The 72,089-nt window shown below is 29.0% G+C and overlaps 2 protein-coding genes and 1 non-coding gene across 3 annotated transcripts; 2 read left to right on the top strand and 1 right to left on the bottom strand.

Annotated features, from left to right (window-relative positions):
- Nucleotides 1-13,863: 13,863 nt before the first annotated feature.
- On the top strand, nt 13,864-14,205 carry LOC136089793 (52 kDa repressor of the inhibitor of the protein kinase-like). The gene has a single exon (XM_065815881.1). It carries the CDS (start codon nt 13,864-13,866, stop codon nt 14,203-14,205), a length of 342 nt encoding a protein of 113 aa, XP_065671953.1.
- A 15,502-nt stretch (nt 14,206-29,707) lies between these two features.
- LOC100202415 (probable ATP-dependent RNA helicase DDX46) lies at nt 29,708-57,308 on the top strand. The gene is made up of 4 exons (XM_065815050.1): nt 29,708-29,901; nt 45,375-47,695; nt 50,775-50,950; nt 55,636-57,308. Exons 1-4 carry the CDS (start codon nt 29,729-29,731, stop codon nt 57,112-57,114), a joined length of 4,149 nt encoding a protein of 1,382 aa, XP_065671122.1. The 5' UTR covers nt 29,708-29,728; the 3' UTR covers nt 57,115-57,308.
- A 65-nt stretch (nt 57,309-57,373) lies between these two features.
- Nucleotides 57,374-58,490, bottom strand: LOC100198837 (uncharacterized). Its single transcript, XR_010642885.1, has 3 exons — nt 58,292-58,490; nt 57,703-57,856; nt 57,374-57,632 (listed from the first exon to the last, which is right to left on the bottom strand). It is a non-coding gene; the product is annotated as an uncharacterized LOC100198837 (transcript).
- Between the last annotated feature and the right edge of the window lie 13,599 nt (nt 58,491-72,089).

The raw sequence follows: 72,089 nt of genomic DNA, 5'->3' as shown, positions 1-72,089 counted from the left end.
TTGGTGGATTTTAAATTTGTATTATTTTTTTTTGTATTTAGTTTTTTAAATTGCATTTTTAGCGAAATATGATTTTTATGCCATTTTAAGTTTTTCAAACCTCATATTTTCACAAATATTAAACTTTATCACTTGAAATTTTCAGGAAACATTCTTCAAACATATACCTAGAAACTGCGCGGAAAGAAATCACTCATTCTTTATTTGATTTAATTTATTTTAATTTTATATCTAGATAGAGGGTTGCAAAAGAGTATTTTTTTACGTTGAACGCCATTATGAGTTTTTCAACTTTTATATAGATTTTTTTTCCCGCTCATTCCCTTTACATATATGTAATTTATCATTGTACCAAATTTAATATTATATACATTAGTTGTTTTAAAATTATTGTGTCCCAAGTTTCTCCTAAATTTGCTCAGAAAATAGCAAAAATATGCTGACTCAGCTTTAAAAAATGCCCATTTTGTTATAAAATTAAAATTTTTAAATTCGTATTTAATTCTTGTATTGAAAAACTGATATGAAAATAATTCGCTATTACTATAAAAAAAATTTTTTCTAGGGGAACCACCATAAGCCGCGGTTGACACGTGATTATAAGAATAAACAAAACTAGAAACGTAACCGAAAAATACGACCTAATTCTGAGGGATGTTAAAGTCTGCTAACCATGAGCGAAAAGCTCAAAAACGAGGAGGTGGAATTATAACATATATTCATAATGATCTGACTACTAAAATTAGAGACGATCTTTCGGTTTCTGATGCCGATGGTGAGGTCTTTACAATTGAAATAATAAACAAAAAATTTAAAAATATACTGGTGCCCACCTGTTACAGACCACCTGAAGATGATATAAAAAACTTTTCAAATCATCTAAAACAAATATTTCTTAAAAATAACAAAGAGCACAAAATATTATTCTGTATTGGAGATATAAATATAAACTGTCTAAAGTACGATGAAGATGCCGTTACCAAAACTTTTTTTGACGATATGTTTCAACACTACATCTTTCCTATAATAAACCAACCAACCCGGGTAGCATATTTTGAAACCCTATACAGGCTCAGAATAGACAGAAATATGAGCAATCTGATTCGCTGGTTTTGAAAGAGAGGCAAGTGCGTATTTGTTGAAAAATATATATAATATCTAGGCAGATTATTGAAATAAATTACATAGTTATGATTAACTAAGTTTATCAATACAAGTTTTGTATTAGGAAATTTATTTTACTTTAGTACTCTTCAGAGTATTTAAAAGGTATCAAAATCTAATTGTACAAGTGAATTTTCACTCGTAAAAATCTCAAAATTTCAATAAAGTTTACCTTGATGATGGAGGTTTTATCTGTTGTTAATTTAAAGAAATGAAAAAAAAATTTATGTGTTGAAGTAAATTCGAAAAGATTTATAGATGTATTTCTCGTAAAATATGTTCTTGGCCTTGAAGCATGCTCAAATACAAAATTTATATACAGATGTACGAGACTACTTGTGAAGTACTTTTGCCTATAAAGGTTATATGCTGTTTTACCAGACTACTGGTGAAGAACTTTATTTATAAATTGATTTATATGTTAATTATAAAGAGTTGAACATTAGAGTTTTTAAATAAAGAAAATTTTTACTGATTTCAAAACTAGCTTACATGTTCCATGTCAATATATGAGTTCTGAGGAGATTTTGTTTTCGTGTTTTGTTTCAACCATAGTTTTGAGGAGATAGATTTATTTTTTTATTACATAACTCTAATAAAACATCGTTTTAAACCATTCAACACTTTTTGAAAATTGAAAATTTAACTTGAATTTGCATGTGTACAATTTTGCAAGATTTCTAAATGTGTTTCTCGTCAAATGTAATGTCCATGTTCTATAAAACATGATTAATACAAAGTTTATATGCGTATGCAGTCCAGACTACTGGTAAAGTACTTAAATTATGCAAAGTTTAAATTTTAAGCTGAGATGGAGGTTGTTCTAAGCTCTTTACTGCTTCTTTATACCAACTTGTTAATTATAAATATTTAAACATTTAAATTTTTGGAAAAAGAAAATTTTTACAGATGTTTTATCAAACTAGCTTACATGTTCCATGTAAATCTACAAACTCTGAAGAATTTACTGTTTAACCTAAATTTTGAAAAGGCTGACAAGGTGTATGTTAATATTTTTATTCACTTAACTTTAATAAAACATCATTTTTAAACCTTCAAACACTTTGTGAAAAATTAAAAAAAGTTTAGTTGCGTATTTTAACTTATATAAAAGTAGGATAAAAATTGTATATTAATAATCTATTAGAAAATTTAACAAAAAAAGTGATATTTATTTGTTTTTCTACTGAACAGTTCTTTTGTACAGTTATATATAAGCGTTCATATTACAAGCTAGCAAAGAGTATTGAAGTTAAAAAACTTAACCAAATGAAGGTGAGTTATAGCAATTATTATAATGAAATAAACTTCATCAAAACAAGCTTTATCATTTGAAGAAGTAAGTTTTCAAAAAAAGTTTAATTATATTACTTCAAGATAAAACATGACACGTCTCTATTTTTATATTATTATACAATAGGTATTCACAGAAATTCAAAAAATGCACACTCGATTATATTGGTTATACCAAAGATTACATAATAAAACTATTCATACAATTTGGAAAAAAAAAGATAAATAGTTTTTTACTTTCATTTTTTTTTCCCTCAGGAGTATATAGTGTTAAATAAATTGATAGCATAATAAATGTAAAATTTATCAAACTTTGTTGCTTTATTTGATATTATTTACCATCAGTTGCTATCAAAGGTAAACATTTTTTACCTATTATAGAATACAATAACCAAGATATATATATATATATATATATATATATATATATATATATATATTTCTATTTTTTTTTTACACTTAGTTTTTCAAAAAGGTGTGGTAAGTAAAGAGTTATTCCTTTTTGCAAACAGTTTACTATATCAAAACACACTTGTGGACATCAGGTTATAAATTTTTTCTTATTGCTTATTATGCTAATCTTTTATTACATTACCAAAGACAATCTAAATCAGCTCTTGCTCACAATTGCTTTTATTTTGAGAGTGTTGTAAATTATCTAGTTAAATCAAAATTTTCAAACTTAAAATGTTTCAGTGATGTATACAATTTATATATGGGAATAATTAAGGGTAAAAATGTGAAAAGAAATTAGGTTCTTTTTAAAAATAGTTTTCTTGTTATATAATAGAATTAATGGGAACTTAATTTGAAAAAACTTATATCAAGTTAATAATATTCAAATTTTTTTTTTTTTTTTTTTTTTTTTTTTTTTTTGTTATTCACCTCCTCAAGGCCGATAAAGCCACTACAGATGAGGAGGTTACTTAATAGTGGTTATAACCCTCTCTCAACTCTATAACTCCGAAACACAAGCCTTGACCAACAAGGCCGCTGCGCGGAGAAACAAGTTGAGCGCGGTACTACCAGGGACGTGGTGGGGATCGAACTCGGAACCTCCCGCTTATTGATATTACTAGGTAATTGATATTACTAGGTAAATTTTAAAACTATTTCATTCTAAGGAATCACAGCATAGTCAAGTTTTACCATCTAGTTTATAGTTTGTTACAATGGTTGTTATTTTTAAATTAGAGTTAGAGATAAAAACCATTAGGAAAACAAACTAAATTTTTTAAACCTTTATTTTTAAGAAAATATTATGAAAATCACGGATGTTTTGAGTTGTGAAGTTTTGTAAAAATATAAGTACTATATTGTATAAAATCGGATAAAAAAATTATATTTTTTTTCTTATTATTATTAGGCAATTACTCAGTTTCACTTTCATTAATCAATACGTTTTTTTGACATTTGTTTTGATTTACACTTACGCGCAAAAGCCTCTCTTTCAAAATCAGCGAATCAGATTGCGCATACCTCTGCCTATTCTGAGCCTGTATAGGGTTTCAAAATATGCACCCGGGTAACATTTAATTCAATCACTGCAATAGACAACATATTGACCAATTCATTATATGATCCTTCATTAAAAGCAGGTGTAATCAAAACGGATATATCCGATCACTTTCCGATTTACTTTTCCTTTTTTCAAGATACAAAAATAATAACTCTAAAATCAAAGTCTATAAACAAAAAATTAATAATTTAACTATTCAACAGTTTAAAGACTCACTATCGGCAGTAAGGTGGGATAGGATTTACCAAGAATGTAACCTTGGGCATACCAACTCCGCTTATAATGAATTTATAGAAATATTCTTAAAGCACTATGATAATTACTTTCTAATTATAGAACAAGAATTAAAAATAAAATACTTACAATGTCCATGGATTACCAGAGGTATAAAAAAATCTTCAAAAAAAAACAAAAACTCTACATCAAATATTTAAAAAATAGAAATGAAAAAAATCTAAATACTTACAAAGAATACAAAAATCTATTTGAAAAAATAAAAAAAAGCTCGAAGAAAAATTACTATTCAAACCAAATAAAAAATGCAACTGGTGACATTGAAAAAACATGGAATACTATAAAAGAAATAATTGGAAACAAAAAAAGTAAAATCAAATAGTTTACCTGCTCAAATAATCATAGATAATATAGAGTACAGTGACAAAAATACGATTGCTGAAAAAATCAACGAATTTTTTGTTAACATTGGCCCTAATCTTACCTCAAAAATTAAGTCTCATAACATCTCATTCAAATTATACCTAAGTGATACCTAGAGCGAAATAAAATACAAAGATCTAAACTACCAAGAACTTAATGTTGCTCTAAATTCCTTAAAATTAAATAAAACCCCAGGTATCGATGATATCTGTAGTAGAGTAGTGGCAAATGTCTTTACAACGATAAATAAACCCATATTTGAAATTTTTAAGTCTTCGATTAAAACAGGAGTTGTACCAGACAAGCTTAAAATAGCTAAAGTAGTACCAATATTTAAAACAGGTGAAACATACTTAGTTAATAATTATAGACCTATCTCAGTACTCCCTACCTTTTCTAAGCTTCTCGAAAGAGTAATCTATAACAGATTGTATGAATATTTAATCCAAAATAAAATTCTAAATAAAAAGCAATTCGGTTTCCAAAAACAATATTCAACTGAACACGCAATTCTAGATCTAGCTAACAATATATGTGATTCTTTTAATAAAAAACAGTTTGTTCTAGGCATCTTTATTGACCTTTCAAAAGCGTTTGATACTGTAGATCATGATATCTTACTTAAAAAAATGGAAAGCTATGGGATAAAAAACATAACCCTTGACTGGTTCAAAATCTAAGTAACAGACAACAATGTGTTTTTTCAGATAATTATAAACACTCAAAACTACTAAGAGTTGAGTGCGGTGTCCCCCAAGGTTCCATTCTTGGACCTCTTCTGTTTCTTCTATATATTAACGACCTTACAAATGTCTCGGATAAACTTGATGTCATTATGTTTGCCGATGACACAAACTCATTTTATTCCTCGAACTCAATCAAAGATCTTTATGAATGTATGAACAAAGAGCTTAAAAGATTCAATATACGGTTGAAACTGAATAAATTATCACTAAATACAGAAAAACTAAAATACATACTGTTTCATTCCAAAAAACAAAAAATTAATATACCAACTATCCTTCCCTCGCTAAAAATAGATAAGGTAAACATTGAAAAAACAGGAACAACTAAATTTTTTGGGATCCTTATTGACGAAAATTTATCTTGGAAAACCCATATAAGTACAATAAACACCAAAATTTCAAAAAATATAAGGATACTCTACAAAGTTAAGCCTATGTTGTCCCAACATAATCTTAAATCCCTTTATTTTTCTTACATCCAAAGTTATCTTACGCACGCTAATATTACATGGGCAAGTACACACAAATCCAAATTGAGTACTATTTATATAAGTCAAAAACACGCATCAAAATTAGTTTATAATAAAGATAAACTCACCCACGCTGAACCCTTATTAAAAACCTTGAATGCTCTAAATGTTTACCAAATGAACATCTACCAAAAATTCATGCTTAAATACAAACTTGGACTAGTCCCATCGTATTTTTTAGATAATTTCTTTCAAGTTAACTCTAATAGATATATAACAAGAGCAACAGGCAACTTCATACTGCCTAAAAGAACAACAAGTTCCTCACGGTTTTCTATTTCCTACCGGGGTCCGTACCTATATAACAAAATAATATCAAAAAATATAGAACTTAAAGTATTAAATAATCCTGCCAACTTGAAAAATAAATTAAAACACCTCATACTTAACATCAACAATTATATTGACATGTATTAAACTTAGCAACAAAATTTATACTAAAATATTTATGTGTATCACTGACTGTATACTGTTTAACCACTTCTGATTATATATAAATATAAAATAGACTTTATTTAACCACTTAAAGAGGTACTCGATGATAAGTCTTCTTAGACTTCTACGAGTTTTCCTTTACAACAACATGTTTTTATGATAAGAAACACTATTAGTTTACGTTATACTTAGTTATATTTGTTAAACCACTTTTTATTATGATACGTGGTAATATTATGTTATATATAATTTTATTTTTTACGTTGCATTATATTATATTATGTAATTGTAACGTAACGATGTGTAAATATATTGAAGTTGTATAAAAAAAAAAATAATAAAATAAAATAAAGGGACTTTAAATACATATAAGTTTTATTTATCTGCAGAAGTAAGAAGAACTCATATTTTTTTAAATTAAATTATTAGTTTTGTTACGACTGTTAAATAATCCGACTGTCGACTAACATTTTCTAAATTTGACTAATACATTTTTGAAATCGACCTAAGGTCTATTTAGTCAAGTTATGGGAATAAATTTTTTTTTTCGAAATAAATTGTAATAGAAATAATAAAGTCATTTATATTTATCTATTTTTCAACATTACGTCATTTAAGAAATTACGAAGCAAAAAAAAAAAAAAAATAAAGAAGAGGCTTTATTTTTTTATTTATTTATTGCAGGGACAACAAGATAATTTATTCCCAGACCCCAATAATTTAGGGACCGCCTTAAATACTTGCTAAATATCAAAATGTTTATACAAAGATTTCAACCTATTTACTATAGACAACATCTAGATTTTGGAGCTTCACTATTTAATTTTGCCCAGGCCAGATTAGAACGGCCCTGTATAAAATTTTTAATGTTTGTGATTTTAAAATCACAAACATAGTTTAAACATTAAAAAAATTGATGTAATACATAACCGAAAGTTTAATTAGATATAAATACTGCTGTGCTTGTATTGCCATGTAAATATATACTATGAATTTTATATAACCAAAAGCGAGTGCACAAAAAACAGTAGTTTTAAATAGTTATAATAGTACATGTAGTTAAAAAATAGTTATAATAGTACATGCTATTCTTATCAAATGAACAAACAAAAGTTAAATATTGAAAAAATTAAATTGAATAAAAAGATGTAAAAATTTTAAGTTTCTTACTCGACTAAATCGATTGTTACGATATCCGTAGTCGATTAAATCGACAGTTCGATTTCGATTTCGAAGTCGTTAACAATACTTTGAGCAGCCGTGGCGCAGTGGTTAAAGTTCTGGTTTAGAACCCAAAACTCCCGGGTTCGATCCTGGTTCTAGCCCAATAAGTGACATTGATAAGAAAGGAGGCGTGAACTTCTAGTTAAATGCTCTCCTGCGGTGCGCCGTGATAAGACCGTAAGGACTTCTGGGAGCACCTAAAAATTTAAAAAAAAAAAAAAAAAAAAGCACTAATTACCATATTATTGACCGTATATCGGGAAACTACCTTGACCCAGCGCAAGTCAAAATAGGAAAAATTTTAAGGGAAGTATAAGCTTGTAACTTGTGTGTTGATTAAGGAAAGCTGAATTTGGACTTTTAACTAAGTGGCACATTCGGACATTTAATCGATATTAACCGACTTATCATGCATTTCAATTGGTAATATATTCATTATAAAAATATTAGTTATGTTTACAATATTATTTATTAAAGTTTCATAAACTAACGAACTTTAAAACAAAATTAAACAGCAAATTAAAACAACTTAAAACAAAACTTTAAACTTTAAAACAAAACTTTGAACTTTAAAACAAAATTAAACAACAAATTAAAACAAAAAAACCGACGAAAAACCGACGCAAAAACCGACGACGAACTTTTTTGTCAAAAGCTATGTATAATATATACATAACATTATAAACTTATTATTCTTAAAAAGTACATTTTTGAATAATCATTTTTTATAAACCAAAATTATTATTTTTTAAATTATTAACGTTATTAACGATATTATTATTTTTTAAATTATTATCGTTATTAACGATATTTCAAAATATGGTGAAAAACAAGAACGGTTCATGTCTAAAACGAAAATCTAAAATCTGAAAATGCAACAAAAATGAGAAAGTTTTGCTCTTTGCAACTAATAAAGTTATATAAAAAAATATAAACAATAGCACATTTCCAACTTTCAATGAAAAATTTCAAACACCAATTTTTTAAAGCAGTGTGATAACCGGCGTAAATATTCTCGCCTCCACTTTTCTTCCACAGCAGACGGCGGCTGCCTCCCAATTAAATTTTAGCGGTAAAATTTTCTTTCTTCCACCTCCAGTGGCTTCCGCCTTTCTATTGACGGCCGCAGTCAGAGTTTTTTTTTGGAGGCAAAATGTGTTGGAGGCCGACGCCAATAAAGAGGCGGAAGCCACGTGATGGCCGCCTCCAGAAGAAATTTTGCAGGCAAAACCATTTGGGGGCCGCCTCCAATAGCTTCTACCTTCTTAGCTGGTTGCGACAGCCAAATTGGAGGCGGAAATATTTGCCTCCCGCCGGCGGATGTAATGAAAAGTAATTGCACGTTTGTCTTTAAGTTAACGAGCATTGACTATTTAAAAAATTTTTTGAAAAATTTTTTTTTTAAATGAATCGTATGTTTACAATGAATCATATATTTACAGTTTTGTCAGAGCGGTTGTTTTTCTAGCACTATTGAATAAATTTTTAATTTTTAAACGTTTTTAACTTTTAATCGCTTAATGCTTTAAAACGTGGAAAAGTAGATCAGTCTATATTTATATCAGTCTATATTTCAAAGACTTCGCTCTCCACCGTGATATTTTAAAACGTTGCTATTAATCAGGATTCTTTTTTTAAAGTAAACGGAACCGAAAGAACCCTTTTAATCAATCGTTATTGCAATGTATTAGTGCTGAGCACAAAATCCGGATCAATCCATATCCGGATTACCGATCTGGATTGATCCGGATTGAAACAAAAGTAACAATCCGTTTAATCCGGATTAAAATACCAAATCCGGTTTATTCAAAAAAAAAAATACTTGAAAAAATTAAATATAAAATTTAAAAAGCTCAACACTAATATAAACATTAAGTGAAAATTTAAAGTATTTACATTGAGTTACAACCATATAAAAAAATCAAAATCAATTTTGTTGAAAACTGTTTTTGCGTAAAAATTCCCATTTTCCCCGATTTTTTTGAAAACTACTGAAATATGATATTAGATGTAGGTAAGTACTCTGCTTAGAAGTAAGTATCAGAACTTTTATTCAGTTGTAGGATACAACTTGGGAGTTGGGTTTGGGACCTCCTAATAATTTTGATTAAAAACCCATGTTATATATTATCTATATTACAAGATGGGACATACATATACTTTTTAAAAATAACTTGAAAAAATGAAAAAAATATATTAATTGATTAGAAAAATCAATAAAATAAACTTTAACACCTTTGACTTTTTATTTTAAAACCACATGAGGTTAGATTTGGCTATGAATTGCACACAAATACGCACATAACATCTCCTTTTTTATTAATAAAAATAGTAAATACCTACTTGCTACTTTCTAATTCCTATTTCCTACCTCATAGGTGGGTATCTAGTAATAAATTGTGAAAAACTCGAAAACCCTGGTGTATTTGCTATTAGGGGTCTTATATTGAGTCGATTGTCAATAGATCTGAGATCGTAATTCGAATTATTTAGGTTGATACTTGATAATAATGAAAAAATAGCTGATTATCTCAAAAACAATGAAGCCGGATTGGATTCGAAATCCGAATCAACGGATTGAATCCAAAATCCGAATCGACGGATTGGATCCGTGAATCCGGATAAAACGGTTTGATCCGAAGTTCGGATTAAATAATTGTATCCGTAATCCGGATTGGTCAAAATAATGCGCAGCACTACAAAGTATTTATTTTGGTTGCCGTAATTAAGGCCAAAAAAATCCCTATTGTTTCAGGATGCATTTGACCCGAATTTCCGGTAGACAACAAAAAAAAGTTACAAAAACGTTTGATCAAAAGGGTTCTCTCGGTTCCGTTTATATGTAAAAATGAATCCTTAATTATTCCAATAACGCCTTAATTACTCGTATAAACTTTATACGAATAATTAAAGCTGGTAATTCTACAGTTAAGCGGCCTAAAAAAATTTTATTTTTTCGCTTGTTGCACACTTGTCTGAGGAGGCTTTTATACATTAGGAATATTAAGTGAAATAATAAAAGGAAAAAGATTGCTGCCCCATGCCAAACCCTTAGTCGATGTAGCAACACTTCCTTGTAGCAACAGGCTATAAGATAGTCGATGTAGCAGCACTCCCTTGTAGCAGCAGGCTATAAGATAGTCGATATATGTACTGAAGCCAATAAATATTCTTTTTATTTATATTAAAAAGTCACTACTTTGAGCAAGTCTTCACACAAAGCGCAACGAGCGAAAAAATAAAATTATTTTAGGCCGCTTAACTGTAGAATTACCTTAAAGCTTTATAATAAAGCTTTAAGTATGCTTTATAATAAAGCTTTAAGTATTCGAATAAATTGAAGTTTTATCAAATATTAGTTTAAAGTAATTTTGAATACAAATTTTATTTTTGTTTGCAATTATGGATTTGTTGCTATCCAATGCCATTAAAGCCAAGCATTTGCCTCATATTACGACTTACAAAGTAAAACTTTGTAATAATCTCAAAAATTTAAAATCAAAGTTTCCTGTTGTAAACAAAGATCTTCTTTCTTTAAGAAATTCTGATATGGAAGCTTTTATTCCCATGCAAAAAGAAAATGAAGACTATATTGTTTTAAAGTATGAGTTTAAACGCGTTTTTTTTATGACAAATAACCTTTAGTTAAATATGTTTTTTTTTAGTTATATTTAGTTTATATATGTTATGACTTTACAGGTCAATAAAAAATGGTAACTGTCTTTACAATTCTGCTGGTTTATTAATAAATTCATCAGATAAAACACATGAAATTCTTCGACTATTACCTTCTGTTGAGTTGTTTGAGAAAGCAACCTTTTATTCAAGATACCCAATAATCTTAAACCAAGTGGAATCTAGAAGTTTTTCTTCACTCTCTAGTGTTTTCATGGCATGTGTTTCATTTGAGTCTTCTGATTTTTTTACAGAATTAAATGATATAAATATTTCTGAACTTATAAAAAAAGAAGCCTATAACAATTGCAGAAACAATAAATTTGCTTCTTTTCTTTGTTTAATTGCATTATCTACAGTGTTAAATAAACTAATTTGGTCTGTTTATTCTGAATTTGGACTTGAAAAATATAAAAAGTTATTTTTATATTTTTCAAGTCCAAATTCAGGATAAACTCAGGATAAAGAAATTTGTCAAAAGTGATTTAAAAAGAGGATCGTGTTCAGTTTTGCCAAGTGTTCTATCACATTCTTCTGTTACCACTAATGTTCTAAATATATCTTGTCAACCTCCTAAAAATCTATTTTCAAATAAAAAATCATTAGTTCAATCACATATAAAGTTTTTCATAAATAATGAAACTAAAACTATAGATGTAAATATTGATATTACTCCTAATCCAATCTTACTTAATTGTATTCCTTGTGCATCAGGTCAGTCTTCAAGCCTTCCTTTTTATGATGTTTCTACTTACTATTAGCGCGGTAGACATCTATCTGCTGGCAAAGATGATTCAATGTTATTAGATCTAGTTAATAAAATATTTATTCCTAACTTGCCTTTTGTTTTTCCTGTTTCTGGTGGGGAAAAAAACGATCATTTTTACATAAATGGCTGCTTGAATATTCCTGGTTAGCTTACTCATAGATTGAAGCAGAATTCCAAACAATACCACAATAATCAACTTTATTCAAAAACCTTTTAAAATATGGGGTAATGCAACTCATGCTTATATGGATCACAATAATAATTGTCGACTTCATCAAATGCCAATGCATTTGATGAAGACTTCATCAAATGCCAATGCATTTGATGAAGTCGACAATTATTATTGTGATCCATATGCTGAACATGCTGCAATCTAGATCTAATTCAAAAAAAAATCTGATTGAAGTTGACATCGACAATCTAAGAAAAAAACTTATTATAAGTAATCGAAATAAATTAATTCGAATTATAAAGACAATTAATTTTCTTGGCCGCAACGATATTGCTTTTTGAGGTCATTGTGATGACAGTAAGTATCATCCAAAGGTTGGAGAAATATGTAAAGACAACGTTGGTATAGGTAACTTTGTAGAGCTTTTAAATTTTCGTATTGAAGCAGGTGATAAAGTTCTTGAGCACCATATTCGTTCTGCTCCTAAAAATGCAACTTATATATCTAAAACCGCACAAAACGAACTTATTGAATGCTGTGGAAAAACAATTGAAGAAGTTCTAATTAAGAAAATTAAAAAGTCAGGTTATTTTTCTACCTTGTGTGATGGAGCCTCTGATTGTTCTAATGCTGAACAGCTATCTCTAGTTATAAGATACATTGACTGTGATAATGTTATTTGTGAAGACTTTCTACGGTTTATTAAATGTAAATCTAGTACAACTGGTCTTAGTCTTGCGAAAAACATAATTTCTGCAATTGATGATCTTGGTCTTGATACCCAAAAATGTAGAGGTCAATGATATGATGGTGCTGGGGCAATGTCTGGTAAATTAAAAGGTATTTCATCTAGAATTAAACTCATCAATTCAAAGGCTATTTTTGTTCACTGTGCTTACCATAAACTTAATTTAGTTTTTAGTAAATCATGCAATGTTCAGAGTGTTAGAAATGCTCTTGATCAAATCAAAGATATATCATATTTTTTTAACTTATCACCTAAACGTGCTAGCTGTCTCAATAAATTCATTCTTCCTGGTCAAGCAAAATTAATTGATACATGTCGAACTAGATGGGTTCAGAAACTTAAAGGTCTAAGGCTTCATTCTTTTTAAATCTTATGACAAATTTTTCTTTTATTGTAAGCTTAGTTTTAACAAAACAAATAATGGACTATTTTTATGCCATCACTGTTGTTCTCCAAACTAAAGCATTTGATATATCACAACAGTGTAATGAAATAAATTGTTTGAAAACTCAAATTTTAGATTAAAAAAAAAAATCTATCATGTCTATCATAAGGAATGGTACTTAATTGCTCTTGACCAAACTAAGACTCCTGATGTTTCAGAAGTTAAACCAAGGCTCTGAAAAGACAAGTTTATAGAGATAATTATCCCTCTGACACAGTTTCAGATTATTTCAAATATTCCATCACATCCCCTCTTCTAGATCATTTAATTAATGAATTAGAAGATAGATTTGATGAAGGTGAGATGATTGTTTACAAAGGTTTATCTGGTATTCCTGCAACTGAATTAGAAGATAGATTTGATGAAGGTGAGATGATTGTTTACAAAGATTTATCTGGTATTCCTGCAACTGTAGTAAAAAAAAATAAAGAAAAATGTTTTTGGAAGTAAGATTTTATGGAATTTTTGCATTTTTATATATCGGATATGCCTCACCCTACATCAATTCATGCTGAGCTAGATTTGTGGGAAACATTTTGGAACAATCAATCTGTGGTCCCATCCTATTCTATTGATATGAGGGGTTTTCCAAACATTATGGAAGGTTTTTTAATAATGGGAACAATTCCAATTACTACATGTGAATGCGAGAGGAGCATTTCTATTATACGCAGACTGAAAACTTATATGCGAAGCCGCATGACAGAGTCAAGATTTAATTCTTTAGCTCTGATGTCTATTCATCAAGAAATAATTCCTGATGTAGAAAGAGTTTTAAATGTTTTTTCTGTTTTAGGGGAACGATGCTTAGAGTTGGTCTTTACCTAATATTAATTTATTAATTTCTTTTTTGTTTATTGACTATATTCGTGTATTTTATTTTATTTTATATTTAAGTTTATCTTATATTTAGTGAAAATTAGAAAAACCAACATAAAAAATTAAAAAAAAACAACCTATTAAAAAAAGTTTGGCCTAACTGGCTATCAAGAAAAAGAAAGAATCCAGAAATGGAAGACTAACCTAAGGCAACAATATTAATACTTTACATAAACTGCCTATCAAGAAAAGGAAAGAATCCAGAAATGGATGGCTAACCTTAGGCCACATGACAGTTTACAGATGGAGTGCAAAGTCCTATGGCTTACCTTCTCGTTGGTGCACTTCGTTAAATAGGTTAGACAAGTAAAAAATGTCTAATTTATGAACAGATTAGCCAAGGCAACATTTTTATTAGTTTTGTTTTATATGGGTAATTGAGAACAATGCTAAGTAATGACGAACTGCCAAAATACAGTCGACGATATTTTTTTGCAACCTTCCCTCCCTCCCCCTCGATAGCCCGGGGGAGGGGTTTACAAAAAAATATCGCCGGCTATATTTTGGCAACTCGAAAAAAAACAGGCAACACCCACAAAAAATCCTGCATCCGCCCCTGAAGTATATATATTTAAAGTTTATAAATTTTATTTTTTTTGTTGTAATTTGGCAAAACTATTGGCGTAATAAAGCGTGGTCGCAAATTTCTATTAAACATTAGCAGATATTCTTTGAATATTTTTTACAATATCCAATTATTAAAAATAAGTATTTAGCGTTATGGCAAATGATAAAAAAGATAAAAATTTAACATGTCGACTTGTTCTAAAAAACTTCGACCAAAATCAGTCAATCAAATTACTTATTTAAATTTTTTTTTTTTTTTGTCAAAAAGATTCATTCACCAATGGCATAGGAGTAAAATTTCAGGCTTTCAACTTTTGTTTTGAATAATAAAACTACTAATTTATTCTACTTAATTTATTATTTAAAAAAAAAATTAGAATTTTTTTAAATACTCAAAACTTTTGCAAATAATCAAATAAAACTTGATGTCAAAGATTTATTATTTGTTTCTAGTTAATATTTAATTGCTTTAAAGCAAGCGAGCAATTATTTTTCATTACATCCGCCGGCGGGAGGCAAAAATCTCCGCTTCCAGTTTGGCGGCCGCACACAGTTGGGAGGCAGAAGCTATTGGAGGTGGCCTCCAAATGAATCTGCCTCTACAATTTTTTCTGGAGGCGGCCACCAATGGCTTTTGCCTCTCTAATGGCGTCAGCCTCCAAAACATTTTGCCTCCAAAAAATAACTCTGGCTGCGGCCCCCAATAGAAGGGCAGAAGCCACTGGAGGCGAAAGAAAAAACATTTTGCTGCTAAAAATTGAAAGGGAGGCCGCCGCTAATAGCTTCCGCCTCCCCAAAAAGTCGGCCTTTCGGCAGAAAGTTACTTTGCCGCCGGGCGGCGTTGTCAACTTTGTTTTAAAGGAAAAAGACAATTAAAGTGAAGAATATTATGCTTAATATTCTCCTGTTTTTGCCTTAATGAAATCTTGAAAGCGACAAATAATAAGTGATAAATAAATAAGATTTTGCTTAAATAAATAAGAAGTGCTTAAAAAAGACTTTTCGGATATTGATTCTGTAACACACCTCTTTTTATAATATATCATATAATTTATAATTGTTATTTTTTTTTAATTGATAAAATTTAATAACTTTCAAATTTAACTGAAAGTTAAATGAAATTTTGCAATTATTACCAAATTCAACTGAAAAACCGAATTTCTATTTTAAATTAAAAGTCGCAAGCCGAATAAATATTTGCCGTTCCTTAGAGTTGAAACTGGTTTAAAATTGTTGCAAAGCCTAACTTTTAAAAAATTCTAATGAGTGTTAACTTTATAGGATTGAAATATATTTATTTGTAAATTTATTCACTTATAAATAACTAATATTTACAAATTTATTGAAATCCAAAGTAATAAAAATAATTCGCATTATAGAATTTCTTTTAAAATGCAAATCTTAATTAAAGAGCTTTTTTTAAAAGGAAATTTTGCTCGAATATGACAAAAACAAAGACGTCAGAAATTTTTATAGTATTATGTTTCAAAATGGATTTATTCCAACTTTAAATAAATCTACTCGAATAAGAAAAAATAGTGCCTCTTTAATTGATCAAATTATAATTAACAATTTTAAAAACATCAAAATTAAAACTAGAATATTCATAACAGAAATATCTGAACACTTTCTGGTTTTTATAGCAGCACAAAAATCGGTAAATCAAGTTTCTGAAAAATTAAAAACGAGTAATTATGGAAGCTTCTCTTGTTACATTTATTAGCCTTATTTATTAGCCTTGCATCGACAACAAACTGGAAATTTGTTTTGATAACTAAAAATGTCAATGAAGCTTATGATTAATTTCATCATATATTTCATCATATATTTCAATGTCAATACAATAAAGCATTCCCAATAACAACTAAAATTAATAAAAAATGTTAAAAAATCTTTGGATAACACCAGGAATCATAAAATCTTCCAAAAAAAAAGCAACGATTGTATGAAAAGTTTATAAAAAAGAACTTTTGAAAATGAAACAAAATATAAAAACTATAATCGTCTTTTTGTGACGATTGTAAAAGCTCAAAAAAGTTTTACTATTGCAGCCAATTACTAAAAATGATCTACAAAAAACTTGGAACACAATTAAAGAGGTTATAGGTAGAAAAGATATGAATTTGAGTTGTTTAACAAAAAAGCTAATTATAAATGACTGTGAAATTATTAACGACGCAATAATTACAAATTTGTTTAACCACGCATTTGTTAGCACAGGTCCAAGTTTAGCATCAAAAAAAAAAAAAAGAAAACTTGTTTCAATCATATTTAAATTCTAATAATAATACAATGGACCGTAATATGCTAACAGAAATATAATTGGTTAATTCCGTGTACATACTTAAATCAAATATAAGTAATGGAGTTGATAATGTAAACAGTAATCCGGTAATTAAATCAATACCTTATTTAAAAATCCCGCTTTTGCATACAATTACACTCAAAAGAGGCACTTTACTGATCAGGCAATTGTTCATCTTGTTCAAGATATCATTAAACTATTTGATAAAAATGAATATAAATTAGGTGTATTTATTGATTTCAGTTAAGCTTTTAACACCGTCGATCTTTATATTTTATTAACAAAATTAGAAAACTATAGTATTAAACATATAAATATTGCGTGGTTTAAAAGCTTTTTGTCAAATAGAAAACAATGCATTTCTTATAATGAAGGTAAAACGATCAATGTGAACATAACATGTGGGGTTCCTCAGGGATTTATAATGGGATCACTCATTTATATTAATGATGTAAACAAAGCTTGTACGGAACTAGATACAATTTTATTTGCAGATGACACAAATCTATATTATGCGCATTGGCATTTTAGATAATTCCAGCCTGACTTACAATACTTTTCAAAAAAATTGTCTTTGATTTAAAAGATGTTAATTTTTCAAAAATTAACATAAATTGTAAATTAAAAAATATATTAGAAATGTCACTTTTTAGCTGACCGGACCCATATAATACGGGTCTTTGTAAGTCGATTCCATACCAACCTTTTCTACAACTTTTCCTTATGTACATATGAATATATATATATATATATATATATATATATATATATATATATATATATATATATATATATATATATATATATATATATATATATATATATATATATATATATATACAGTACTGGCCAAATTACTACAATAATTGACAAAAAGCTTGTTTTTTACACTTAAAACTGGTTTTTATTCCTCATGTTCAACATAAATGCCCAAATTTAGCAAACATACATCTTCTGTGTACAATTTACTCAGTGTACATATATTTTAAGTATTTGGTTGCACCACTCTTGGCTTTTATAAGCGCTGCAATTCTATTTGGCATACTTGCATCGTATTTGGAATGTAGCTGTGTAATATTCGGGTTGTGAAACCATGCATGATTAATGCGTTTGCTTAGGTCACGTTTGTTAGTGGTGGTGACCTCGTTTACACTGTATTTCAGATTGTGTCATGTTCTGCAATTGGGATCATATCAGGACTACTTACTAGCCAGGGCATCGTCTCCATACCGACGTCCAGGTCCTTTGAAAGATTTGGATATCTTTCAAAGGACCTGGACGTCGGTATGGAGACGATGTCCTGGCTGGAAGGTAGTGACTTTAGTCGGATGTTTGACCTTCTGTACCAGACACTGTATAAGAAATTCTTCTCCTGGTCTTCTTCTTACATAGCGGGAATTATTGGCCAATATTTATAGTTTGGCCGTGGCGCAGTGGTTAGAGCACTTGCTTTATAAGCAGGAGATTCAGGTTCGAAACGAGCTCTGGACAAATTTTCGCGTCACGGTAAGGAAGAAGGCGTGAATGAAATGCACTTCCACAGTGCTCTGTGACGAAACCGTTAGGACTTCTTGGAGCATCTAAGAAAAAAGAAAAAAAATTTTCCAGTGCTGATTCATCAGAAAAACATACCTTAAACACACACATGCACATATACAGTCGATTACACAAATTACTGTTGTAGGATTAGAGTTATTTCAATTAATCTTATTCTAGTAATTTAAGTTAAGCTTAGTTTAATTTGTTTGTCACTAATCAAACTTAAAAATTATTTTTCCGGACAGTATGGAAATAATTAAACATTTAGACAACTCGCCATTTTCCAGTCCTCCAATGTCTGCGTGGTAAATTGTTTGGCCCATAATAATCTTTTTTTCATCATTGCAGTGGTCATTTTTGGTTTCTTTCTTGGTCAATATGCCCTCAAACCAGCTTCAACTAATCTTCTTTGCACAGTCCTGCTACTCATCTGAACACCTAAAGTGTTCATTTCAATCATCAATCTTCGTGATGTTATCACGGTTAGATTAGAGAGTCTCATCAAAGCTCAATCATCTTGTTACGAAGATATTCGCTTTCTTCTGCATTTTCCTTTACGTTTTTACCAGCTGAGCCATGCTGCAAGTTCAATTTTATACTTGACACGATTCTCTGAGTCACCCCACATTTTAAAGCTATCTGACATTGATCAAGCTCTGTATTCTTCAAGAGAACCTTAATCTGGCCCCTATTACGGGGAGCCAAGTCACTTTTTTTTCCATTGCTACTAAAGTAAATAAATAAAACAATTAAACAATGAAGACAATGTTAATTTTGCACATGCAGTTGGTGGTCTGGTTTCAGGACCTCAAATCGAGTCATTTTTGATTGGCTGACTGCTTGCAAAATAATCCCTGACTTATAGCAAATAATTGAAAAAAATGAATATTGATACCTAAGAACATGACTAACGTATTTTTTAAATTTTCAAAGTAAAAAATCTAATATGCAGGCACTAAAATCCCACAGGCATGTCCCAGGAATAATATAAAGTATAATACTTATTTGATATAATGCATTGTAATGACAAAAAGTACAAGTAAAGTCTAATTTTGATATTTTTCTCAATTATCGTCATAAAATGACCAGTACTGTATATATATATATATATATATATATATATATATATATATATATATATATATATATATATATATATATATATATATATATATATATATATATATATATATATATATATATATATATATATATATATATACATATATATATTAGGGTGGGTCGAATTTTTTTTTTATGAAACATGGAAATAAAGTTGCATTTTGTTGTCTAATTAATGATATTTAAAGGAAATGTAATAAAAGTTTGATTTAGTTTTGCCAACTTTAATTTAAATTTTACGCCAGGTCAAAAGGATGCTATTTTACAACAGTTGTATAATTGTAGGATAAAAACATTAAGATTTAGATTTTTTGATGATTCTTATTAATAATATTATATTAATAGTATACAGAACTTTACAAAAGTTTAGAGCACCCTACGAAATATAAGACTAAAAGCTGTTAGTGTTGTCGTTTTTTTTTTTAACATCCAATTAACATGACCCTACGCTTCATTATAAGATATATACTTGTATATATTACGTTTAAATTACATTGTTTTGCAGAAGAGAAAAAAAAGAGGAAGTAAAATATGCAATTTACCGATAATTTATGCAGATAAGAAATTGATAAAGAAATTGATCCGAATGACACAAATTGCAGTGATAATGAACAGTCAAAGTCAGATGAAGAATATTTGTCAATTGAGTTGTCAGATGATAAAGTGATGTCAAGTTATGAAGTGATGTCAAGTGATAATGAGATGTCAAGTGATGACATCTCATTATCATTTGAAAAAGAAGAACATTATGTGATAGTGTCATTTCCGCAAAATAAATATGTCAATCATGTCACGCCACAAAGTAGTAAAGCTGTCAATATTGCACAAGAGATATTACTGAGCATTAATAACATTCAAATCATCAGACTCTTTAGCAGCAGTTGCTTGCGATGGTCCTGTGAATAACACAGGTCAACACAATGGAGTAATCAGAAAATTAGAAAAAACTCTTGGGAGAACATTGCAATGGTTGGTCTGCTTGTTACATGCAAATGAACTACCTTTTAGAAAATATTTATCCGTTCTGGATGGTGGACATTCAACAGGTCCAGCTACTTCAAAAGGTAAAATAGACATTGCACTAGATTTTGATCCAAAAGATTTAGTTATTGTGAACTTAAAACATATACCTGGTAAAGTTGAGGATGTAACTGTTGATGTTAAAAAAGCTCTGATCAGATATACCTTCTAAAAGCTTGCGTAGCTGTTCAGCAGGAATACACTGCTTGTCATCAAATATTGTTCCTACAGACTGCTATGCCAGGAAATCTAAACCATGCAAAGTGGCTAACAAAGGCCAATCGTATTTTACGTTTGCATATGTTTAAGGAAAATCCTTCAAAACCATTGCATAGAATAATAATATTTATCGTAAATGTTTATGCGCCATTGTGGTTCAACATAAAGCGTCATTCTTCCTGCTATGACGGAAGAAATTTCTTATATCTTATAAAGCAGTGCTATAAATTAGGGAAAGAAGACTGGAAAATTCTTGAACCAGTGTTGCAAAATAACTGTTATTTTGCTCATCCTGAGAACATTCTTTTTGAATGAGTCACAGATGAAAATGTATCAATTCGTCAGTTTTCGTGTGACAAAATAATTGACACAGTTTCACAGCCCCAACTTAACATTTACATCATAATGACCCACCCTAATATATATATATATATATATATATATATATATATATATATATATATATATATATATATATATATTATATATATATATATATATATATATATATATAATATATATATATATATATATATATATATATATATATATATATATATATATATATATATATATATATATATATATATACTCCTAGGCGCTTACGGGGACATGTTTTTTTGTTCCCTTTTTTGTTTTTTTTTCCTTTTTCTATACTAATTTTATCATAAATATAATTATTTTTTATGTTTAAAATTATGTTTAAATTTATTTTTTTTATCATAAAATTATGTTTTTTATATCTATTTTTTATTATTTTTATTTATTTATTATATATTATATTTCATTTTTATTTTCATCTGTTTACAAAAACGATTAATTACAGTAATATAACCTTATTTAAACCTTGCCGTATCCCTAACCCTAAGCCTGACCTTGATGCTGACCCAAACCAAGCCCTTAGTCGATGTAGCAGCACTCCGCTGCGAGTCAGGCTATTTGATAGTCGATTAATATACTTTTCGTTTTTTATAAAAGTTGCTTACGGGGACATTTATTTTATAAAAAAAACGATGCTTATGGAGACAAAAAATTAACGGGTACACTAAAATGTCCCCGATAATGCTAATGTCCCCGTAAGTGTTCGTTTTTTGTAAAATCTGTCTCCGTTAGTGGTACTATAGGTGTGTATATATATACATATAAATATATATATATATATATATATATATATATATATATATATATATATATATATATATATATATATATATATATATATATATATAAATATATATATATATATATATATATATATATATATATATATATATATATATATATATATTAGGGTGGGTCATTATGATGTAAATGTTAAGTTGGGGCTGTGAAACTGTGTCAATTATTTTGTCACACGAAAACTGACGAATTGATACATTTTCATCTGTGACTCATTCAAAAAGAATGTTCTCAGGATGAGCAAAATAACAGTTATTTTGCAACACTGGTTCAAGAATTTTCCAGTCTTCTTTCCCTAATTTATAGCACTGCTTTATAAGATATAAGAAATTTCTCCCGTCATAGCAGGAAGAATGACGCTTTATGTTGAACCACAATGGCGCATAAACATTTACGATAAATATTATTATTCTATGCAATGGTTTTGAAGGATTTTCCTTAAACATATGCAAACGTAAAATACGATTGGCCTTTGTTAGCCACTTTGCATGGTTTAGATTTCCTGGCATAGCAGTCTGTAGGAACAATATTTGATGACAAGCAGTGTATTCCTGCTGAACAGCTACGCAAGCTTTTAGAAGGTATATCTGATCAGAGCTTTTTTAACATCAACAGTTACATCCTCAACTTTACCAGGTATATGTTTTAAGTTCACAATAACTAAATCTTTTGGATCAAAATCTAGTGCAATGTCTATTTTACCTTTTGAAGTAGCTGGACCTGTTGAATGTCCACCATCCAGAACGGATAAATATTTTCTAAAAGGTAGTTCATTTGCATGTAACAAGCAGACCAACCATTGCAATGTTCTCCCAAGAGTTTTTTCTAATTTTCTGATTACTCCATTGTGTTGACCTGTGTTATTCACAGGACCATCGCAAGCAACTGCTGCTAAAGAGTCTGATGATTTGAATGTTATTAATGCTCAGTAATATCTCTTGTGCAATATTGACAGCTTTACTACTTTGTGGCGTGACATGATTGACATATTTATTTTGCGGAAATGACACTATCACATAATGTTCTTCTTTTTCAAATGATAATGAGATGTCATCACTTGACATCTCATTATCACTTGACATCACTTCATAACTTGACATCACTTTATCATCTGACAACTCAATTGACAAATATTCTTCATCTGACTTTGACTGTTCATTATCACTGCAATTTGTGTCATTCGGATCAATTTCTTTATCAATTTCTTATCTGCATAAATTATCGGTAAATTGCATATTTTACTTCCTCTTTTTTTTCTCTTCTGCAAAACAATGTAATTTAAACGTAATATATACAAGTATATATCTTATAATGAAGCGTAGGGTCATGTTAATTGGATGTTAAAAAAAAAAACGACAACACTAACAGCTTTTAGTCTTATATTTCGTAGGGTGCTCTAAACTTTTGTAAAGTTCTGTATACTATTAATATAATATTATTAATAAGAATCATCAAAAAATCTAAATCTTAATGTTTTTATCCTACAATTATACAACTGTTGTAAAATAGCATCCTTTTGACCTGGCGTAAAATTTAAATTAAAGTTGGCAAAACTAAATCAAACTTTTATTACATTTCCTTTAAATATCATTAATTAGACAACAAAATGCAACTTTATTTCCATGTTTCATAAAAAAAAAATTCGACCCACCCTAATATATATATGTATATATATATATATATATATATATATTATATATATATATATATATATATATATATATATTATATATATATATATATATATATATATATATATATACAGTACTGGTCATTTTATGACGATAATTGAGAAAAATATCAAAATTAGACTTTACTTGTACTTTTTGTCATTACAATGCATTATATCAAATAAGTATTATACTTTATATTATTCCTGGGACATTGGTTTAAACCAAGTGTGTTGCAGGATTCAAACACTTTATTGTAAAGAATCTTTTATTCTGTATTGCCTGTAATTGATTGATTATGAGTGAATAGGTTGTTTGATTTTTCAACTGATAAAAAGATTTATTTTGTTCCTAAGCAGGATAGTTAAAATATCCTCTATTTTAAAAAATGGATGTAGGTAATTTTTACTTCGAGATACAGAAAAATGATTTTAGGACTGCTCTTAATAGTTTGCTTTTCTTTAACATAACTTCGATAGCTGAGTGCACTGTCAATGGTATCGTTTTGTGAGGGTTAAATCCGCCCCTCAATGCAAAACATTTTTAATTTTTTCAATCTGTATCAATGTATTCAATGGTATATATCTATTTATACAGTGCTGGCCAAAAAGATCCAACCACGCATTGTTTATCTATGTATACAGTATGTACATTGTAGTGTAGGCGCTTTCCTCGGAATTTAACCATCACGCTTTGCATGCGTGATTGGTTAGTTATCAGCCAAACAAAACAGTTGTACCATTGTTATATATACCATCGCATGTGTGGCTGTGAACTATTATTTTCATTTGACTATGGCGACAACATCGCCTGGAAAACGTGCTAAAATACAACTTTTGATGGAAGACGAGAAGTGTGAACGTGCGATTTAGACGTCGTCGAATGGAGCTCTCGCACCATTCGGCGTCGTCTTGTGGACGATTTCAGTCTTCGATTCTATCGCGCTGCATCAAAACCACGACTCTCAAAATCATCTCAAAAAAATATTCGTGACCGCCTCAAATTTTGTAAAGTTGGACCGTGGCAATATGGCAATCTGACATGTTCTCAGACGAATTGCAGGTGAAACAATTTGCTACGCATAAAGTGAATGTTCGATGGCCACCAAACACACGCTGCAATGCCCGTTATGTTGCTCAACGGTAAAACATTGCCCAGTAATTATGATTTGGGGAGCAATTACTGCCAGAGGTTGAGCGGGAATCCATCTCATGCCGCCAGGTGAAACTATCAAAGCTGTTAATTATTTGCAAATAATAAAGGAAAATGTTCCTATTTGGCTCAGAACTCGCAACTGTGACATCTTTATGCATGACGGTGCTCCATGTCATCAGGCAAAGATCGTCTAGACATAGTTTCAAGAGAATTCCATCAATATTCTTGCTCCGTGGCCTGACTCGTCACCGGATTTAAACCCGATTGAAAATTGCTGGGAAAAATTGAAACCAGATGTGGCAAAAGCAGACTCGACGTCGGCGACAACTTTGAAGGAGACTATACTGGAGGCGTGGTTCCAAAAATTAACGCCTGATTACTGTGACTCTCTTGTTGCCTCTATGCCTCGAAGAATAGAAGCTGTCCTCAAAGCCGAAGGAAGACATTCGAGGTACTAGAAACTCTTTTCTGATGTGAATTACTTGTTGGTTTCTTCGAAAGTTTGTCATTGACTTATGTGAATGTTGTTTGTTGCGTTTAATTCAATCATATTATCATTAAATTGAAGTGGTATTACGTTTCAGTCTAAAAACTTTAGGTCGGATCTTTTTGGCCAGCATTGTAGAAAAAAAAAAAAATAGCAAAAACGACTTTTAACTGTTAAAATAAAGTTTTTAAGTTTTTGCTTGCTTCGAGATTTTTTTTTTTTTTTTTGTCTCCACAACTCCTTCTCGACAGCGGCACCTTCTCCACATCAGCATCTTTTTTTTTCGATTGTTATAGTATAATAATAATATACGCTGTAAAAATTACTGAAATCAATCTTTAAGCACAATAACAGAAGATGTTGTGCTATAACAGCCATAAATTTTTTTAAAATAGAAATGTTTGCTTTTTAATGCATATAATTTTTATTTAGTGTTATTTAATAACTAATTTTTATAATAACTTGATTTATCAAGTTTATTTTTGAATAGATCGATTGTTATTGATTCTATAATGTATGACGGTAAACCATTCCAAGCTTCGACAACTCTACATGAAAAAAAATTAAATCTAGCATTACTCTTACAGTACTCCGTCGTTTATCTTTGGCTATGACCACAAAAATTGTATTGTTTTAATTGAGCTTTACATATTGAGTCGTTTATCTAATTAATCTCCTCGTGAACGACGCTCTTTTAGTGTTGTTAATTTCATTAACTGCAATCATCTTTTATAATTATCTGTAATTTTCTTTTATAACTGTAATCTTCTTTTATGACGGTAATCTTCTTTTATGACTGTAATCTTCTTTCATATGGCATCTTTTTAAAAGCTGGTACTAGTTTTGTAGTTCTTTTTGTACTTTTTCTAACTTTAAAATGTCTTGTTTCAAATAAGGACACTATGCTTGAATAGCAAACTCAATAGTTTGTCTTACAAAAGTTGTATATAATTTTTTTACCATATTTGAATCAAAATATTGAAAAGTTTGTTTAATAAGAGGGAGTATTTGATTTGATGTTCCTATAGCTTTATCAATATGACCCATTTTAAATTAGATTGCATCATTACTCCTAAATCTCGTTCTACTTTTGATGTTGCTAAGATATTTCTAAGATAATTATCAGCATATAGTTTAATATGATTTTTTACTGTGTCTGGTTGATTGTTAATAAAGATCAAAAATAGAAGAGGCCCAAGGACAGAACTCTGTGTATATAATATTTTACATATGTTAGGTATATAAAATCTATAAAACTTCAAAGGTGTTTTATTTTGTATTTTAAAAAATCAAAAAAGAATTAAAAAAAAAAGTGGTAGGATTTGTAGTACTAGGTTAAGTTAGTGGTAGGATTTGAACCACGGCGCTTTGGATCTGAAACATTGGTAGGTAGAATTTTTTGGGCACTTCGGTGTATTGTGTGGCAAATGTTTCAACAGTATTTAACAAACAAAAGACTTTGAGGCTGTCCAGCCATTGTCGAAACTACCGAAATAAATACTGAAGTCCTCGAAACTTCTTGAAGAACTTGATTTAGAAGATCATTAACTGACTTTAGTGAAGGCACTCAAAAAGTGAACTCAATCATTTAAAGTCATTGTCTTGACTTCTTTCTGGTTCAAGGCTCTCCAATGTGTCAACGGTGTCTGCCTCCTTTTTCAATCAGAAAGCATTTCTTTGGATGACGAGACAAAATTTTCAATGAACCTTATTGATGATCTTGACCAGCTACACTTCATTTGGGTTTCAAAATGATTTTTTTAGGAAGAGGACAAGGAAATAAAAAAGCACTTTACGGCGAGTGGATGAAGACAGCCCACTTCCACGAAGACGAATCAAAGGGTTTTGAGGTGAACGTATTTAATGTTGTTCTTCACACACTGCTCTAGAAGATAAGATACAGAATGGATACTGCTCAAAAGACGACGGATATGTTTTCGCTCATATGTTGTTCTCCTTCTCCTTCTAGTGATGTAAAAAATCTTGATCAGCAAGAAAAATGCAAAGTTCAAGCAAATTTCTACGTAAATGATGCAAAAGAAGAGGAGTTGATTAAAGAAATACGTCATCTAGATGTTCTAAAGCGATCAAATATTTTTGGGTAAATAGAACCTCTTTTTTCTATCAAGTTGCTCAACAGAATCTACCAGAAAGGTCTTCAGTCAATATTAACTTCGATCAGCATTTTGCTTCGCATTCTTATAAAATCTCGATTTCAATGGCTGAAGGAGAGCGCTCTTTCAGTAAGCTGGCTCTCATCAAATCCAAATTACGATCAACAATCACTGAATAACACCTTACTAACCTTATGGATATTTTAATTGAAAACAACCTTGCCAAGACTTTATCGGAAGAAAATGTCATCTCTAGTTTCGAAAAGAAGAAAGCCCGCAAAGTGAAATTAGTATGATCTGACCAGCCATCATAACTTACATTTTATTGATGAGATATATAATTCAACTCATTTTAATTTGTATTTGTATTTTTGTTTTATCATATATAACCTAGTTCAAATATAGAGTGTTTATGTGCGGTGATAGTTAATACAAGAATAATTATTGTTTTCATTAAATTGTAGTGTGATAGTAGACATACGAATGATAAACAGTGAAATTCATGCTTAATTCAATAAACTCAGGAATCCATAGTTCGGGGCACCAAACAAAAATTGACCCTGGTCACCACAAAGTCTCTGTGCGGGCCTGAGTATAATATATATATATATATATAAGTTTCTATATTTAGTAAATAATTTTTTTAACTACATAATGCCAAAAACGTCGTAATGTTTTCAAAAACTAGGTTTTTGAAAAAAATAAAATTGTTTTAGTGTTGAAATTAATGAAAATGTGCGGTATCAGACATTTCTATGCTGAAGATACGTGGTGTATCCAGTTGACGATTTATGTTGTTGCTTTTCTGGTAAGAAAGTTCTTGAAAGTATTTGATGACGATGCGAACAGTCTCATATGTTAAAGAATTCCAATGTATACAGAAAATCAAAATTTTGAAGAAATTTTATTTTCATTTAAAATTGAAAACTTTTACAAAAACTTTGGCTGACCAAGTTGAAATGTACACACGTTTACGCAAAAAACGTGGTTGCAAAGTTTGCCGTTTACTTTTATCCGTAATATCGTTATAATTTGAAACTAAAAGATCTTAGCAAGGTTTCATTTATTATCATTAAAATGTTGTATTTGATAATAATCATTAAACTTTTATAAAGAACTGTCAAAATTAAAGGCCTATTTTATCCTGGTTGAACTCTACTAAGATGAAATCGGAAGTCTTTCCCTTTTTACCGGAAATGTATGACATTCACAATATGGGTGTCACAATATTCACCTCAAACTGATTAACATATTTTCTCAAAGCAATTAAAGTATTTAATAACAATATATTATTAGGCTACTTCACTATTTAGTCTTGTTAGCTGTTTACTAGTAATCAGCTTAAAAAAATAAAATACTTTCTTAAGTAGACTGCAATTAATTAAAGTTATCTATTATAGCAGTCCAATATAGAGCTACAGATATAAACCTACAACAAATAGCACTATTCTTTGTTAATTGGTTAAATTATTCTGTTTACCTGGAAAATAGTTAATAGCTTAAATAAGGCTATTTAATAATATTAAGGTTATTTAAGTAGGCGGAATTCAATTTAAATTGTAAAATCTTTTTTCATCTCTAGAAAGGTTTTACTATTCAAGTTAAATTCTGATGATATTTGTAAATTGTATTTCATTTATTAGATGATAAACTTTTTACCGTTTAAAAATGTTTTATTCAATATTTGTTTTGTGGATAATTTGTTTAATATATATATATATATATATATATATATATATATATATATATATATATATATATATATATATATATATATATATATATGTGTGTGTGTGTATATATATATATGTATATATATGTGTATATATATATATACATATATATATATATATATATATATATATATATATATATATATATATATATATATATATATGTATATATATATATATATATATATATATATATATATATATATATATATGTATGTATATATATGTATATATATATATATACATATATATACATATATATACATATATATATGTATGTATGTGTATATATATATATATATATATATATATATATATATATATATATATTTATTTATTTATTTATTTATTTCAAACTAAAGATGAAATCGGCAAAAAAATCTAAAAAAAGAGGGAGAAGTGTTAGTCCAAAGTCAGAAGATAAACCAAAAAGGCGTTATAGAAATGACCGGTCAAAAAAATGGCAAGCAAATTCTTCAGAATCTTCTGAAAGTAGTGATGAAGAAAGTATGTCAAGTGATGAATCTCATAAAAAGTAAACACAATTTTTATTTATTGCCTAATCTATAAATATAAATCTTATTATGCTTTTAATGTGTGACTTAAATTGATTAATAAAATTTAAAATTTTGTACAAGTTTTTTTTAGCAAAAATCTACAATAAAAAAGCATCTATTTGTAGTATAGTTAAAAAATAAAAAAATAAAAAAAACTTATAAAAACTGTTGATCAAAATTTATTTTATTCATATATATTTTATTATTTGATTTATCAAAACAAAATCTGAAAAAATTCAGTTGTCCTAAAAAGTCATTGTTTATAAAATCGAAATATAATCAAAATTTTTATATTAATATTTATTATAAAAAATGCATACTTATATAATTTATATAATATAAATAAATAAAAGATAATATACAATTTTAATTGACACTTTAAACAAAAATTATCATCATTAATTTGTTTCTTTATTTAAAAGAGTTTCTCTAATATAAAAACATTTGTAAAAATAAAAGTTTCAATGTTATTTACTTCTAACATATATTTCTAATAGCTGTGGTTAAACTTTCAAAACAAAGTTTTATTTGCATGGTCATATAATGGCATGCAATCATCAATTAAATAATTTATTAACTAAATTAAAGATGTTGTCATTTTTTTCGTAGTTGAGATCTGTATGTATCATATGTTTTTGTCAATCTTAACAAAGGTTTCATTACGTGAAACAAAAATGTTGAAAGCCAAAACTGCAAAGAAACGTTTTATATATAGATAAATATTCTATTATTCTCTCACAATCTTCAACAAATTTAATTTAGTTGAATTTTTAAAACATGTTTTTATTAAATTAAACATTTTTCATTACACTAAGAATTTTTTTTTAGAAAAAAAATTACCACTTGCATTCAGTCTGCTTTTTTTTATTAAGTTTAGTAAAATAACATAATGTTTATTGTTTAATAAAGTGTATACTACTTTAAATGCTTTTTAAAGTTTTCTTTTAAAATAAATGCAAGGAATAAAATCTTTATAGATAAAATATAGTTTTATTAATAAACACACTTTTGTAAGTAACAAACTGTCTGGTTGTCCTGCTGGGCTACTGACAGGCATTTTATAAAAATTATATTTGCCCTTAGTGAAAATGAGTCGTTCCAAACCATCCGATGACCATGAGAGTACACCCCTGATATATATATATATATATATATATATATATATATATATATATATATATATATATATATATATATATATATATATATATATATATATAAGTCAATGTATGCACACTACACTGCGCTAATCCCTAAACAAAATTAGTTAAAAAAAAATTTAAATAATAACTGTAAAAAATAAAAACATTCTGAATGTTTTTTATTTTTTTTATAAACATACATTATTCCTAACAAGACATGTTTTAAATGTATAAAAAAGGTATGATTAGAAGATTCATTGATTAAGTTACTCTGACATCAAAGGAAAACAATCCCATTAGCAGCCATGTTGAATGAGGTGATAACATTGCAAAGAGGAAATCCTTAAAGAGTTTTTGATAAATAAGATTGTTATGAGAAAATCATTATGAAGATATTCCAAATAAATGATGTAATTTTTATACCAGTGAGGAATATGTACTAATATTATTATGGCATTGTTTCATTTTTTTAAGTTAAAAATTGATTTACAATAGGCTATTTTTCAGTTAGGTTATGCAAGAGTGGTAAGGTTAGCTGTATCAGAGATAAAAAGATTATACCATGTGAAGAAGTGGTTACAAAAGAGTTAAGAAAGATTGTCTTACATGAAAAAGAGGTTATGAAAGAGTTTAAAAAAATTGAATCATGCAAAGAATTGGGTATAAAAAAACCAAGTTCTTAATTCTTATTTCTTAAGAATTGATAATAAAAATGCCTAAAATCTGTTGTGCTCAAAATATTTCCAACAATATAAATGCTGTAATGTAAAGATTTATCTTAATCACTTGCTTTTTTTGACTTTTATATTTGAATTCTATACAACTTTTTTTGCTGAACTGTTTATAAAGAAGTTCTATACTTCTTTTTTCTAACTTTTATACGGAATTTATGTTTATTTTTTATTATTGCTAAATTTTGACATGCTTATAAGCATACATGCATTATAAACATACAATGCTACCTCAAATTATCCATTCAACAATGCTTAAAATATTTTACTAAAGTTACTAATTAATAATAATTTATTATTTATTAAAGCTTAATTACTTAGAAATAAAAAAGCAGCGTAAAAAATGTTTAAATTGTTAATTAAACTCGAGGAAGAAAAATAATTTAAACAATTTTTTCAAAGGTTTTTTTAATGTTTGCATTTTTAGAATATTTCACTGGTTTACCATTTCAAATAAGGTGATGACATTACAATCACGTGATAACCGCAATTTAATCAATACAATGATATCTTAACGTTCAAAAATTATGACCACATAAAGTTTGAACCTCTTCAATTTGAGGGGTTACAAATTTTATAAGGTCGTAATTTTTAAACGTTAAGAAATTATTTTATGAAATTTAAAGTTTATGAATGAATATAGATTCAGTTAAGATTAGGGAAAAAAATATTATATTAATTTGTTGCTCTTGCCTATAGGGCAGTTGTAGCCAAAATTTGAGTGCTTTTTTGTACCCAGGCTCCAATCATTGCAATTTTCATGCAAAGCATCTTTATTTTTATTATTTGACATAAGTATAGTAATATATATGTTTAGAGTTTGTTCCATGGCTAAAAGTTAGCTATCATAAATATCAAAAAATGCTGCATCTGCCCCTGCAATAATACTTTTTTTTTCTTTCATTTCCAATAATGATATTTAAACTTCACTAGTAATTAAATAATATTATTGGAAACCCTTAAAATAAAGGTTAAACACAGTTTACTTTTAATCGTTGTTTAATAAATATTTACACTTAATTTAAATTAGAAGTGTTTTTTTTTTACTAATTTAAAAATAGTAAGTTTCCATGTTAATACATGCTAGTATATAATTACACATTGCTAGTATATAATTACATGCTTGTATATAATTACACATTTACATGTTCTATTAAAGTTGGTGAATTAAATTTATTACGTATACGTGGTAAAAGTCACGTAGATAAACATGATGAAAGTCACGCATTCATTTATGGTTTTTAATGACTATTGTAGTTTTATAATTGTCATGGGAATTATAACTTTGTATTTATATACGATTTTATGTAATAGAACAGAAGGTTGAAAAATGCGCAGATAGTTGTATTTGATATATATATAAACGAATACGAGAATGCAACAAGCTATTTCGGCTATTGTGCGAAGAAAAAAACGATAACATTAACATGTTTGCCACCACAGATTTATTCTGCATTTGAAGATCTATGCTTGCCGACATACCCAGAAGACAATTCAGTGACTTACGAAGAGTTCGAAGAAAATATTATGAAGCTTTTTAAACCAAAGTCATCGTTAATACTACGCTTTGAATTTGCAACAATTAAAAAAGCAAGTAACGAGAGTGTGATGGAATTTTCACGACGGATTGCAAGAGCTGCTGAAGGATGCAAATTTACGGATAGAGATGATAGGATGCGCGACCAATTTATCACTGGCTTTAACAATGGAGCTACGATCAAACGGCTATTACTGGAACCTGAAGAACTTACATTTGCAAGAATTGTTCATACATACATACATGAGCCAAGAACTGCATCTAACGATTGCAAGGTTTAAAAGGAAAAGGGAGAATTTGGAAATAATGGCATCTAGTATTCTCCCTGAAACAGCGTTGCCATCATTAAAAGTTAAAATAAACGGAATGTTCCGAACAGCATTAATTGATTCTGGATGTTCAATTACCGTGGTTAATGCTAAATCTACATGTGGACTTGTTTCAAAAAGTAAAAAATTCATCACAACTTTGGGAGGAACTGTGCAAGTACTAAGTGAAATGGTAATTATATTGGAAATTGATGGAATATATTGGATGGTTAATTTGTTAATTATAAAGGACAAACTGTTCTGGTTTGATTTGATTTTTGGAATGGATGCTGTTGAAAAATTCGGAGGAGCCCTAATATATATGGTGATAAAAACCGTACCATCCGAATGTTAGCATGTGACACGGCAAAATGTGGTGCAAATTATATAAGAAATAAAGAAAACGAAATAAACAAAAAGAACGAAATAAATGAAGAGAACGAAGTAAACAAAGAGAACGAAATAAACAAAGATAATGAAATAAACGAAGAGAAAGAAATAAACACGGTAAAATGTGGTGCAAATTATATAAGAAGTAAAAAGAACGAAATAAACGAAAAGAACGAAATAAGCGAAAAGAACGAAGTAAACGAAGAGAACAAAGTAAACGAAGAAAACGAAATAAACGAAGAAATAAACAAAAATAACAAAATAAAACATCAGGATTTTACAGCAAAGTTGGACGGAAAAAAGTGGACGACATCATGGAACTGGAATAAAGAGCCCGCAATCAATAATATGATCCGCGAATACAAGACGAGCGAAAAGCATGAACGTAGTTACCAAAAAGAAATAAATGAATGGATCAACTCTGGCATTCTTGTGCCGTATAATGAACAAGCATTGGGACCATCTTAAGTATTGATACCGCTTATGTGTGTTGTGCAAGAAAATAAAGGTAGAAAATACGCCCCGTGGGAGACTTTAGAGCTCTCAACAAATTTGTAAATTGTTTTGGCATCAATGTGGCTCCAACAATAATGAATACAATTCTTCGTCACATGCTCAATATGAATTCTACTGTGAAGAAAGCATGTGATAATTACATTGATGATATATTTGTTGATGAAAAAGTAGAAACAGCTAAAAATGTAGCGAAGCATCTTGAGAAGTTTGGGTTGCAGTGTAAACCTCCAGAAAACCTAGAAAAAAGACGTGTTTTAGGTTTGAGAGTCGAACGAAATAAAAATCGGAAACTGATATGGAAGCGGGACAATGTAGTACAATTCGAATCTTCAAATGCAGTCACACGATCACAGCTTTTTAGCAATTTAGGTAAATTTATTGGACATTACCCGGTGGTAGGAAGTTTGTGTTTACAAGTTTCATACATCAAACAAGTAGCTGGAAATATTCCATGGAATGAGTATGTTTCTGAAGATTGCAAAGAAAAAATGAATGAGTTGCTTCACCGTTTGGAAAAAGAGGACTCGGTTGGTGGAAAATGGTTGGTACCAATGAATGGAAAAGCTGAGCTTTACTGTGATGCATCATCCATAGGACTGGGTGTAGTTCTTCTAATTGGAGGAGTAGTTATTGAAGATGCAGCATGGCTACGACTGACAAGTGATACGCACCAAACTAATATAAGTGAACTAGATTTGATACTTCGAGGATCAAATTTTGCCAGTAAATGGGATATAAAAGAACTCACAGTATACAGCAATAACAAGAGCACCGTGGGATGGTTGAACGCAGTTTAAAAAAAAGAATTTCGCGTAAAGACTCAGGGAATTTCTCAATTGTTAGTACAAATGACGGCTGAATACGATAAAGGAAATAGCAAAAGATATTAAGATTATTGTACAATGGATTCCATCTGAACTAAATCTGGCCAATCGACTTTCACGAATCCCTCAAAAATGGTGCAGAACAGTCTGTGCAACCCGAATTAATCCAACAGAAAGACATATGGAAAGTTCACTTAATTGGTCATTTTGGTGTCGATTGTACATTGCAACTTTGTTTACGAAACAACCAGAATGTTGTTTTCAGTTGTAACCAGTGCAACTCCATTGATCCTTATTCCGTAAAATGGAAAGCTTGAAGAAATATTTTCTTTATTTGGACCGCCAGTTTGCCTTCTAATGGACAATGAATTTCGTTCACACACGCTAACAAGGTTTTCCGACGAATGGGACGTTAATTTATAATTTCGAGCAGCTCATCGAGCTCAAGGCAATGGTATCGTTGAACGGATACACAGATCAATTAAAAGAACAGTCGCCCGCTCACGTTGCTCAATCGCTCTGGCAGTATTACTGTACAATGAGACGATATCATAAAACTGTAGTAAAAGTCCATAACAGCAATTTAAGCAAAAACCAACGTTGTTTATTCCAGGTGTCGATACATGTAAGTTTGCCGAAAAATATGAAGTAGACAACATATTCGAGGAAGGTGACAATGCTTGGGTAAAACCAGCTCAAGAGACAAAATGTGATCAGTTTTGGATACCTGGTATCGTACGGAAGCAAAATACCTGGTCGTTTGATGTGGAAACCGCAAATAGGGTATTCCCACAACATATCTCACACTTGCGTCCCCGTATTCCAGACTCTCATAATAAAAATGACTCATTTAACAATGGTCTTGATATACCAAAAGATGAAGTTGGTAATGGTAAAGGAAGATATAAAAGGATGCCATTCAAGTTCGAAATGGTTCTCAAGAATGCAACAAACTAACAATAACGCACTCCGGATTTATACATAATAAATTTAATTCACCAACTTTAATAGAACGGCATGTTCAATTAAAGTTGGTGAATTAAATTTATTATGTATACATGGTAAAAGTCATGTAGATAAACGTGCATTCATTTATGGTTTTTAATGACTATTGTAGTTTTATAGTTGTCATGGGAGTTATAACTTTGTATTTATATACGATTTTATGTAATAGAACAGAAGGTTGAAAAACGCGCAGATAGTTGTATTTGATATATATATATATATATAAACGAATACGAGAATACAACATTAAATAGAAATGATAATTGTTTGAAATTTAATAACATTTATTATAAAAAATATATACTTATAATTTATATAAATTAAAAAATTTTCATTGATACTTTAAATAAAAATCATTAGGGTAATATGAGCATACTAAAAGATTTCTAAGATGTGAACAGTGGAGTTAAAATTACTGTGTATTTTTGAATTGACTTTATGTAGTGATAACAGGAATCAGTTTAATTGGTATAAATTTAAATATGCAGTAATTAACAGCTCTCATCTTATTAAAATGCCATTAATTTTTTTGTGTTGTTAAAATTATCATTACACAGTAAATCTGTGGTGCATAATTTTGATGCTAAAATAATGAAATTTAATTTTTCATAAAGAAAAATATGTTAGCTAGAAACCCATTCCATTTTTGTTTGAAAAACAATGCATAGAAACATTTATTTCTGACTTTAATTAAAGATACCATTTTTGTGTATATGAGCATTAGGGTTATGACTTTTTGACTTTAAAAAAAAAAGATAATTCCCTGTGTCATAAATCAATGAACTTTTGTTAGAAAACATTGAAAACATGTTCAACTCTTCTACGTTGTAAAAAAAAAGGTCACCCCGCAATTAAAATTACGAGTCGTCATTTATTTAATCTTGTTGCTACTACTACTAATACATGTGGCTTTGCTGAAAATCATTAAACTTGTATAGATTAGAAGTGTTTAGAACTATAAAACATTTTGGAAAATTCCAGAATATTTTAGACAACTTTAGAACATTCTAGAATAATTTAGAACATTCTCGAGCAATTAAGAATATTCTTGAACAATTTAGAACATTCTGGAACAATTTAGAATATTCAAGAACAATTTAGACTTAGCTGCTTATCTAATTTTATAGTTATTACAGAAGCAACACATGGCAACAACATACAAGCCTAGCGATAGTAGCATTCAGAAGAACAAGGATGTCAAGACCAATAATCTGGTAAAATTTGAAGACTCTCATAAAAGAAAAAGAATGGTCCCTTTAGAAGAATATTCACTGGAAGAAAAGTGCAGAATGCCTCTCCAAAAGCAAAGTATTGGACACTACCATTTCCTTGGACCAAAAATCAAAGGAAGAAAGGAGTGAATAGTGGAAATTTCCAACGAAGTCACAAAATTGTGGAAGAATTAACTGAATTTTCCATATCTATCTGCAAAGCTTGATAAAATACTGAAATGTTATGATGAATGTGTCAAGCGGGAAGCTACAAACCTCTTGATGAAATTTTTGTTATAACTAAAGTGGATGGAACATGGTTATCTTCCGAGGACAAGCGATTGTACCACCTCCAAGTGGAAAGCAAAGGAACAGTGGGATACTCTACAGGCCAAGCTGCCAGTATAGAAACAATCCATCCCTCTAAAAGACAAAAACTTTCTAAAAGGTCATCCAACTCATCATCTTACTATCCTGGTTTTGATTCTGGCTTTGAGGCTGGCAACAGTGAATATGAAAACGATGAAGAAGAAGATGAGACTACTCCTACACCAAGCAGAAAACATCATAAAAGCAAAATTGCAGTCAACTTGGTGACCTACACAAGAGTATCAACAAACAAACCTGCTAACATATGCAAGCAATTGGCTCATGAAGGCATTAACGTCTAAACTCCATGTCAATCAGCTATTTACAAGTCAACAATCAAAGAGGGAATCAAGATGGAATAAAAAAGAAGATTGATAAGTTGCATATGGAAAGTTGGTCCTTACACTTTGATGGCAAGCACATCGACAGAATCGATTATCAAGTGGTCATTCTTAAAAATAAAATAAAATAAATAAAATTGGATCTCCTGGGCTTGGTAGATGGCAGAGGAAAAACTATTCCTCAAGGAATTTCTAAAGTCCTCAATGAATTTCACCTATGGAATTCAATACAGATGATTGTTGCAGATACCACCAGCGTTAACAATGGAAAAAAGAATGGTGTTGTTGTAATATTGCAACAAATATTCCCAGAGAAATACATCAACAAACCTCAGTTTATCAGTCGTCAACACCATGTATTAGATAAAATCCTCCGTTTGGTGATGGATGAAGAACTTGGAAGTAAAACACAATTGCCAAACATCAAATATCCATTTGTATCTTAACTGTTGAAGGAGTACGAACAACTGAAAACACAGTTTGATAACAGAATATAATTCTTGAAACATCAGGCTGGAGAGATGATATGAAATTGTTATTTCATCTCACTCAAGTGTTCCAATTTTTTTGATGAAAAGAGATATTTTCCATTGATCAGGTTTTAGAAATCACCAAACATCAGCAATGCGTCATGGAACTCCAGAGCTATAATAGCGACCCCGGCCTTTATTTTAATTCCTTCAACAAGGACAGTTCTACAAAGAGTATGTCTATTTATATCGTATGGCTGGGCAGACCATTGGTTTACAGACCAACTGTACAACAAAAACAACTTTAATAATTTGGCTGAAGTACTAAATCCATACAAAAAGGCTTTAAACTCTTTGGAAAATCATTGGAAACGAGAGCCATCCATACTACAGATCCCCAGAAGTAATCAATGTGCAGAGCAGGCAATCAAAGTAATAAAGGAAATGTATTCGTCATGCAAAAATAAAGACAAATTGCATTACTTTTGCAATATTTTCTTCATATTTTGACATTGTTTTTCTAACTTTACTTTCAGCAACAGATAACTGTTGATGCTTTGGGATGCCATGTCAGTTTTATGTGGGATAAACCAGTTATTCCAAGTGTAATGGCTTTTGTGACTGATTCTATCAGAAGTCTTCTTCAGTTTAAAGTTTTTCATTGAACTTTGTATTATAGCATCAAAACAGCTTTGATAAGTTAAATCCAGACAACTTTTAGAAACTTGTTTTTAATTTTGTTCTTAATTGTTTTATTATGTCTAGTGTCATGATTACATCTTCAATGAAAAGTTTTAGTGGTGAACATATGAAGATGAAATCTATTTGCTCTTATTTTGATTTTTAATGTTAACCAGCTTGTTTTTCAACTTTTATAAACTTTTAATTTCATTAATTAAAAAATATTTTACTTAAAAAGATCATCAACAATTATTTTGATTTCTTTTTGATGTTCTTATCTTCGTGCTGTTCTTTTTGATGTTCTTATCTCAATCACGCAAGTTCAACCTTTTTTTAAATATTTTGCTTTCTTCTTTTTAAAGTTAATGGCAAAAATCTTTTCATAGTGAAAGCAGGTTGTTAAAATATTATCTGTTATTTTCTCCAAATTAATTCTTCCCTAACATCTTTTTTATAAATATGTCTTTAAATCAGTCTTAATTATTTATGCATTTAAGTATGTCTTTAAATAATATGTATTTTAAATCAGTCTTAATAAATTAGTTAAGGACAAGTATTATTTAACCACAGTGATTTCTTTTATTTTATTTTTTTTATTTTATTTTTTTATTTTATTATTAAAGGTTTTTTGTTTCTTTTAACATGGTCATTTATTTGTAATCAATTTGTTAGTTTTCAAAATGTTCATCACATTTTATTGCAACATTATAGCAATCATGAGTAGGTGATAAATTTTTTTTATTCTGTAATGTTATGATTAGTTATGATTGTTATGACAAATCTTATGATGATGTTATATGGTATGGCTGAATGTTATAATGCAATGACAGGGTGTTTTTTTTGTTACTGTTGATAGTTTTTATTAATATTAGAAAATATTAAAAAGTTTCAAACTATTTTTTATTTTAACAAACTGTATAATGGAACCCCAATGGGTTCCAGAGTGCCTTTTAATGGAGTTTCCAAACCCCAATGATAACGTAGTGTGATTTTTATAATTGACTTTTATGTAATAAAATAAGCAAGAAATAATTGATTTTATGATCCATACTACTAAAACAGAATAATTAAGCGCTTATTACAATTTTATTTTAAAACTTTATATATTTTAAAAAAAGAAAATTTTATGTTTATATTTAAATAAGACTATACATCTGGTTAAGTTTTTAAGTTTAAAAACACTTTTGTATACAATCTTGTATTTTAGCTATAAAAAACACTTAAAGATAACTGAGTTTCATGAAACAAAACTAAGAACATTATGAGAATATGTGGAGAAAGTCTTGGAGAGTGTTCTTTTAACAAAACATCATATTAAAGTAGAATATTGTTTTCATTTGAATTGATAAGAACCACGTAAATATATGTCCACAAAAAATGTGTTATAGATGCTTTTCAAAATTGTGAAATATGAAAAAAGGTTCAAACACTGAACTAAAATAAAGAATGTGGCCAGACAATTGCAATCTAACTGAATGTGTTTGCTTTGAAGCCAATAAAGGAACGAAAATAGAAAAAGATGGAAGACCTTTAAGTGGTGAAAGGTGGAAGACCTTTAAGTGGTGAAAGGTGGTAAGGTGGTAAAAAAGGTGAAAGACCTAAGTAATACCATACTTTCAAATAACAATCTAAACTTTTACCTCAATCAACATTAAAACATAAAATTCAAAGTATTAATCACATCTTGATCTGTCTTCAATTGTTCTGCACACCATGTCTATTACCATTTACTGTTGGCAAACTTATATAAATATTCCCTAAGTGTTTCTATTCAATTCCAAATGAATTTCCTTAATTATTGATATGATAGAAAATTTTATGCAATCAAGGTTGTGGTAGATTGGATAAAGCTACACAATTGTCAGAAAGAAACATTAAGAAACTTGTCAGACAACTTCAATATTAACTTCAACAACACTAACACTATCAACATCATCATCAACAGCTTCACAAATAAACCTTTCAGATCTATTTGCATTGGATTCATCAGGTGTTATCCAAAGTGATAAGGAAAATGCTGCACTCCATATAATAAAATAAAAAATGTCTTAAACAACATCTAATCTAATTGAATTCCAGACAGGTGGAACAAGGGTAAGATTATCTTTTCAAAAACAGAGAAATATCAAATTATTATAAGGGTCAAATCATTATATTTCAACCAATTTAAAGAAAACTTTGTGGAGCACCATCTCTGATTTTCCTGATTTTTACATATTGTTATGTGCATTATGTAGATAGGTTAAATTTGAAATTTCAGACTTCAAGTACAACGGTTCAGAAATTATAGCCTTAGAAACATGACACAGTGGCCAAAAAAAGAAGGCAGTAACTTTTTAGAGACCTTCATTATTGTTCAAATAAAGGTCTCTAAATTAATTTAGAAATTTAGATATTTAATATCTAAATATCTAAATTAATTTCAAAATGAAACCATTATTTCTTTAAATTCTATATTATTTTAGATAATCAGTGGTCTATATGTGGTCTGGACCCCCCCCCCCCCACACACACACACACACACACACACACTTACTAAGGTGAGGGGGAGGGGCGGGAGGGGGTTTGGGGGAGGGGCGGGAGGGGGTTTGGGGTGACACTAATTAAAGGGGAAGGGGGCAACCAACTTATAAGATACAAGCATTCATTTTCTAGCATGAAACATACATAATTCATTTTCTAATAAATATACAGTTAAGGCCATTAGACCTTTATTGCATTTTTTCATGCTTTTACCATAAGATTCAAATTTTGATAGTGACTATCAAAAATGTGTGCCAGATTTTGCAGCAAATATGCAATGGTCTTAAATGGGAATTAACAAAAGTTAATTATATTACTAAAGGTTGGTTACCCCCTTCCCCTTTGATTAGTGCCACCCCAAACCCCCTCCCACCCCTCCCCCTCACCTTAGTGTGTGTGTGTGTGTGTGTGTGTGTGTGTGTGTGTGTGTGTGTGTGTGTGTGTGTGTGTGTGAGTGAGTGTGTGTGTGTGGGGGGGGGGGGGTCCAGACCACTGATTACCTAAAATAATATAGAATTTAAAGAAATAATGGTTTCATTTTGAAATTAATTTAGATATTTAGATATTAAGTATCTAAATTTCTAAATTGGTTTAGAGACCTTTATTTGAACAATAATGAAGGTCTCTAAAAAGTTACTGCCCCCTTTATTTGTCCCCCTGTGTACTATAAAGACCAGATCAAGGAGAGGACAACCAACCATATCTTTCTTTTTATTAAGAAATGACTTATAATTAGTTGCACCCTTCACATAGGCCAGTTGGCAGATTAGAGAAGCACTGGTTTCTAGTAACACATTCAACCGTTGATGATTGAAAAATAGGATTATTTAAAAATGCTGGCATTTTTGGTGTGGGTTCGACAAGTTTATAATGTTTGCATTTTCAGATAGTTGGGTCTAATGGTCTTATATGCTGTTAATCTTAGATCAAAATAAAGTGTTAGAAAAATTTACAAGCATCTCAAAATGGTTGAAAATTGGACTTTTTAGGCGAGAGGACTTTTTGCTTTTAGATATATTTAAGTTCTAAACTGCAACAAGCTGCCTATATTTTGCCCATTTATTGCAGACAGTAGTAGCTAATCAAAAAACTTATCTGTAAAGACTTGTGGATGAATAGAATAATGCTACAGTTAGTTTAATTTTGGCATATTTTAGCAATTTTATGATTTTTTCCAAAGTTGAGAAGGTCATAATTTTTTTCTAATTTAACACAAGTTAATAAAAACCACTTTTTTAAAGAGAGAACTATCCAGAAAATAGTTCTACAAAAATGAGACACTTGTTGAAAGTGAGAAAAAAATTATACAGCTCTAAAGTAGTCTGTTTTGACCATTTGTAAATTGAGGGGGGCCACTGTGTCATGTTTCTAAGGCTATAATTTCTGAACCGTTGTACTTGGAAGTCTGAAATTTCAAATTTAACCTATCTACATAATGTATATAAGTTCAGGTGTATGTTTACACACAATTCGCAGGCGACAGTAACAACAGAAAGATAACATAAGCAAAAGGCGACAGTAACAACAGGAAGATAACATAAGCAAAACTTGTGAAGAAAGCATTAGTTATAAAATCAAGCAAACTGCTGCTTTTGAAGTTCTTTAATAAAATAAATAAGAATCTATTCAAAACAATCATTTCAAAAGCTAATAATTGAACTTGGGTTTAACAATACTGGTTTACACTAGGAAACTATTGAAGTTCGTAAAATCTTCCAAGTATTCTTCTCTAAGTTTGCAATTTGTAACAAGTTGCAATTAGTTCAATGAATATAACAAACAGGGCTTTTGTATGCCGTATGTTATTTTATAAGCAGAACACCATAAATCTAGAAAATCAAGTTTTTGAAAAAATTGTTTGCCATTTTAGTTGTTTGGACTTTGCTTTTTAAATCAATATGTTTATATATATATATATATATATATATATATATATATATATATATATATATATATATATATATATATATATATATATATATATATATAACAACATATATATGTTCTTGTCAATATAAAATCAAATCGAAGATTTCATAAAGTACTTGTGTGAAAATTGACCCAGCGCTTAAATATGCTGACACCCAAACATCAAATGCTGGAGTACCATGCATTATCTTTCATTATGAAGTAGGACTTGGTACTTATAGAGAGCAAGGGGGTATTCATGATGAAATCAATCACATTAAGAGTACTTTGCATGTGAAGGGGTTACATAGATTAAAAACTATAATGGTTGAGCACTTCATAAAAAAATCACCCAACTGTTAAAAAATACCAAATAAAAGCTCAGCTTAGGAAATAATATGATGCTAATAAATGTCTATTATTAAACCACCATGAGAATGATCTGTAATTTTTTTTTTTTATTTGGTATCATGGCCATATGGGTTATTTGAGCATTATTAAGGTATATAAAAAATGACATTAAAATTGATACTTTGATATTACTTTGATATAAAGTTTATTATGATAGGGATAATTAATGATAATTTATTACATTTAAAATCATTTTATTGGATTCCTTATTCCAAGCAGAAGTCCAATCAAGGTACAAGCCAGGTACAAATTTTGAAGTAAATTAATCAAATATTTTTAAAGTTATTTGGCTTGAAACCTTTAAATGTTTATTTGTAATGGTAAAAGTTAAGTATGACCAATAATTAATAATAGATAAGAGAGAATTTTCAGGATCTGCTTGAAATTAGAGAATAAAATTTTACAAAGTCCTATCAAGTGTATAAAATCAGCTAAATCTGAGGTATATGCGACATGACCATATGACCATGACCATATACTGAGATATATGGCGACATGACCACTTCCCTCTTTCTCTCTCACACACACACCTACACACAGACACACATATATATATATATATATATATATATATATATATATATATATATATATATATATATATATATATATGTATGTATGTGTATATCGATGTTGCGGCACTCCCTTGCATGTACTACTTTGATAGTTAGTCTATATCTTGAAACCCTCACAGATAATAATATATGGAGATTTGCTACATAAGAAATGTTAATTATGTCATACTAAAATAGCTATCTGTGATAGATTAAGTATATCGATTGACTGAGGTTTCGGGTTCAAGTATAACATGTTGGTTATAAATTTATTTTGACAAAAAATAAATTTTATTTTTTAATTAATCTTTTTTCTTCTTTTTTTGAAAAAAACTGTTAAAAGTTAGCATTATCAAAACTAAATCACCAAATATATTAGTTAAAACTTAAATCACACCAAAATGATAAAAAATAATTGTATATTTGAATTTAAATATTTGTCAAAAATAATTTTTTAATAATTACTTTAATATCATTTGTGAATTTTTTAAAATTATAATAATTTTGTGTTATTCTTTTTAATTTATTAGCTCAAAATACTCAAAAAAAAAGGATTCTTCCTCAGAAAGATCAATTTCACCTGACTATTCTGTAGTAGAAAAGAAAAAGATAAAAAAAAGTCAACAAAACAGCGAAGAAGAGTTGCAGAGCAAAGAAAAAATTGTTCCAAAAGTAAAAACAAAAACAAAAGAAGTAAGTCCAAGTTCAATAAAAGCTATTGAAAAGGAAAATAAACAATCAAAAGATAAAAAAAGAAGAAGCATAAGTACTGAAAAAATCAAAGCAAGTATTAATCAGGTTTTACAAGAAAGCAGTAAACACATTAAATCTCATAAAAAAGAAAAAGAAAAAGAAAAAAGTGTTTCTCCTAAAAGAGAACGGAAGAAAGGAAGAAGCCAAAGTCCAAAAAAGAAAAAAGCTAAAAGTAGAAGTCCTTCTAGACACAAAAGAAGTGGAACTAAAAGTCCAATTAAACTAAAGAGGAGCAAAAGCAGAAGTCCGCCAAGAAGAAATAGAAGCAAAAGTAGAAGTCCGCCAAGAAGAAATAGAACCAAAAGTAGAAGTCCATCAAGAAGAAATAGAACCAAAAGTAGAAGTCCGCCAAGAAAGAAAAGAAGCAAAAGCAGAAGTCCATCAAGAAGAAATAGAACCAAAAGTAGAAGCCCAACTAGGCGCAAAAAAAGCAAAAGTCCTATATCTAAAAAGCGAACTAAAAGCCGTAGTCCAACATTAAAAAGAAAGAGAAGTAAAAGTCCTTTGAAACGTCGAAGGAGTAGGAGTTTGTCTAGGCAAAAAGATAGCAAAAGTTCAACACAAAAAAGTAACAAAAGTAGAAGTCCTACCAATAAAAAGAGTTTTAGTAAAAGTCCAATAAGGCGTAGGCGTAGTAGGTCACCTAGAAATCGAAAGCTAAGCAAAAGTCTCTCTAAAAGCCCTTCAAGAAGTAAGAGGAGTAAATCCAGGAGTCCTTCAAGAAGTAAAAAGAGTAAATCCAAAAGTCCTTCAAGAAAAAGCAAAAGTAATGATAAGAAAAAAGTAAGTAAAACAATTAAAGAAGATGAAAATAAAAAAGAGAAAATTAGCAATACAACTAGTAAAGATGAAGAAAAAAAAGAAAAGTCTAGTAAAAATGAAAATAATGATGAAAAGGTTATATCTTCGGAATCTAAAGCAGTTATTGCTGATTATGAAGAAGAAATGCGAAAGCGCAAAGAGCGAATAGAAGAATGGCGAAAATCTCGCACTAAAAAACCTGAGAATGACGCAGATTTAACTACTGCTACTTTAGAGAATGATTCTAAGAAGTGGACTCTTGAAGATGACGATGAAGATGAAGAAGTTGCTGAAAACAGTGACATTACAAAAGTAAAAAAAGAAGATAATGACCAAGTAGATGAAAAATCAAGTGGGTTGAATGAAGAAAAAAATATAAAAGTAGAAAAAATAAGCACTGTTGAAGCCAAAGCTGAAGAAGAATCTAAAACTTCAGTTAAAATTGATAATGAAATTCAAAACAAAAGTTTGTTAAAGGATGAGAAATCTACTTTAGTTGAAGAAAAAACAGATGAAGAAGAAGCAGAAGAGGACTTAGATCCTTTAGATGCATACATGAAAAGTATTGATAAACAAGTTGGAAAAGTGACAGCGAAAAAAACTAAAAAGTCAGTGCAAAGAAATGTTGCAGAGACAGTTATGGTGGTTAAAACAGTGATTAAAAAGACAGAAAATGTAAAAGTCAAACCTGAAGTTATTGAGCAGAATCAAGATGCACTTGAGTATTCATCAGAAGAAGAAGAATCATTAGATGTAACAGCTGGTGATTTTTCTGAGGTTCGGAAAAAAAAAAAAGAACTGACTGTTGCTGACCATACAAAAATATACTATCCTCCATTTAGACGTGCTTTTTATGTTGAAGTTCCTGAGCTTGCTAAGATGACACAAGAAGAGGTTAAACTGTATAGAGAAAGTTTAGGAGACATTCAAGTGCGTGGCAAAAGCATTCCAAAACCAATAAAAACATGGTCACAAGCAGGTGTAAGCACAAAAGTGTTAGCTGTATTAAAAAAACTTAAATATGAAAAACCAACACCAATTCAGGCACAAGCTATCCCAGCAATTATGTCTGGTAGAGATTTAATAGGAATTGCAAAAACAGGTTCTGGCAAAACTCTTGCTTTCCTGATTCCATTATTTCGTCATGTTATTGACCAACCTCCTCTTGATGAAAATGATGGGCCAATAGCCATCATAATGACACCAACAAGAGAACTTGCTTTACAAATATTTAGAGAGGCAAAGAAATTTTGTAAACAACTAAATTTGACTGCAGCTTGTATATATGGTGGAAGTGGTAAGATTTTACTTTACATTCGTAAATGTTAATTTTTCTTCTCTAATGTTAAAAGTTAATGTTGAGAGGTAAATCATTAAGTAATGTGAATATCGCTGATACCTTTGGTCTTTTCTTATTGTTAATATTATTCTTGTATTCTTAATATTAATCAGTAAGTACAGTGTTATAAAATAGATTTTTTTTTTTTTCATTCAAGTCCCCTAAGAATACTGTCAGTGCAGTAATCTTCGTATAATTTTTTTTTAAAGTTATTTATAAATTTACATAACAATTTTGCAAAAATTTTTTTTTATAAAGTTTGAAATAAACAGAAATTCTCAAATCTTTTTGCATATATTAATTAGCAGCTACTAAGGTGTCAGTAGGGTCTACACCTGTATCTTAAAAGATATAAAAAGCATGCAAGTTTAAACAAAGTAATCTTTTTACAACACTTTCATTTAGTTTCTTATCTACCAGAGCAATCGTAAAAAAAAGCAAATTATAAATATATTCTTTTCTAAAAACTTAGCCTTTATTTAATAATAATTTTTTATAAATGCAATGAAAGGTAAATGCAATCTAATAGTTTACGGTGTTCATTAATTTTATTTAAAAGTTTTCTTGGGGGATTGATGTTATTGTTAATTTATGCATTTCCCTAATATTTTTATAACTTTTAGTCAAAGAAAACTATGAGCCAACCAGGACAAAAAATAGTATAAAACTGAAATTTGGCACAGAAAATCTTTGGATGAGTGTAAGGAAAGGCGCCTTGATTGCACTTTGGGAACCTCCTTGTTGGTGCAAAAATTAGGTCAATTTTAACATATGGTTATAAAATATGTTTTAACATATGGTTATAAAATATGGTTGGTTAGCAATTTTTATGCTTACTTAACATTTTAGTAAGAGTTATAACTTTAAAAGTGTGACAAAACTAAGGTATTGATATTTAAAATATTTTCAAGTATTAAAGAAACATACCAAATAAAAATAATATGAAGATTTAGCAATTTTTGTGTGTTCTTTGCAAATATGTCCTTCTTGGCTACCTTTTTTAAGATCTAATAAAAATAAAATTAGTTGGGCAAGTTGTATAGAAATCGGTCTTTTGAATACTAGATTTTATTATTTTCTTTTATGAATAACATTTTGTGAAGAACCTTTGAATTTGGACTTTTGATGTGTTCGTGAGATTTAATTGGAAATAGTTGATCACATCCATATAATATAAGAGTAGCTATAATTTTTTCGTATGTAGCTAACATAGTTCATAGCTAACATAGTTCATAGCTAACATAGTTCATAGCAATTTCTATTTGGCAACTTCTGTCATAAGTATCAAGAATCACAGGAGATGACTAAGCTCTGCAGTTGCTGCAAATCTCTTAAAAAGAAGTGTTAAATCATCAAAAAAATTGCTTTATACAATTATTTTTTTTTACTTTTGGCCAAAACACTCAAAAATAAAAATTTTTTAAAATTAAACTTTGCTTTATTGAACTTAATTTGTAAAAAAATATTTTCAGCCTTGTCACGAGATCTTCACTATTGACTGACACAACACCAGAAGATAATGAATGGTTGCTAATATTGAAAGAATTTCTTACAGCAAATGAGTTATTAAATATTTTGCAATCTTTATAACCACATATTAAACGTTTCATACTTATTTCTATATTGTTTTCCAGCTGAAGAATAAAAGATGGTCTTTGCCCATAGATTGCATAAATTTTTTATCAAACTCTCTTAAACTGCCAATGCACCTTAAAGATTGCTTAACGGTCTACTCAATATTAAGGTCAGAAGATAGATCAAAAATTACCGGTGCAAAAACGGATTTTTCAAACTAAAAACCTGCTTACAAAATAATATCAATAAGATTAAGATTTCACAACGTTAAATACTTGTTCTATTTACAAAATATTTTTAACTTCAATTCTTTTTTTGGTACAAAACTTAATTATTCCTTTCATAAAAATTCATTACATGAAATTGTTTCATTGAAAACAATCTTTTAAAAGCATATGAAATAAAGAAGTTTTGAACAGCGTGAACATATTATAAAGTTATCTTTTAACTCTTTAGCTGCTTGATAAAATTAAAAGATGTTTAGAAAAGTTCAACTAAAAAAAACCGAAAATGGAAAAAAAAAACAATTTTGAGTTTTGTATGCCATTTTTCATTTTATAACATCTACAAGATTTATAAACAAAAAATTTAACCCCTCATTGTATAAATAATAATAAATATTTAGAAAAGCAATAATTTTTTGCAAATAAGGTCATAATTTTAAAGATCAGTTTTAAAAGCCACGATCGTTGCTCGCCGCAGTTCAATGGAAAAGCCATGATCGTGGCTTGCCGCAGTCAAAGGGTTAAAAGCTAAAAATAATGAAGTTTTGTGTGGTCAAAACATCTAATCAAACTTTTAAAATGTTTAATTTAAAAATAAAATTGTTTTTAAGTCATAGCTCATTTTAATTTATTGATCATATATAAATTAGTTATATGAAAAATATCAAGTTTTACTGAAATTACCCCTAAAAATACAGTTCCCAAGGTGTAATCAATGGGGCTTTATTTCATGTCCAGATAAACTCAGAAGATTAATCTTTTTCCTTATTATATGCAAAATTTCAGCTTTATACTAATTTGTCCGGGTTCAAGGATGTTGTAACTAATTCCCTATGGTTATTTGTTTCATTAAGAGGCATATATTTTTAAAGCCATACATTTTTTTCAATTTCTTTTCATTTTTTGAATTATCTTATTTCATTCTTAGATAAAGATTTTTTTGTTTATGTATCGTTATGTTATGTAGGCTTTATATACCTCTTATTAATGACAACATAAAATGTCAAAACAACTAAAACATCTCTAAATCTCGCCAATTGGTTTACATATGATGTCATTATACCCTTAAATATATCTTCTTTTTTTTTTTTGTTTAGTTTTTTTTTTTTTAATTAATGGGCTTAACAAAACTAAAAACCTTTTTATCTATTTGAATTACATCCTTAAATATTAAAATAAGAAACACTGTAAAAAAAACTCTTCTTTGAAATAAAACTTTATTTTTGTGATTATTTTAGGCATTAGTGAGCAAATAGCAGAGCTCAAAAAAGGTGCTGAAATTATTGTGTGCACACCGGGTCGTATGATTGACATGCTTACTGCAAATAATGGCCGGGTTACAAACTGTAGACGATGTACATACCTAGTCATGGATGAAGCTGATCGTATGTTTGATATGGGGTTTGAACCTCAGGTATTTAATATATATTAAATTTAATATAATTTGAACTTCAGGTGTGTGTGTGTGTGTGTTATATATATATATATATATATATATATATATATATATATATATATATATATATGTTATATATATATATATATATATATATATATATATATATATATATATTAGTGCTATACCAATTAATCGGCATCGGTATCGGCTTGATCAGCCTTTTTTTATTGATTTACCGATTTTCTAACCGATTGCTTTTTTTCAAATTTTAAACCTGCATAATGAAAATGGTTATATGTTAAATAAAGCAAACTCTCTTTACATCTAATATAGGTATACTTTTTATTTTTGAGACAAAGTTATACAATTAAATATATATTTTTAATAAAAAGTTCACTTCTAAAAAGACTGCAATCAATATTATTTAAGTTGGTAATTAACAGAAAGTAGAGTTATTAGCCCTTGGCCTCGGCCTCGGTCTTGCCTTAAGGCCAAAATTAAGGCCTTGGCCTTGGTCTTGATCCTGAAACTATTGGCCTTGGCCTTGATTGTTTTGGGTTTGGCCTTCAAAAAAAAAAAAGATAAAATTAAAGAATTAAAAGTTTTCAATCTTTATTTTCAGGTATTTTTGTTTTGGGCTTTCATATATATCTACAAGTATATTTTCTAATTGACTTCTGCACATAACCTTGGTTTATTTTTATAACATGGGGTTTTATTGTCACAGCAATTGTTACTTACAGTTTTGTTAATAATTGGCCTTAACGTAAGGCAAAAATTTAAGTCTTTGGTCTTGAAAATGTTTGTGTAGGCCATGGCCTTGAAGCTCTTATTCTTGGCCCTGACCTTAAAACTCTTGGCCTTGGCCTTGGTCTTGGCCTCGGCCTTGTAGCATGTGGTCTTGGCCTTGCTACTTTTGGCCTCGTTAACATCTCTGACAGAAAGCAAAGAAAGTTAAATGACAAGAAAACGGTTGAGAGAGGACTTTAATAACTGTAAACTGCATGAGTGAGGAAAACATGAAAACAGAACTTCTAAAGTATTGTGTTTGAGGTAAAACAACGTTTATAAAAGGTTTTTGAGCAATTTCATGTGACTTATCATTTGTTGAATGAGAGTCACGTGAGATTGAGTTTAGGTAGAACAAGAATTTTGTGTTGGAATAAATTGAGTTTTATAGAATTGAACAAGAGATGTGTGAGAGATGTATGTAACTTGAGCAGTGACGATGTTAGTAGTTGAAGAAATTAGAAAATTATGCAACCATAGCAACCATATGACAAATGGGATAGAAGCACAATCTTGGGAGCTCGAGCAGGTTCAGCTACTTTTACAATGTGTTTTTAAATTATGTCTAAAAGAGAATGAATATAATTAGAAGAACCAGACCAAATATGAAAACAGTATTCCATACAAGGGTGAATAAGAAATTTATAGTACTAAAGAATGAAATGAAAAAAATGGAGCACCATGCTGTCTTAGAAGAGAGATAGCATTAAAGGTCAGCTGCTTTTTCTAGCAATCAAAATTTCATAACTTTTTTGACCAAAGTATATGGTTATCTCATCTAGCAAATAGAGCCACTTTAGGAGTAGGAATATTTGGAAGATCATTAATATAGATGAAAACAATTTAAATCTATGCTAGCCTATTGATGAAAACGGTGCAAAACTGAAATTTGGCGTCCCCCCAAAAAAAAGGTCAAACTAATTTTTATTAAATTTCAATAATAACAATGTTTCAATATTTTTTAAATGTCATTTTAAATTTACTTTTCTGGCCTTCATTGATGCAAAATCATTTATAACGCCATCATAATTAAGTTTATGTATTATGTTATTGGCATTGCATGACATTATCAGTAGACTAACATGTTTATGCATATTGCATTTGTATTATATTATATACGTTATATGTTTTTAATAAGAAACTTTTTGGGTTCAGCACAAAGTTTTTTATATTTGGAGCATTTGAGGTTCAAATATTTTATTTATGTTTCTTAAGTTAAAATTTTTTTTTGCTAATACAAAGAAAAAGTTTATAATTGAAATTTTATTTCTGATTTTTTAAGCTTATAAACTACATACACTTTTTTAGAGAAGTGTTTTGAGCTTTATAAACATTGCATACTATTTATAGTATTTACCTTTTAATTAAATCAAGGAAGATTAAAAAAATAGTTTGAAATAAGAAAAATAATAGGTACAAAGAATAGAAAAAAGTTATATAAATCTTTGTTTTAGTTTTTTTTTAATTTGAATATTATTTTTTTATACCATTTGCATTATGTAGAAAAGGTTCCATAAGATTTTTCTTTTTCAGTTTCTTTTTTCTTTTTCATAAGATTTTTCTATTTCTTAACATAATGGTTTTGATTTAAGACTATTGAGGTCCGGGTCATTTTATCTGGGTAGGATAAAATGTTTAAAATTAATAATTGGGCAAGGACGTTTACTTGGCAACTCAGAGTTCATAGAAGCAAATTATAATCATGTACAATAACAACCTACGCTGTTTACCCAAGGACCATCGTGAAGAAAATTACAAAAGAAACCCCTATCAGCTTTAAGGTAATAGAACGAAGTACGATTATAAGGTGAATTAGGTGTAGAAAATTATATTTTTAGTGAGGTCATAGTATGAACCATCTAAAAGAGAACATAGGAACATAGAGTGACACAAATCAACAATAAAGAAAAAATCACCAATGACAAACTTTGTCATTGGTGATTGGATTAAAACTTAATTTTAGGACAAATAGATAAATCGTTTAGATAAGTATATGTTCAGGTTATGTATTGAAAATTTAAGTCATTGCAAATTAATGAATGATGCTCGCTGACATTCGAAAGACGAAACAGCAAATTTAAGGTAAACGAAAAATAATAGTATTTAATAAATTAAGAAAATGTAAACATGTATCTAAATTGTTTTATCGTTGTTAAATATAATCGAAAAGGTTTCAAAAAGTTTTTTAAAAATAATTTAACGATAAACAGTAGATTTAACGATAAGCAGCAGATATCATTTGTATTATGACTTTCATTTTACAAATAAATTTTATATAAAAAAAAAAAATTGAAAAATAAGATTACGACTTTTACATTAAATTGTGTTCGCTCAAATATTTATGCTAAATTACTGTTGCTGTTAAGACCTGATCGTGATTAAGTGATGAACTGGTAAGGCCCGATTGTGATTAAGTGATGAACTGTTAAGACCTGATCGTGATTAAGTGATGAATTGTTAAGACCTGATCGTGATTAAGTGATGAACTGTTAAGACCTGATTGTGAATAAGTGATGAACTGTAAATAGAGGTTTTTTTTGGAATCCCGATTAGACACGTTGCTAATCGTTATTTTTTCTCATTTTAAAAATTTATAATAAAAACGCAAATAGATGTTGAATAAAAATAGCATGTTTAGAATAGCCAAGGGCGCATTAATAGATGGACGTTTAACTCATTGTTTAAAAGCCAAGATATGCGCTAGCTATTTTTATATATAACAATAGCTAAACGATAGGAAACATTTGTGTCGTGTGGAAATACTTTTTTACGATTATACATCGAAATGATAACTGTCTCATCTCCAATTAAATAAAACAACTTTATTATGTAAAGTATTGTGGTTAATATATTTTACTATTTTGTTAAAAAATATTCTAAATATTCAATCAGTCTTGTATAACTCCTGTATAACTATATAATAAAAAGTTTTTAAAATCATATGATTATTCTAGAACTCTATTTGTAAAAAAAAAATTCAAATACCGAAAAATATTAAAACAAAGTTGTGAGACAAAAAATGATTTAAACTTCCGTCAAAAAAGAGAAGTTTAAATCTTTAAAAGATTAGCGAAATCTAAATGTTGGGAGTAATGGTTGCCAACAATCTCTACTTCAATCTATAAATGATCTATGATATGACCTACAACACGTAGAAAATTGTTTTTACTTTACAATATTCATTTTAGTATATCACATATTGCATTTTTACAAAAATATTTTTAAATTATTATTCAATTATTATTATTATTCAATTAAAATATTTACTATCACATGAGACATTCTTAATTACATAAAATGCATTTATATTTCCCGAAGGTTAGTGTTTGTACGGGTAATAAAATGTTTACTAAAAGAAGTTTGCAAAGCAAAAATGTCGGCTAAATGTCGGTTTTGTAAAATTGTTCCAAAAATGACGCTGAAATTTCAAACCCACGTAGAATTTCAGTAACTAGCGGCGCCTGTGATCTATAACAATGCGTTAAACGTCCGTCTATTTATGCGTCCTTGGAATAACATAAAAAGCTGATTTACTTTTATTTTTGAATTTAGGATTTGTGTCCCAAAAACTCCCTGAGAAAAACTTTTTTTAGCATTGTATATCGAAGGTTACGGGGCATTCAGTAAAGTGCCTTCCTATGTCACATGAATAAAAATGCAGAATTGTCGCTAACCCTTTGTTATTTTTTATATAAATATTTATAAATTAAAGTTTAATTTATAATATATGCTCTTTTATGTTTTATTAAGATAAGAATGTAAGAGAGCACATTATCTTTGTATTTATCTTATTTTTTACTTTAAAAATTCGTTTAATTTTTATCCGCAGCATTTATTTTGTTAGTACGTTTCAAAATACTTAAATATTTATTGTGTTCTGTCAAAAAAAAAACTTTTTCTTGATGCTTTAGGTTATGCGAATATTAGATAATATTCGTCCCGACCGTCAAACTGTTCTCTTTTCTGCAACATTTCCGCGTCAGATGGAAGCAATTGCTCGCAAAGTTCTTAACAAACCAATAGAAGTTCAAGTTGGAGGACGCAGTGTTGTATGTTCCGATGTCGAACAACACGCTTTAGTTATCGAAGAAGAAAACAAGTTTTTTAAACTCTTAGAATTATTGGGTGTATACCAAGAAAAAGGAAGCGTTTTGGTTTTTGTAGAAAAGCAGGAATCTGCAGATATGCTTTTTAAAGACTTATTAAAAAATGCATATCCGTGTTTATCGTTGCATGGTGGAATGGATCAATTTGACAGAGACAGTACAATAGCAGATTTTAAAAATGGTGTAACAAAACTGATGGTATCGACCTCCGTTGCAGCTCGAGGTTTAGATGTAAAAAACTTAGTGCTGGTATTAAATTATGATTGTCCTAATCATTATGAGGACTATGTACATAGAGTTGGAAGAACTGGACGAGCAGGAAATAAAGGAACTTCTTTTACGTTCATTACGCCAGAACAAGGCAGAAACGCTGGGGATATTATTAAAGCTTTTGAATTAGCGAAATGTACTCCTCCGACCGATGTAATGGAGCTATGGAACAAATTTAAACTTGAAATGCAACTCGCTGGTAAGACTCTAAAGTCGAATTGCGGTTTTTCTGGTAAAGGATTTAAATTTAACGCTGATGAGGAGATACAAGTTAGCGATGCAAAAAAAATGCAAAAATTTTCGCTTGGATTACAAGATTCAGACGACGAAGCTGAAGCAGCAGAGAGTGCGATGGACAAAATTGAAGCCGATCTTGAAAAGGCGTTTTCGAACAAACCGAAAATTGCTCTTGCTCCAGAGGTTGTTGAAGCGCAAAAAGTGAAAGCGGCTGAACAAAATGTGGACAAAGGAAAATTAAAGCAGGCTTCTCATATTGCTGCACTTATCAATAAAAAACTTCATTCTGGTCAAGTTGTTGATAGAAACACTCAAGCTACGGCACATATTTTACACGGTGGAGCTCTCGAATCATTAACAGGCGTAGGCCTTGCGAAGCAGTTAGCTGATAAAGTTAATGCCAAACTGAACTACAAAGCCGTTGAACCTGAAAAATCGGATTTGGAAGCAAAACCAAATAATGTGCGTTACGAAGATGAGATCGATATTAATGATTTTCCACAACAAGCCCGATGGCGTATCACTTCGAAAGAAGTTATTGAGCAAGTTCGTGAATTATCTGAATCCGGTGTTACTGTACGTGGGTTATATATTCCTCCAAATAAGAAACCAGAAGGAGATGAGAAACGTCTTCATTTATATTTAGAATCTTTATCCGAACGAAGCATACAAATAGCTAAAGCTGAAATAAAACGGTTACTTCGAGAGGAACTTATTCGTGCCGAGTCACATAGCTATAAGCCGCAACAACAAACTGGAAGATATAAAGTTCTGTGATTAAATATGATTTTAAAATCATTTGAGGAATTTAACTTTCATTTTTTTATGAAAGAAATCTTTATACAGATAGTGTTAAATCAATTGTCAATCGCTTACAGTAAAAAAAAATACTGAAAAGTTCAAGTTATAGAAAATTTTAAACAATTTTAAAATGATGAGAGAAGTTGTCGAACACGACGATTTAAAAATAATTTAAATGTTTTATGAACTTTCGTATTGCGCAATCTGCTTTTTGAAAAATTAAAAAACAAACAAAAAGGTTTTGATAATTTTATAACAATATCGTATAAAATAATGTCAATAAAAAAATAATAATTTGAGATCATTTTCCTCCGTTGGACTTTTATGGTAAAAGCCGTAGAAACCTTTCAACTTAGTTATTTTCGCTAGTATCTTCCGATCTTCGTCTTTGAATAAATCTGTTGTAAATTGCAATTTGTTTGTTACATTTTGAACAAGTATGGATGACATCTTTGAAAACATTCAATAGTAGCGGAAGGCACCAACAACAAAGCCTTAACAAAATTTAACAAACTTAATAGAAAATTTAGGTCAGCGAGAAAAATAAAATTAAACAATTTTTACCATCGTTTTCGGCTTCTTTTTAAATGAGTTTTTGTAACGCCTTTCTGATTGCAATACGGACAAATTGTTAACACGGGTATATCTTCAAATTTGGTTTCCGTAACTGGCGGTGCCCATATAGATACTTTTCGACTGCAAACTCTGTTACTTGGACCTAATATTATTTATAATTCGTTAAAAATTGTCGAAAACATCATTTTAAAAGTTTAACCTTTTTACTTGTGATGCCATTTGGATTTAAATTTTTTACAACTTTTTTTATTAAACACTTTCTTTTAGGTATTATTAAAAATTTAAAAACTCTTAAAGTAAAAAGAATTGAAATTACGCCATTTACGGCTATAAAAATCGAAGGTTGAAAATTTGAAATCACAAAATTAAAAGTTTAAATAGTTCAAAATTTTTGTTGGCACTGGATAAAAATACTAGAATAAAAAAAAAGATTTAAATAGTGAATATATCTTTGAACTTTTGAAATGGACATACACGATAATGTCTGCGAGTTTTATTCCCAAGACTACTCTAGTTTTAAAGCATTTATATGCCAAAGTAAATTTATTCATGTAATGTTTGAAAGAAAAATTTATACTTGATTGCGTTGGTTGCGGCTCTGAGATAGAAGATCTTGGTTTTGTTTCAGCTTTATCATTCGACAGCAGACAGTCAGTTTCTTTAAAAGTTTCAGAAAATTCATTTTTTACTCGCTTTTTTTTCATTCCAATTTCAAATCTGAATAAAAATTATTGTCGTTAAATTAAAATCTATCTAAAGAGAAAATCATTACCTATGAAACAGATGCAAACATAATGAGCACAAAAGAACACTAAAACTTAATGTATTATAGAAAGACATCATGTATTTAATAATATATCATAATTTCTAATTGAATAAACTTAATTTAATTTTTAACAAAAAATTGAACAATTCAATTTAATATTAAATATAATGAGAGACGGAATTAGATTTCATTTTTTAAGGAACAAATAATAATTAAAAAAATTATTTAAAAAATTTTCTTGTTGAAAACACTATAGAAAACCTAAAAACTAGTAATTAACAAAAAATTGAAACAGAAAAAAGGGATGAATTGGCATTTAGGCGCGCTAAATATTATTTGTTACATAGGTAGATAATTTTATTTTCGACTCCCTAATGTTCTATTCTTTACTTTATTTTAAAAATGTAGAAAAATAAGTTAGAGAATCTTTTGTTTTTAATCTCAAATTGTTTTATTTTTTACATAGATATATATAATCGTTTATTGGAACTCTTGTTCAGACATCTGGTGAATACAATACAATACGCATGTCCAACATACAAATATTAAAACGTGAAACTTATATTTTATAGAATCGAAAATTTAAAACATATATATATATATATATATATATATATATATATATATATATATATATATATATATATATATATATATATATATATACACATATATATAAGTTTTATCAAGTTAAAATCTTGTCACCATAGATGGTATATTGTATGTAATGGGTGTTATGAACCATACTAAAAACAAAACTTTTAAATTAAAAACTAAAAAATCTAATAAAGAAAGACTTTCAACTAAGTCTAGTTGCACAAACTTTGTATATATATGTACACCTCGCTACGCTTATTTCTAAAAAATCAGTTTTCTTAGGGGTAAACGCAGTGAAGTACACTTCACTGCGTCTACCCCTAAGAATTCATTCAAAAGAAATACATTCATTTTGTTAGTTCGACAAAATAAATGTATAAAATAAAGAAATCGAAAACAAATGAAAAATAAATAAAACACATATTAATGTGATATAAAACGTTAGTCATCGTTATTGCTATTTTTTGTTTTTTCCCCATATTTCAACTAAATCGACTTTTAGTTGAATTAGTCGACTTCAAAAATCTAAAAGCTTTTTCCTTACTCCACTGCTATACTTCACCATCAGAAACATCTAAAATTTTCGAACTTTCTGGAACTGCCAGGTCCCGAAATTCTGTGAACTCAAGTATGTTTGGTACCTTAAGCTCTTCAAACTTTGTCTACCTCTTCCTTGACTAAGCACCAGGGTTTCTGGAATTTGACATAAAGCTCTTTCCTTAGAACTGTTGTCTTCACTGCAGTGAAAACCTCATTGAGAGTTGTTTATTTTTAGCATATGTTTTCTGCAGAAAAGCCATAGAAATGCAAAGTTGAAAACAAAGCTAATAATAACAATGGCTCCAAAGTGTAATCTGGTATAAGACACTGTTTTGATGCAACAAATAGCAAATATTTTATCTACAATTTTGAGTTAAAATTGGTTTAGCTTTTTTACTACCTTTGAAGCTTGCTGATTGAATAAACTTCAGATCCAGATCTTAATAAATGGAAAAATTTAATTAGATTTTATTGCATTTATTTCCATTTCACCATTAAATCTTTTTTTTAGTTTTGGTATTAACATCTCCCCTCTTTCCCCCCCCCCCTCCTCCTTCCTCCTCCATCAAAAAAATCTGGATTTACCACTGCTTACAGAGAACTGGATCCGTCCTGCTTACAGAAGTTTGTTGTCCATCTTACAGAGGTAGATAACACCTGATTTCCAATTTAATGATTTGAGACGATGCAGATGTGTGTACTTATTATGGAGCGTTAGTATTATATTTTTAACACTGAATCTACTGATGATAAAATCTTGAAACCTTTTTTACTTCCAAACATCAATTATAGCACGGGCACCGCATTTCTTGATTCATGTAGAAACAATATTTTCATATCTGCTCCCTGTTCTCATGCTTCTGAGGGCTACTATCAAGTTAGTAGATTGAAATCTTACTAATCTAAAATCAAAATAGACATTTTAGACTAATAATCATTAGTTATTATTTTTCTTAAATGTTTTGCTTCATGTTGTCTCATTTTTTGACACCTGGGGCTAGGGAGGGAAAACCGAATAAAATCTGTGTTGCATAAAATTTATTATTTTATAGTGCATTTATAAAAAAATTGAACTTTTTTTTTCTACCTGGGAGATTTTAGAAACTTTATATATCTTAATTATTATTTTTGGATAGTTGGCAGCTGTTTGATGGAAGTTCATTGATTGAGTACTTCAGAACAAGTTAATGTTAAAACAAATAATAATTTCTTCATACCAGTGTCACCAAAAAAAAAATATTTTACACAAGTTACATTACATGATATCTTTATAAATATAATATATTTACAAAGATAACATGTATACATATTTAGTATATTGAATATATATATATATATATATATATATATATATATATATATATATATATATATATATATAGAAACGTATTTTTAAAAATTAGTTTATTTTTCTCGCTGTAAAAAAACTATTTTAAATCATATTACATTAAACTGTTAAATTTAAACATTCGACAAAAAGCAGGTAAAATAAAGTAATAGACAGTAAACACAATGGTTGTTCAATTAGTTACTAACTTCAATCCTCTTTGTAAACAAGGCTTCTCTAACTAGCTTTAAAATATTGGTTTTCCAAATACTCTAGGAGAAATGAGCAGCAAAATTGTGGGTTTTGCATCAGTGCTGGATAAATATTATACAGTACCGACCATGGCACTGTATATATATATATATATATATATATATATATATATATATATATATATATATATATATATATATATATATATATATATATATATATATATATATATATATATATATATATATATATATATATATATATATGTATATTATATATATATATATATATATATATATATATATATATATATATATATATATATATATATATATATATATATATATATATATATATATATATATATATATATATATATATATATAGGCGCTGGTAGTGCTGAAAACCGGCACTGTATATATATATATATTTCACAAATTTGGCCGAATTCGCGAAATATTATTATAACGCAAAAATTATTATAATTAAAGCGGCCATGATACAGTAGTTAGAGCGCTTGTTTTAGAGTGAGCGCTGTGAGCAAGCTCTGGGTATATTTCGTACCATTAGTAAGAAAGGAGTCGTGAACTTCCAAGTTAAGCACTTTTGTGACAAGACCGTTAGATCTTGAATATATATATATATATATATATATATATATATATATATATATATATATATATATATATATATATATATATATATATATATATATATATATATATATATATATATATATATATATATATATATATATATATATATAGTACATACATCGACTACCTTAAAGCCTGCTGCCGGAAAAGAGTGCCGCTTTATCGACTGAGGGTTTTGGCATGTGGCAGCAATCTTTTCTTTCATTATTTCTGATTCGCGTTTTAATAACATTTCGTCAATTTGGTAACAGTGAATTTAGCAACAGTGAAATCGGCGTATTTTTCCGATTCACAAATTTGGCGTAACATTTATATCATATTTCCAAGTTTTTTTGTTTAAAATTATACATAAGCTAAAATCTTTAAAACGTTTTAAAAAGTTACTAAGTTTGTTTGCTAGGTAAACTGTTTAACATTTTAAATTCAATTTGTTTTCTTTAATAGGTATAGGCATTTTAACGACATAAGCGCTTATTATTTTCAAACAAAATTTTAGTCCTATTCAGCTTTTGTTATACAGACGGTTTATTTAATAGAATTATTTATTTTAGTAAAGAATCAATTATTTATAAATATTTTGGAACCAATGATTCAAATTATTTATATATATAATTTGAAGGAAAACCCCTCTACGATCTGTTACAATAGCTGAATCTAAGGGTCTATTCTGAGAATTTTATTATTTATCTTATCATTGTTCTAAATCTATCCGATCATTTATCCTATCATTATCCTGAGTCTATCCTGAGTTTTATCATTTATCCCATCTATATTATGAGAACAACTTTTTAAATCTGTTTAATCTGTTAAAGTAGTTTCAATTAAACTCTTAAAAACCAGAAATTATTTTTTTACCTTAAAATTTTTAACAATTCAAAACCTATATTTGACAAAAGTATAAATATATAAATAATTAGAGTTTGTTTTGTGTCTGGAGTTAGCTATTTCAAACAACCCCACAGATCCACCCTATTTTTCAGTACAATCATAGTTAAAAATCAAAATCTTGATTTTTTATAATAATTGTACTGAAAAACTGGAGTGGATCCAGTATTTTTTTGTGTTTGAAATAGCTAACTTCTAGACGCGAAGCAATATTCAATTACTTATATGTTTATACTAATCTCAAATAAAGATGATTTGAAAAATGTCGATTGGAGACTAGGAACAAAAAAGCCCCTAATTTTTGCCCTCTTGCCCTAATGAGAGTAGCAAGATGATAAAATAACTTTTTTACTATTCTTAACTAGACTTATATTCATCAATAAATTTAAGGTTTTAAAGTATAATCTCTCAGCGTTCAAAAAATATGGCAGTTTCTATTGACAATGACTAAAAGAGCACACCACATAGCATTTAACTGGCTAGACGCTTTAAAGCAAGGGATATTTTTGAATCACATTACAAACTTGCAGTTCTTACAAAAAAAAAGTCGAAGTTTGAATTACTTGTCAGAAACATTTCAGTGGCAACTTTGCACGTAACAGAACAATTTCAAAATTTTAAGTCATCTCTAAACATTGCTCTGGCCTCAGGTCTATTCTTATCTTGCCTCAAAGACCAACTTCATTTCTAACTTCATGCTCTTATTGCAATGAGTTAGAGTCCATATTAAAAAAAATGACACAAACTCACTTTGCATATTGGAAGTAACCCGGCAACTCAAATGTCACATGCCATCTGTCCGCTTTGACAATGTCAGAAAAATGTGCAAAAATCGCTTTTTTTAAAATAGTATGGGAAGAATTTTTTCCAACAATGGGAGCAACCATGCTTTATACAGAATGCTATCGTCAAACTCGACCATTCACCAGAATAATCAAAAGCAACTGCTTGAAACCATCCAATATGAATCAATGGGAAGTTGGGAGACTTTCCTTTAGAGTCTACATTAGGTCTCTTACATAAGCCCCTTCTCAGATAATGACTAGTTTACTTTCAACTTATCGATCAAAACCTTCAAATACAAATTATTGGCAAAATCTGAGTGTGTTTGAAATCTGCAAGAAAAAATTAAACGAGTAGTTTAATTATTTCTTTCAGTAGTAGCAACATATTCTGTTAATAATTTCTTAACAGCAGCTTTATCTAAAGCTGCAAAACTATTATAAAACCTAGTTTTACATAGTCATCAGCACCAGCATTTATAGAAATATCTTTAACAACTTCGAATACATTGTCTTTATAGCCTGTACAAATTCTAGCGAATGATTTCCGTGCGAACAAGTAAATCAAAAAACCGTTGCAAAAAGACTTTTGAACAATTGTTTCTCACATAGTGGGCTTCTTAACATAATAGTGTTGATAATGTTTTCAGCACCCTAAATTGTTGTCATAGCCGGTGTTGGACTAGCCACCGAAGAAGCATCACACGTAGTGGTGTATACTTCTTGGAAAGATACCCCTTCTTTGGAGTGGTGTTTTTCCAAGAGGAGATAAGTTAAACTTTCACTGATAGCAAGCTGTCAAATGTCTTTCCAAGATTTGGAACACAAATACTGATCGTTTCTTTGCCTAGTTGATTCAGAGGTCAAAAATATTCCGGCTGACCAAGTGAACAGCCGTCTTGAGTTTCTACAAGATATCAAGCAATATCTGCCGTGCGACGGGCTTAAGCTCTAGCAAATTAAGCTCCAGCAGTCATTTTTAGTTTCAACTGAAATGGCCAATCCTTGGCAAGGAACTTAACGAGTTTGGATAAGAGCTAATTGTATAACCAAGAAGCACCCAGCTTGGTACACTGTTGAAATCACAAAGTATGGAGTTATCTCTACTTTGATTACGTTTTTCTTTATTTTAAAAATGTTCTTTTTCTTTTAAGTCAAAAATAGTCTTTTTCTGTTTAGCGAGCATTTAAAGGAAATGTTTTCCTTTGTATTCAGCGCACAGTGAAGCGAAATGATCAAAAGCGGCCAAAACTCAAAATTTTGTAAAGTAATAAACGTTTTTATTAAATCATTGTTCCAATTCAAAAACAAACTTAAAAAGTGGGTAGTTAAAAACTTTTCAAGTTGTAGACCCCTCCCCTTACCCCCTTTTCCCTCCCCCTCCTGTGAAAGTGAAAAAAATATTTACCTTATGCATTAATATGTAATCCCTGATTATATATACTGATAAGTGAATTTTTACATGAAAAAGTTTAAATTTAAAAAATAACATTTATTAAGAAAAAAAATAACTATTCATCTCCTCTGAGGAGGTCCTGTACGTCAGGATCAAGGTTAGGACCAGAAAATGTCTTGGGGTTCCTGAAAGCAATCGAAGAGATGACAGGGTCGCTTCTTATTAGTAAATACTGGAATCGGTTCTGCATCACATTAATTCTAGATATTTTGCATGTGTGATTGAGTCTTGCATTTCGTATGGCCATATTTTGTGCTTCCTAAACCTCCTCTAAATACGCTCCAATAGGAAGATCCAAATGTTCAGCAATTAAAAATCCATGTTTCAGAACCTTATGAAGTGTATGTGGCATAATTTACCAAGGATAGGTTTCCACTATCAGCTCTAAAGTTTTATAACAATATGCTTTAAAAGCATCCATGTTTAGGTGGAATCCACTGCAAACGCCATTCAATATGTTTCTTAGTCTTAAAATGATGTCCAAACTAACTCCTGTTATTTCAGAGAAAGATTCTGCTGCTAGAAATGTCCTCTTTGCAGTGTTTCCTGTATTAGTATTTCCAAATCCCTGCTTAGGAGTATCAACCACTAAGCTTAACACCTCTCTAAACTTTCTTTTGATTTCTTTTATTTGAGTTTTTACAGATAATTTATCTTCTGGAGATCGGGACTGGTATATTTTAATATCCATTTTATATTCCAAGTGTAGAATGAATTCAAAAATTCGTATCCAACAGTGCAGTGTGGATAATCCTAAAGCTATAGCTTGCATATTGCAAACTTTTTCTTGAATTAAATCCAGCTTGTTCATTTCACTAGGCTTGGCAGAACAAACATTGCAAGATTGAGTTGAGTTTGTATCTGTTATAGCATTCACTGCCTTGCCGTCCATCATTAACAACAACTATCCACTTTAGTTATAAACCACTACACGTCATGTAACATTTAACATAATATAGTTTCGACTTCATGAACAGACGTGTTTTGCAGCGTAAAATTTAAACGAAAAAACTACTTAGTATTTTTAAGTTTTTAATATTAAATTTAAACATTTCTCATTATCCGCATCAAGTTTTCATTCAAAAAGTAAGTTATCAATATATATATTTATCTATTAATAATAATCTACTACAATGGATAAGAAAAATAATAGTGATTTTAAAAAAAATAACGACTCTAATATCGAAACAGATGAATTAGTTATATCAATAAATATGGTTCGTAAAATCTTTCAAGAAATGTTTATAAAACAACAAAATGACATTTTAAAAATTATATCTGGAAACCTAAAGTTAACAAATGACAGAATTGACATATTATTAAAAGAAGCAAATAATTCAAAAGAAAAATGCGATTTGTTAGAAAAGGAAAATGGAAAGTTAAAAGCCGAATTTAAAATATTATGTGAACGAATGAAAATCTTGGAAAATATAAATAAAGATATAGAAGAAAGTTTAACGGTCACACAGGACATTCAAGAAAAAAAAGTAACTGAGATGGAAAAAAAAATTAATAATAAAAATAGCCTTAGTGGAGGTGAAAATATAAAGTTAAGGCAAATGGAGAACAGGCTTAGGAGAAACAATCTGCGAATTGATGGAATTACCGAAAACGAAAATGAAAATTGGGACGACACTGAAAAAAAAGTAATAAGTTTATTTGAAAACAATCTTTCTCTAAGTAATATAAATATAGAAAGAGCTCATAGAACAGGTAAAAAGGATGGTAACAAATCGAGGACAATAGTCGTTAAATTACTTCATTATAAGGACAAAGTTAAAGCGTTGCATGCTGCTAATAAGCTTAAAGGTTCCGGAATGTACATCAATGAAGATTTCTCCTTCGAAACAAATGAAATAAGAAAAAAATTAGCGGACGAAAAGAAGTTACACCGAAAGAATGGTAAATATTCAATTATTATTTATGACAAACTTATTGTTAAAGAATTTAAAAATAAGCAACCCAGCTATTAAAAACTATATTCTATATTTTAATATTACTCTTATTTAAAATGGCTGACGATCCTCCTTTAAAAAACTTTGAACTTAATTCATTACTAACTAAAAAATCAATACTTTTAAAAAGACATTCTGATCCGGATATTAATTTTTTTAACAACGATTTAATAAAAAATATTAACCCATTATATTATAACGTAAATTCAAAAAATATAATTGAAGGAATGGAGAACGACTCGTTCTCTATTCTTCATGCTAATATTAGAAGTCTACAAAAAAATTTTGATTCATTAAAACAATTTTTGTATAAAGTTAATATGAATTTTCAAATTATTTGTCTCAGCGAGACATGGTGTGATGATAAAAATATCGAGAACAATTATAATTTCCATTTACCAAATTATAAAGTGATTCACCAAATTAGGACCTCGGGCAAGGTAGGCGGGGGTTTGTGTATTTTTATTAAAAACTCACTATTGTACAAAGTTAAGTCAGATTTAAGTTCAACCACTAATGATTATGAGTCATTGTGCATTGAACTCGTTAATAAAACCTCCAAAAATATAATAATCCATGCTTTATACAGACCACCTTCAGGTTCTATTAAAGTGTTTGAAGACCACATTAGAAACGTCATTAAAAATAATTATATTTAAAAAAAAACTGTTTACATGGTTGGTGACCTGAACCTCAATATTTTGGATTATGACTCAAATAAAAACATTAAACAATTTTTTAACGTTATTTTTGAAAATAGCTACATTCCTGTCATCAACAAATCTACTCGCATAACCAACAAAAGTGAAACTTCGATAGATCAAATTATCACCAATGACTTCATAAATATAAAAATAAAAAAAGGAATATTTAAAACAGATATTTCTGATCATTTTCCCATATTCATCGTTGTTCAAAAATATAATAAAAGTGACTGCCAAAAAAATAAAAAAATAAAAACAAGAATAATAAATGACTCTTCAGTTAACCATTTTCATGACCTTTTATCAAGTGTTAAATGGGATGACTTGTTATTGAATCTAAACGCTGATAAAGCCTACGATATATTTATATCAGAATATTATAAATATTATAACAAAGCATTTCCTGAAATTACAAAATTAGTTAAATCAAAAACGTTATCAAATCCTTGGATAACTAAGGGTATCCTTAAATCTTCTAATATAAAACAAAGATTATACTATAAATTTCTTAAAAAAAAAACCCTACGTAATGAAAGCAATTATAAAAACTACAAACGACTCTTTGAGTCAATTATAAAAAGATCAAAAAAAAACTACTATTCAGATCAACTTAAAAAGCATTCAAATGATCCTCAAGGTACTTGGCGCATAATTAACGAAGTTATTGGTAAAAATAATCCAGAGAGAAATAATTTTCCGAAAATTCTTAAATTCGAAGACAACTATGTTATAGAAAAAGAATTAGTGGCTGAAGCACTTAATAAATTTTTTATTAATATTGGTCCATCTTTAGCATCAAAAATTGAATCCTCTAAGATCAACTTTGATGCATACTTAGTCTCTAATAAAACTAATATTATGCCTAATGATAATCTAACTGAAGAAGAATTACTATGCGCAGTCTCTTCGATTAAGCCCAAAAAAAGTATAGGCGTCGACAATATAAGTGGTAACATCATTATAAATTCCATAAAACTGATTACAATCCCGCTTTTGTGCATCTTCAACTTATCTTTAAAAGAGGGAGTTTTTCCAGAAAAAATAAAAATTGCTAAGGTGGTCCCTATTTTCAAATCAGGCGATCCTAGTGACGTTACTAATTATAGGCCGATCTCTGTTCTTACATGTATTTCAAAAGTTCTTAAACGAATTATGTATAATAGACTCTATTCTTTCTTAATCCAAAATAATATTTTGTACAATAAACAATTTGGTTTTAAATCTGGTCATTCTACTGATCACGCAATCTTACATCTTGTCCACGATATATTTAAAGGTTTCAATGAAAAAAAATATACTTTAGGTGTTTTTATAGATCTAAGTAAAGCCTTTGATACTGTCGATCATTTAATTCTTTTGTCCAAACTCGAGTTCTATGGCATCAAAAATTCTAACTTGGCTTGGTTTAAAAGTTACTTGTCTAATAGGAAGCAATATATTTCTTACGATGGTGGTAAGACGGATAATATGATTATTACATGCGGTGTTCCCCAGGGATCAGTTCTAGGGCCCCTTTTGTTTCTAATTTATGTCAATGACTTATATAAATTTTCTAATATATTAAACACAACTTTATTCGCCGATGATACGATTTTGTTTTATTCTCATGAAGACATTAATATTTTATTTTTAACAGTTACCAAAGAACTTGATAACCTAACCCAATGGTTTAAAGCCAATAAATTATCTTTAAACATTACTAAAACTAAATACACATTATTCCATCGTGTTCATAAAAAAGAAAATATTCCACTTAAACTTCAAAATCTTTTTATTGATAAAAATATAATAAAAAGGGAAATATCGTCAAAGTTTTTGGGCGTAATACTCGATGAAAATGTTACATGGAGAGAACATATAAGTGTTGTTGAGAATAAGGTTTCTAAAAATATTGGTATACTGTATAAAGCTAAACAGGTCTTAAGCCAATCTTGTCTTAAATACATATACTTTTCATTTATACACTGTTACCTAAACTATGCTAACATTGCTTGGTGCAGCACCAATGTTACAAAGCTAAGTAAACTTCTATGTAAACAAAAACACGCCATTAGGATTATTACAAATGAAAATCGCTTCTCTCATTCAAAAATACTTTTTAGTAAACTTAATATTCTAAATGTTTATAATTTAAATCTCTATCATGTTCTTATATTTATGTTTAAACTTGATAAAAAAATGGCCATATTTATTCAACTCTTTATTTAAAAAAATAAATCATATATACAGCACAAGATTTTCAAATAATAACTATACTCAATCCAAAACCTACTATTTTGCCACTAAATACTTAATCACAAACCGAGGACCTAAACTCTGGACCTAAACTCTGGACCTAAACTCTGGAATACACTTTTAAATAATGATCTTAAAACACTTTCTTCGCTTAATCAATTTAAAACTAAACTTAAGCAAAATCTTTTACTAAACGACAATTAACTAAATTTCTTCTGAAGCGTTTAAAATGAGAGTACTATTATTAATAATTTAGTATTAATAATTGTTTATTACCAAGATTGTTTATTCAAATACATAATTATGATAAATAATCTTGTCTCTAGTCTGGTTTCTGTTTATTTTATTTTTTTTGTTTGTTTTGTATTTTTTTTTTTTTTTTTTTTTTTTGTTTTTTTTTTGTTTGTTTGTTTGTTTTTTCTTCTTTATTGTTGGTCTTTTTAGTAAGTAAAGTAAACTTAAGCGTTAATAAAAAAAAAAAATTTATAGCATATGTAACTTCTACGGTTTTTATTAGCATTGTAATTTACGGTATATTTATTACGGGGCTTAGTGATAAGGCAACTATAGTCTTCTTTTTGCCCCTGTCATATATTGTTTTTTATTCATGAACATTGTTATTGTAAATACTATTAACGACGAAATATATATAATTAATTTATTAAAAAAATAATCACATCATGTTAACAACATCTGTATTCAAGATTCAAAAAATACGGATGAAACGCTTTTCCAGGCATAATGTGAACTCCCAAATTTTTTATTTTAATACTAGTCAAATAAGGATGTGTTACAAAATATTACGGTTATTGGAGCTTGGGAACATGAAGAACCCAAGTAACGACTCCCTCCAGCCCTTTGAGAGGGGGGGACAGTATTTTAAACATAGTTATTTTCAAAACTTAAAACAAAATTTAATTTTATCAATAGAATTCAAATTTCATAAAAAATCTTTTGGCGTTCAGAAGTAATGACCACGTACGGTTTACAACCCCCTCATTGTGGGGGGGGGGGAATATTTTACGCAGATTTTTATTTTTTATACTTATGCCCATAAATCCATTTCGGACAATTTGGGGCAGCTGATTTTTTTTTAGTTATCGATGATAACATCCCCTAGGATAAAAAAGTCATTACAGGGTGGAACTCTTTTCAAAAGCAATATTTATCGGAAAATTTATATTTTCACCTAATATTTTAATTACTCATTTGGTAAAAGCTATATTCAATATTTTAAGCTTTTTACTTTTGAAAAAGATAAAAGAATGCCTAGATAAAGCTTTATGATCAAAAAAATAAAAAAATCATCTAAATGAGTAAAAAAAAAGATTAGAAAAGTATAAAAAGTTTGCGAATTTTAGCAAACTTTTTTTACCTTCTATTAGGTAGAAAAAAATGCTTCTCTGACTAGGATAGTAGATATGAGAGAACCAAAATATATATTTTTCTTACCATTTGATATTTTTTCTAATAAGTTGTAAAAAAAAAATTAATGAAAATGGTGTATTAAAAAAATTCCACTTATGGCCACTTTTTGAGTTTTCGCTTCATAGTGCTATGCAATAATAGCATTCTAAAAAAACACTAGTGCTACGTAATAATGGCATTCTAAAAAAACTATTTGCAAAAATAAAAAAGCTCAATTTTGTATATCTTATCTTGGACCTTTTCTCTAGAATAGTACGGCCTAATTTTGTTTTTTCATCTGAATTGACCTGTTCCTATCTATATTAAAAATTATTTTTTCAACAAAAAGTGTTCTTGATTTGTTATTATTTAAAAAAAAAAAATTTTAGTTGCTAAACTCCATATTGATTATTTTTAGTTGCTATACTCCATATTGATTTGTTTTGTTTTATTGTGAGTTTTACTTCTGAAGTATGTAGAGTATTAAATTTATGATATATTTTGTGGTTATATATTTTTGGTATATATCTATTTTATAAGGTATATAGATATTTTTATTTAAGAAGAAAATAGAGTTTTATATTGTTAAGGGCTTCGTGAAAAGGCCATTACGATCTTCTTGAAGTCCTGCCCGTTAGGGTTACCCATCCGCCCTCTATATTCTAAAAAAGATCCGTTCATATTCTGAAAACTTTTGATTGGTTCTCACAAGCAGCTCTGTCAAATAATTCAAAAATTTTTTATTGGATTTAGGGGCAGCACAAGACCCTTGAACACTTATCGGTTCCTAATATTATAAAAATAAAAGTTTTTTTAATTTTATTAATAGAATTCAAACATATACAAGCTATA

This window comes from Hydra vulgaris, chromosome 13 (genome assembly GCF_038396675.1).
Source record: "Hydra vulgaris chromosome 13, alternate assembly HydraT2T_AEP".
Taxonomy (NCBI): Eukaryota; Metazoa; Cnidaria; class Hydrozoa; order Anthoathecata; family Hydridae; genus Hydra; species Hydra vulgaris.
Note: the sequence above shows the minus strand (reverse complement) of the source record. Positions and strands in the feature narration are given on the sequence as shown.

Coding starts and splice junctions, on each gene's coding strand:
- LOC136089793 (XM_065815881.1), top strand. CDS start 13,864: ATGCCTCACCCTACATCAATTCATGCTGAGCTAGATTTGTGGGAAACA.
- LOC100202415 (XM_065815050.1), top strand. CDS start 29,729: ATGAAATCGGCAAAAAAATCTAAAAAAAGAGGGAGAAGTGTTAGTCCA. Junction 29,902..45,374: donor AGTGATGAATCTCATAAAAA/GTAAACACAATT, acceptor TTAATTTATTAG/CTCAAAATACTCAAAAAAAA. Junction 50,951..55,635: donor ATATGGGGTTTGAACCTCAG/GTATTTAATATA, acceptor TTGATGCTTTAG/GTTATGCGAATATTAGATAA.